The 71,283-nt window shown below is 51.0% G+C and overlaps 2 long non-coding RNA genes across 2 annotated transcripts; one reads left to right on the top strand and one right to left on the bottom strand.

Annotated features, from left to right (window-relative positions):
- Nucleotides 1–27,005: 27,005 nt before the first annotated feature.
- On the bottom strand, nucleotides 27,006–66,943 carry LOC107127019 (uncharacterized). The gene is made up of 3 exons (XR_001484283.3): nucleotides 63,541–66,943; nucleotides 45,360–45,480; nucleotides 27,006–27,802 (listed from the first exon to the last, which is right to left on the bottom strand). It is a non-coding gene; the product is annotated as an uncharacterized lncRNA (long non-coding RNA).
- LOC135966465 (uncharacterized) lies at nucleotides 31,459–36,782 on the top strand. Its single transcript, XR_010579786.1, has 2 exons — nucleotides 31,459–32,054; nucleotides 35,431–36,782. It is a non-coding gene; the product is annotated as an uncharacterized lncRNA (long non-coding RNA).
- Nucleotides 66,944–71,283: the final 4,340 nt, after the last annotated feature.

Here is a 71,283-nt window from a genome sequence, read left to right as displayed (position 1 = left end):
GATGCAGGTGTAGGCCCAGGGAGGGGAGGGTGCTGCCCCAGCCACAGGGACCAGAGCTCCAGGCTGAGCTCCCATAAGAATGGAGGCCTTGCTTCCCAGGGCTCTTTCTGTCACTGAGCCACCTCTGCCATGTGGTGAGTGCCAGTGGCCAATGCCAGGCCGATGGGCTTGAGGGGCATCTCGTCCAGTCTGAGAGCTGCGGGCTGAACGTCACCTCCCACTTGGAAGCACATTCCCTGGCCCTGCCGGAGATGGGTGGACAGTCCATGTCTGGTAGTCTCTGCTGGCAGGTCTGGGGCTCCTTCCTTCTTGAAGGCTGCTGCAGCAGGCCCAGCCCTCAGCTGCTCTTAGCCCACACTGTCTACCTAGTGGTCACAGGCACACCTGCCCTCGCACTCTCCACCTCCCTCCCTCAGTTCGCAGACATGAACAACATGGGAAAATATTTCTCAGTAATAATTAAAAATGGTACTTTGTTAAAGTTCACAGTGGCTTGCAATCATGACTTTGTAATCTCTCTTGCCCATTCTAAAGGTAGGTAGGTGGCTTTCAACAGACTCCCCCTCTCCCCATTAATGTTTTGTTCTGGTGAAGAAACTTGGAATTAAAGGAGCTCCATGTGTGGCTGTGCCGAGGCAGAATTCGAGCCTTCCGCAGGCTGGACCCAGGCCTGCAGCCTCTGTATTCCGAGAAGTGAAGGATGATGGATTCCCAGATCTTAGAAAAGGACAGAAGAGAATGGATTTGGAAAAGGAAAGAGGAAAGTATGGAAATATATTTTTAAAGTGAAGTTTGGATGGAGGAGAGTTTCTGCTTTGCAGAATTTTCACCCTGGAAGGTTGAAACCTCTTTGTGGCCCATGGGTTCCATCCCCACCGCACCCCTGGAGGCTCGACAGCTGTCTCAGGACAGCAAGATCCCTGCCTCGCAAAGCCGTTTCAGTCCGGGAGATCTTGGCTTGCTCTTATTTCTCGTGGAAACCCAAAATAGCTCTTGGCAATCGTTACTCGTTTTCTCCACTTCCTTTTGGATTCACGGCAGTCAGAGCGCTAACGATTTTCAAATATTTGAAGATGCTCAGTGCTCGAGTCTCTTTCCTAGGATGGGTGTCCTCAGTTCCCCGGTCTGGCCCTCCTACGACAGAGCTTCCGCACCCCTCCCTTTCCCCTCCCAGGGCCCGCTCTGGGAAAGGGATGGTGGCAGCCACCCCTGGCCTGGAACTCTCGGCTGTGCTGGGCTGCAATTCCAGCGCACTCTGCTGCCACGGACCTGGGAGGCTGAGATCTGGCCCAGAGAGTGTGAGGGAGCAACTCGGGATTCCTCTGCACCTGACCCTGGAAGGCCCTCCCAGGTTCCTCCTCTGGGCCGTCTGCTCTTCCAGCAACTGGGATGGTGGCCCGGGTGCTCTTGGAAGCACTGGGTTCCAGATGGCCACTCTCGATGGTGGGTCCTGAGTGACCACATGCAGCCGACCCCTTCCCTGCCCAGGCCTGGCCCACCATCGAGGGGTGGGGAATGACCCGCCTTCCTGTGGTGCCCTTCCATGCTTGGCTCTATCTGTTGTCACAGCACCTCATGCCCCCTGCAGACATGTGTGCTCCGAATAACACAGTGAAGTGGCCTGGAGACTGCAGAGGCGAGTGCTTCTGTCCCACCCGCCAAGACCTCCATCCCTGCTGGAAGCCCAGGGGTTGTCTGACCTCTCATTATCCCCAGGAAATATACCCTGCGGTGCCATTCACATTTCAGTATCCTCATAGCAGTGTTGGCTCTTGAAGAATCAACTCGAAGCCCTCAAGTTTCTCTCTCTCAGATTCTTCTGATGAGCAGGACCACCAGGACCTGGAGACTCCCCAGCCATGGCCTCCTTCTGTGCTCCGAGCCCTGCAGCCACTGCTTGTGTTAGATTAGATTAGAACAGGTTGGAGAGATTCAAACTATTTTTCAAAACCAGCTGGAGATCGGTGCGGGAGCCCATGCGGCTGGTGGCTCTGGGGGAGCTCAGGGCCAGTCAGCATCTCAGGGTGCGGGCTCTCGGGAGAAACAGTGAGCTCCGGCTCTCGGATGCACCTCTTTCCCTAGAGGAACACGCTTCTGATGGCTGGGTTTTATCTGGCATGAAAAGGAAGAGTTTTTCCCTGAAGGAGAAGGTAGCCAGCAGACTGCCAACTGCAAGACAGCAAAATAACAAAACCTCCCTCCCACTCCCTTCACCTCACATGACATTTGTCCAATTTTATGGCCAGTGGCTGGGGCTGTCTTTTATTTTCCATTAAATGAAAAATGGGAATTGTTCCAAGTGATGAATTATCTGGGCAGTCCTGCCAGAAATGAAGCATGCTCAGGTTAAGTAAAATAAAATATGCGGACGTCCTTGCGCAGGGATTCTTAGCGAGCGCGTCCTCTTTCTTCCTGGTCTGGTTTTCCCAGGGGAGCAGGAAAACGCCTGCTGGACGCGGAGAGGGCATGGAGGGTGGCCCGGGCCCCGAGGTGGTGGGAGCCTCGCTGGGATTTTGGGTTCCTTGTGGAAAGCTGGGAACTGAACCCATTTCAACTTTTCCAGGCCTGGCCCAACCCTTGCCCAAATCCTGCCGCTTAGTCACCCTCAGGAGCAAACCTCCACCGTGCCACAAGCCCAGGGATGCACAGAGAGACACAGGCCCAAAGTGGGGTGGGGGAGACCAGCACAGGCATGAAGAATAGGAACCATGCAATGGGAAGAGGAGAAGATGGGGTCCTCAGGAGTCCCGGGGCTCCAGGAGGCACTTGGAAAGCCCCTCTCCGGGGTCCCCCATCTCCCTTCACGATGATAAAGCCGTCTCCGATATGCAATCCGAGGACAGTTGTCTAAGGCCGTGCAGCCTGTGGCAAGGAGCTGCTGGGGATGGCGCCTCCGCTTGGCCCAATGACAGAAGAGACAGACCCCATGGCCTAATCCCTGTCCTCAATCCCACATGGGGAAGAACCTCAGGAGGTCTCAAGCAGGTGGATCCGTATAGGTCCAGGGCCGCGGCAAGGGGAGGCAGAGACGCCAAGTGGGCCTGGGAGCTCTTGGTGCATCTCAATTCCCTTTGTCTTCAGGATTTGACCTGGATGTCACGTCATCCGAGAGCCTTTCCTGAAGGGCTAACGTGGCAACCCTCTGGTCGCCTCCTCCCACCCTCGGTTTTACATTCCTTCCTAACCTGCATCACTGTTGGAGGATGAGTTCCAGGTTTTCCTCACTGCTCTCTCCTCCCTCCCTGCCGGGAACGCAGGATGGGGTTTTGTTCCCTCGCGTACTTTTGTGCCTGGCACGTTGCCCGGCTGTGGTTGGTGCTCAATAGGTAACTACTGAATGCACGGGGGGAGGAAGGATGGGCTCTGAAGCTTGCCTCTCCCCAGGAATGACTCCTGCTTATTCTCAATTTCTGACTATCAGGGACACTGGGGAGCCCCGCCCTCATGATGGGACAGAAAACAGGGTCGGCCACGCCCCGGACCCCAGGTCACTGCCTCCAGCAACCTCTTCTGCTTTTTATATCTATTTTAAAAACCTAAAGCAGTGTTCTTGAGGTCTGAGTACATCCAGCAGGTTCGACACGAGTATGTGTCGATTCCACGAAGATTTGGTGGAAGATTCCACGAGTGTGTCTCCATTCCTTGGAGGCCCAGAATGTTCTCAGCCTCCAGACGTGCTGTTCTGCCGCTTCCTCTGCAGCCCGCTGCCCGTCAGATCTCCACCCCTTGCGGTGAGTTTTGGAGGCTCTAGGACTTCACAGTCTTGAGATCCTATGGCTTGTCATCTTCTGGTGTCCGGCTTCTCGCTCAACATAATGTTTTCTGAGATTCATCTACATTGTGTGTATCGCTAATCCGTATTCTGTTCTTTGCTTTGTTTTGTTTTGTTTTGTTTTGGAGATGGAGTCTTGCTTTTGTCGCCCAGGCTGGAGTGCAGTGGCGTGATCTCCGCTCACTGCAACCTCCGCCTCCCAGGTTCAAGTGATTTTCCTGCCTCAGTCTCCCAAGTAGCTGGGATTACAGGTGCCCGCCACCATGCCCAGCTAATTTTTGTGTTTTTAGTAGAGATGGGGTTTCACCATGTTGGTCAGGCTGGTCTTGCACTCCTGACCTCAGGTGATCCGCCCGCCTTGGCCTCCCAAAGTGCTGGGATTACAGGCGTGAGCCACTGCACCTGGCCTAATCTGTTCTTTTTTGTTGCTGAGTAGAATCCCTTGTGTAAATACACCACAGTTTTATTTTTCATTTGGATAAACAATGCTATATGGACATTTGGATTGCTTCCAATTTGCGGTTCCTACGAACAAGGCTGTTGTGAGCATTCACAGACGTGTCCTTGCAGGGATGCATGTGCTCATTTCTCATGGGAAAATGCCTTGGAGTGGAGTAGTTGGTTCACAGCTGTGTGAGTGCCCTGGGGCTGCCATAGCAAAGTTCCACCCATGGGGTGCTTTTAGCTACAGCAGTGTGTGGGTCATGGTGCTGGAGGCCTGAGGGCCACAGTCACAGTATCGACGGGGCTGTGCCTTCTGAGGCTGAGAGGCAGCCGTGGCTCCAGGCCTCTCTCCAGCCTCTGGGTTTTGCCAGCAACCTTGGTGTTCCTGGGCTTGCAGAAGCACCACCTTGAGCTGCTCCTTCACCTTCACATGCCCTTCTCCCGGTTTGCCTGTGTCCAAATGTCCCCCTTTTAGGAGGATTCCAGCCTGCCATGCTCCAGCATGACCTTATCTTAACTAGTCTGGCAATGACCCTATTTCCAAATCAGATCATGTCCTGAGGGGCAGGAGGTTAGGACTTCAACACATGAGTTTTGGTGGGACACAATTCGATTCTCAACACTGTGTAGGTGGATTTGACCTTGATGGAACTCTGACAGCTGGAGCTATGAATGGCCTTTCTCAGTTTTGAGGCTCCCCATGTCTGAGCGTGCCAGCCTTTCCTCCTCCTCTTGCCATCTGTGGATCTGTGGAGTTCCTGACCACCTCCCACAGGCCCCAGGAACTTTGGAGCCTGACTCACTAAATTTTCCACCCAAGTCCAGATGCCACTGCAGATGACTTTGAAGCCCAAGAGGGTGGCACATACATCATCCTAGCCCCAGGCCCCTCAGCTCTCTTCAAATATGAACTCATCATTACCCAAGCAAACATCCTCGTGGCCGTGGCCAGATCTTGGCATTCCCCAGGGCTTTCCATCTCTCGAATCTTCATCTCCACTGTCTGCTCCGCACCTTCCCAGCCCTCCCCTCTGAAACCGTCTCCATCACTTGATGAAGAGGTCAACTCCCGCACGCCCCAGACTCTGACTGGCTCCCCCAACCGGCAAATCCAGGAACCGGCTGGAGCCAAGGGCTCAAGAGACGCTGTCAGTCATTTCTATCTTTCCTAGTTTCTATCTTTCCTTTTCTCTCTGTCTTCCTCCCTTCTCTCCATCTCAATTTGGATTGGCTTTTGTGTCAGTCCATTCTGGCATCGTATAAAGAAATTCCCGAGACTGGATAATTTATGAAGAAAAGAGGTTTAATTGGCTCACAATTCTGCAGACTGTACAGGAAGCATGGTATGGGTATCTGCTTCTGGTGAGGGCCCAGGAAGCTTCCAATCATGGCAGAAGGTAGAAGGGAGCAGGTGCATCACATGGCAAGAGCCGGAGCCAGAGGGAAGGGGGAGGCACCACACTCTTTTAAATAACCAGATCTTGCAGGAAAAGACTGAGGGAGAGCTCACTCATCACCAAGGGGATGGCGCTAAACCATTCATGAGAGATCCACGCCCAGGAGCCAGTCACCTCCCTCCAGGCTCCACCTCCCACACTGGGGATCACATTTGAACATGAGATTTGCAGAGAAAAAACATCCAAACCGTATCAGCTTTGTTCTTAAACAGGTGTCTCCACCTGGCTGTCATGGTGAGTACTGGAAGTTTCAAGGCCAGATACTTGTGGCTTATGGTCTAGAAGGAAAAAGTTCTCCTTGCAGCATCCAAATATTAAATCTCGTTGAAGGACTGTGGTGGACTGTGCTCGATGGACACACATCGGACTCCCCACAAGGGGATGGTGTGGCACAAGCAGCCCCCCTGAGGCTGGTGGGGGACTGAGCCCCACGACTGCAGGGCCCTGCACAGTGAGGCTGTCCAGACTCTGCCATTTTGACCCAGTGGACATTTTCACCCTGAGAGTTCTTGACTCCAAGTTCATAACCCACCATATTAATCAGAATTAAACCAACTGTTGACATTTGTCAAGGAAGCATTTTCTGAAGCAAATTCCGTGAACCCAGTTTAGTTCTTGGGTCAATTTTCTACACAGAGCAGTTAACCAAATTGTTTCCATGTTTATTTTTCAGTGATACTTGACTCATCCATTTTTTTTTGTGGGCTTTTTGTTGTTCTTTCCTTACCCGAGTCTAATTTCAAAAAGTGAATTTTCTGCTTTAATGAGTTTTCTTTTTGTGGCCATTACTTCTACAAAGTCAAATTTCTCAAATAATTTGCACAGCTCTAAATTAAAAAAAAATTCTTCTTCTTCTGTCAATATGAATTTTAAATTTAACATCTGTATTTTTACATACTGTCAGTTACATTTTCTGCTGATAATTTCTAATTTCCCCAGTTCAATTTTTATAGTTTTCAATGTTAATAATGACTGACTGTTCATTCAATTTTTTATCTGTAACAACTTTTGCTGTATGCTTCGGTTTTACAGGTTTTTAAATCCATAACAACTTTTGCTGTATGCTTCAGTTTTGTAGTTTTTTAAATCTGTAACAATTTTTGCTTCAGTTTTTGTTGGCTTTATTTTGTGTTATGTCTGCTATAATATTAATTTTGCATTGAAAAAAATGTGTTTGTATTTCTTAGGTAATCCTGAGCCATTACTCTTGATAACTGCTCTTGTTCACAGCTGGTCCACTTTATGGCTCATCAGGTTGTTTCATAAGCTTATAACAGCTCTACGAACTCCCAGTAACCATCTGCTCTGTGGCAAATGGGCAGAGTATCTGTCACGGAGTCGAAACATCTTCAGGTAAATATGGCAAGGTTAAAGGAACTTCTTGGATTCACCCAGAGCCACATCCAGCAGATAGGTCAGTGGCCATTCCCTAGGAGAAGCTGCGTACTGCTCCTACAAAAAGGGCAAAGGAAAATCATGCTTGGACCCAAGGAGGCTTTGCAAGGTCTTGCCTATCTACTTCTTAAGATCTCTCCTTCCCCCAGTCTTTAAGCTGCCTGCTGCCCATAGCACGCCTCCATATCCCATGTCTCACTGTGGGATATGAACCTCAGTTAGCCCCCTCTCCAGGGTACTTATGCAGGGGCTTGGCAAATTACCAATGGAGGGCCAGCCCAACACTCCCTTCTCTACTAGTACCCAACACCCACTTCTCCTCCCAAATCCAAAGCTCTTCTTTCCTCCCATACCTAGCACTCCTTCTCCACCTGGATTAGTCCATTCTCCCACTGCTGTTAAGGAATACTTGAGACTGGGTAATTTATAATGAAAGAGGTTTAACTGGCTCCGGGTTCTGCAGGCTGCACAGGAAGCATGGCGGCACGTGCTCAGCTTCAATCATGGTGGAAGGTGAAGGGGAAGCCGGCACTTCACATGGCCAGAGGGGGGAAGGGAGAGACACACTTTTAAACAGCCAGATCTTGTGAGGACTCACTCACTGTCATGAGAACAGCACCCAGGGGGAACTCCACCCCCATGATCCAATCACCTCCCACCAGGCCCCACCTCCAACACTGGGGATTACAATTCTACATGAGATTTGGGTGGGGACACAGATCCAAACCGTATCACCATGCACACCCAACACTCCCTTCTCTGCTAGTACCCCATTCTTCCCTTTTTAACTCACGCTTCGGACTGCCGCCCACTGCCGAGAAAATGCAAAGGCAATTGGCTGGGCCCCCAGGGAGCAGGGACGGCAATCCCAGCTGTAGCCCTGGGCTGCACAGGACGCCCTGTCTGCGCCTGTGGGTTCTCCACAGTGACTCCCTTTCCCTCCCTGCACACCCCACCTGCCCCTCACTCTCGGCTGATGTCCTGGCTACCTGCTTCTCTGCCTCTGGGTCCTCCACAGTGACTCAGTTTCCCTCTCTGTGCACCCTACCTGCCCCTCACTCTCGGCTGATACCCTGGCTCCCTGCTTCTCTAAGCAGACAGGAACCGTCCCCCAAATCCCTTCTTGCCTTCCTGCAACCCCCGACAGACTTACTTGCATCCACACTGTATCTTCTCCCCTGGTGCCCCGATGCCCTCCGTCTGGTTTATTAAGAACCCTTCTCCAGTGATGATCTCTTCCTGTCCGTTGTCTTCAGTGTTCTCTGTGCGAGGGGCACAGCACCCCTAAGGCGCCCTTGAGTCCTGTTATCCGGGGACACCTCAGGCTCTCTCTCCAACGCCCTGATATCCGTTGTCCCGGCTCCTCCCTGTGCCATGTGACAGCTGTCCTGTTGCACTCTCCTGGGCCTGCCACCTGCAGGGATCCTTGTCTTCCTGAGCCGCCCCTTCCCTACCAGCGTGGCGACTTTTCTGCCTCTGCTCTCAACCCTCTTCTTTCCAGCCAGAGCCCCCCTTTCCCATTGCCAGCTCAGATCCCAGCTTTTCTCCTAAGGTAGGGCCCTTGCTCGCCCAGGAGGGAGCTCAGTTCCAGATTCTTCTCTTTGTCCTGGAGTCCCGTGGTCTTAGCTTCGGTGTGACCTCTTCTTGCCTGGGGCTGATTCTCGCATTAGGCTGAAGGTTCATGAGGGGTGAAATGGAGCAGTGTGGGATGTTTCTTGACCTTGGGGAAGTTGAGGAGGCAGAAAGGGGTGGATCCATCTGTTCCAGCTGGCTGGGACATCTGCTGTTTGAATATGACGTGGTATATTCCAGACACAGAGGTATCAGATGGCCAGAGCTCCAGGACTACTCCACAGACACTCCTGTGCTGGCGGATGGCAGAAAGCCGGGGCTGGGCAGATCCGTGCTGCCTGCTTGGACCCAGTGTCCACTCCTCTGGAGAAGCGCTTGGGCTTCAGTGTCAAGGGCACAGATCCACACAGCAGCCTCGCAGCTCACCAGCTCTGAGACCAGGCGCCATGCCCTTTCCCTCTGCACGGGGTGATAATAGCCTGACCTGTGACAGCTGGGTGATCTGGTGCTAAGGACTGTTTCACATAGAAGCTGTCAGGCTCCCTCCCGGTGCGTTACAGTGGAATCCCTATGTTTCCTGGGCCCCTGTGTGTTTTCTTCCTCCTGAGCACAGCATGCTATTGTGCGTGTCTGTGCTGTCAGAGTCACCGCCTGAAGTTAACGATGGTGGTCACAAAGTGTCACAACTGTCCTTGACTTCCCTTGCCCTCAGCCGAAGCAGCTCTGGCCCCAGCGGTGCCCTGGCCTTGGCTGGGATGACCCCTGTCTTGCCTTACCTCCAATCTGTGCCTGGGAGCTCTCTGCCCCGCCCTTGCCCCCACGTGGCCTTTCTAAGGTGACACCATCAGACCTCTGCTTCCTCCTCCTCTCCTCTTTCTTGGAATTACAGCAGAATCCACCCTTCTGTCCCTGGAAGCCCTGCCTGACACTGAGGCTGTTTGTTTGGATGACCTCCCAGCATCCATCTCTGATCTCGGTCACCCACTCCTGGTTCCCTGGGAGGTGGGTTTGATTTTCCCTCTTCTGTCATGGCCAGGATCAAATGCCCACTGGGTGCTCAGTGCTGGCGGCAGAGAGCTGAAGCACCGAGTTCCCACTCTCCAGGCACAAGTGATCTAGAAAACAAGGATGTGGGTCATTTCAACACAGGGACAGACTTCCAAAGGTGCAGTCATGAAACTGGACTGGAAATGCCACGGGGGGCTTCCCAGCAGAGGTGATGCCCCTGCTGATTTTCGAGAAGGGACAACGTGTGCCAAATCGAACCACGGGGAGAAGGGGCTGGGGCCACAGGAACGGAGGTGCCAGCAAAGGCCCAAGCACCTGGAGCACGGATACGCACAGATCAGGGCAAGCTGCACAGGCACCTGCGTGGGGATGAAAGGAGGGGAGAGGACACTAACCCTAACCTTGGGCCAGGAGCGCCAGGCAGCCCAGCTTTGGACGTGGCTCCTCTCCAGAAAAAATCATCAGATACCAGATAAGGCAGGGGACGTGTGTGGGTGGCTGCATGGGTGACCTCACACAGACAGTTTGACGCTGCTGCTGATCAGATCATGTTCCTGCTGCTACTTTCTGGAGTGGAACTCGAGGGAGAAGTTCTTTAAACAACCTGTTTCTGAGGTTCAAAAAGAGACTCTGACACTCGGTCACTGTCCCTAGCCAGAGCCTCTCCTCCTTTCCCTGCAGGTTCCTGGAAGACGCCCCCCTCTCCTCCAAGCACATCTGTCTCTTGGACTCTGAATTCCACCCCTTCGCCCCTGCAGGCCCTGGGCACCCCTGCCTGGCACAGCTGAAGGTCCACGCCCTCCCTGGGGACTCCCACCAGGCCCGGGCAGTGGCTTCATCAGTCAACATGGAAGGGGCTCCAGGGTGAATTGTCCTTGTTTGCAGATGAAGAAACAGAGCCTTGGTGTAGAAGGCCAGAGTCCAGCCGGAGAATAAGCTGTGGCCCCCACTCCACTCCCCATCTTGAGACACACCTTCCTTACCCAATGCTGGGTGACCCAGGAACCCAAATATTCAAGACAGAGGCCCCATTTATGGCAGCCGATGGCCCTGGGCAGGGGTGGACTGATGTCTGCTGGATACAGACTGTAGGGTGCGCTGGTTGCCAATTCTGGAATGTCCTGGAGAGCCGTGACTGGGAGGGGACAGCATCGCCCACCCCGTTGGACAATTGTTCCCGTATGGGAAAGTCACAGCCCCTCTCGGGCTGTGGTGAGAGGTCAAGGGCCCGAGGGATTTAGGGTTCAGGTCAGCGTGCCAGTGAAGGATCAGATGCGGCCCAGGCTAGTAGCCGGGGCTGGGATCCCGGGAGGGCAGGGACAGAACTTTGGGCAGGAACTTGCAGTTTCTCTTAAGAGGGACCTGGGCTGGTTGGCATCTAGTACAGTGGTCAGGGAAAGGAAACAACCCACTCAAGGGTTTAGAACAGGAAATGCAGTATAGTCTCCATCGAGTGGTGAGAAAAATACCAGCAAGGGGAAGAAAAGGACCAGGACGAGCCTACAAAGCTCTCTGGTCCCGAGTCCATCAGCTCAGCCACCTCGGGCACCAGCTGGTGGTGACCAGCCACAGGGGCTCAGATGTCCCTGGGATGACAGTGAGTCCCACATGGCCTGGACCCCATGCTGGCAGTGTGGATAACAGACACCCTTGAGTGCCCTGACTCCACTTCTCACCAGCCAGATCTGGGGCTTGCTGTGAGACAGCTCTGGAGATCCAAGGCCCCCTTGGGCCTCTCCACTCCCCAGGACAGGGCAGACCCTTCTCATTATCTGGCCTCACCCACCTCTTTACCCAGCATAAAAGCTTAAGCCATCATATCCCCATTAGTGAGATGGCAGGGCTCCTGAACACAGGGCTTTAGTAGATTAGCTACCCTTGTTGGTCAGTGGCGCTGGTCACCGAGGGACCTTCAGAAACCAGGGAGAAGCCCTGGGAGTGCAGAGAGCCCAGGTGTGGTCCTGGCATCCGTGGGCACAGAGGCAGGCCCCAGGAAAGTTGCCTGAACTCCTGCGGAAAGTTCTGATGCTGCTGGTTCTCATGTCCCTGAAGCCGTCCCTCTTGGTGTCTTCAGTTCAATGTGATAAGTTGTTTAATGTGACAAATGCAGGCCTTATCACCTACAAGGGATGTTGGGTGCAGCATCTCTGCCCATCATCTGTCACATCACTGCTAGGATATGCAATCTCTCTCTGTGGAGGTAGCCTGAGTTTTGCTGCTAATATTAGTGCTGCATGACATGTGTGCATCTCTGTTTCATCAGGAAACACTTCCTCAAAGGCAGTCTCGGTGGTCTCCCAGGCCTCAGGCAAGACATGACTCATGCACTAGGTGCCTCGAGAATGCAAACATGCACGTGCCTCAGTTCCCCCATGAGAATGTAAACATGCATGCGTCCCAGTCCTCTCTCGAGAATGCAAACACGCACACGTCCCAGTCCTCCCTCGAGATGTAAACATAAATGCATCCCAGCTCCGCCTTGAGAATGTAAACGTAAATGCATCCCAGTTCCCCCTCGAGAATGTAAAATAAACATGCACGTGTGCCAGTCCTCCCTCTGTGTGCTCCCTGCGCCCTTTCTGGTTGTTACTGTGTGATCCACATCAGGGGTTGGCAGAGGATCACCTGGGGCTGAGTCTGGCTGACTTTTTAAAATAAAGTTTTATTGGCACACAGTCCTCCCACCATTTGTATGTTGTCTGCTGCTTTCCCACTGCCCTGGCATCAGTGAGGTGAGTTGTCCGACCGAGGCCGTGTTGCCCAGAAAGCCTAAACTGTTTCCTGTCTGCCTCTTCACAGAAAACAAATGTCTCCCCTGATCCAGATCATGGAAAGGAAGAAGTCGTTTTGATTCAGGAGTGCAGCCCCCAAGTGGCATCCCTCTGGGGGAGTCGTCAATACTCAGCTCTTTGGATGTTGCCGGGGTGGGGGTTGTGTGTCTGTTTTGTAAGGAAAGGCAGAGTTCAGACAGCACAAAACCAACCATTAGCACACGAATGTATCACAGCGCAGGGTTTACCTCACACCATTCCAGAGCTGTTATTTTCCGGAGGGCCACGAGGCACTCCAGATTTATGTGGATTCTATTGTCTTCCTGCTTTTATAGATGACAAAGCTGAGATTGAGAAAGGTGGTGGAGTTTGCTCATGGTAGCTTCCAGTCTGAGACTTGATTTAAAGCCAGGACTGTTGGTCACAACCAGCACCTCCCGTGCCAGGAGGGAGGCCAGCTGCAGTGGACACGGCAGTGCAGTGGACACACTTGTGTAGCGGACACATCTACACACGCCACACACCTGATCTGACCCCTGACACGGCTCCTTGAAAGCCTTCTGCCTGCCAGGCTGAGCCGCAGCCTGTGCCTGTGATTCTGCCTCCCGCGAGCCCGCGTGTGCGTGGATTACGGCATTGGGTCCACGTCACAGAGCCGCACACAGACTTGCGGGCTTCATGCACTTGTGGCTTCAGCTCCTGCGTGTGGAGATGTGTGCCTGATTGTGCTCTCATGCTGAATTTTAAATTAGTTAAAATTTTTTTTTATTATTATAACTGAAAGTGGAAAATAGACCTCTGGAATGGTATTAGCTAAACCTTGCACAGTAATAAATCTGTGTGCTAATGGATTGTTTTTGTGCTGTTTGGTTGTTATGGTGACAGCCTGCATTAACTAATACGTAAGTTTGTTTGGAGAATTTTAACACCAGTTTGCCAAATGTTCTGTTTCTGCTGCGATCTTAGGCCTTTGCAGTTCTCATTGGTGAGGATCAGCTTGGATTTCAGGGCCCTTCATGGTCTGAAAATGGCCAGAGCCCCCTCAACAAACCCTAACTGACACGTCTGAGAGAGGTGCCATGTGTAAACAACTGTAAGAGTAATGGCACTTCAGAGGCACTACAGGAAAAATAACCAGCAAGACTCTCTCGGCTTTTGTGGAACACGTTTTCACGCAGGAGCTGGGTTGTGATGGCCAGCACGGGAGGCATCCATCTCTCCCCAGTGGCCAGACAAGGGCTCCCGTGGAGGGGGCATTGGTCCCAACGGGGAGCGAACCTAACTGGGCCTTCCCCAGTCACCATCAACTACTCAGACAGGGCCAGAAAGACAGAAGAACTGGTGAGACACTGGGGCAGGGTGGCAGGTGTCCAGGCCGGGCGGGTAGCCTCTTACCTGAGAGAGGCAGAGAACAGTGAGGTCAGACGAGAAGGCCTGTGCTCCAGGTGTGGCCTAGGAGTCTCCAAATGGAGCACTGCCTCACAGTGAGGCAGCGTGGGGAAAAGGATGGGAAATGGGGGTGAATCAGAGGCCTGTGCATTCGTGCCTGGCTGCTTAAAATGCTCTGGGTCTCATCATGCCCGCTTTAAAAATGGAGGAAGCATGTGGAAATGTGGAAAGCAAGTGAACGATTAATACTGAATTCCGGGAACGGCTGTGCCAGGAAGGAAGCCAATCTGGGAAGGGGCAGCAGGGAGAGGCGACCCTTTAAAAAGTTGGCCAAGGGCCAGTCGTGGTGGCTTATGCCTGTAATCCCAGCCCTTTGGGACACCGAGGCGGGCAGATCATAAGGTCAGGAATTTGAGACCAGCCTGGCCAATACGGTGAAACCCTGTCTCCACTAAAAACACAAAAATTAGCCAGGCGTGGTGGAGGGCACCTGTAATCCCAGCTACTTGGGAGGCTGAGGCAGGAGAATCTCTTGAACCTGGGAGGTGGAACTTGCAGTGAGCCAAGGTCGCATCACTGCACTCCAGCCTGGCTACAGAGTGAGACTCAGTCTCAAAAAAAGGTGGCCAGGGAAAGCCTATGAGAAGGGGAGTTCAGGCCAAGCCTGAGTGGAGCATGCAGGACCGTGGACAGGGGCGGGGAGTGTGAGAGAGGCTGTGTTTAAAGGGCTCCCTCAGGGACACAGGTTCTGAGAGGCACTCGGAAAGCAGGTGCCGTCAGTGCCTGGAAAGGATGCTCTGCGTGTGCTGGTGGCAGATCTGACGCCCTCCTCCTGGGAATGGCAGGGCTCCTCCAGCAGTTGAAGGTACCTGTCACCCGGGCCTGTGGGGATGACGTGTTGGCCTCAGCAGGGGCCCTGGGCAGCCCGGCCTTCCCTTGAGATGTGCCTGAGCGTGCAGCAGTGACGGCGGCCCTGGGTGCTGGACGGCCTGGAGACAATGTGGCAAGGCCAGGCCCACGCAGTTTTAAGAATTCAGAGCCCTTCACATTCATTCAGAAAATTGTTGACAATTGTTTGCAACGTTCACTTAACATTTATCTGCCTCCATCTCCTTGACTGGAAAATGGGGAGCTCGTGTTTGGACAGTCAAGGATGGACATGGCAGGAGAATGGGTAGCCAGGGTGTGTAACACAGACGCGCCAAAGACGTCTGAAGCCAAGGTTGACGTCCCTCCGGTAGAAGTGTCCCCGGGGGTCCATGGGCATATGCCTTATTTTGGGAGTTCTTGGGAGTGCAAAAGGGGCTAAAACATGGCGATGCACTCAAAAGAACCATTGTAACATGTATTTTTGTGTGTCGTTGATTTTGGAGTTTTGAGTGATGTGTGTGCGACTGCGTCTGTGTGTCTGAGACGGAATTTGCCCTGGTTTTCAGGGTCATTTCCAGAAATGACATTCGTGGATGTCTGTCATCACTCTAGACAAGGGCGCTGATGACAACAGGACAGAAACACGTGGCCACGCTGGAATACCTTTTCCTGTGAGCACCGCCAAGAACCAAGACGCAAAAGCAAAGGGTTCCCCAGGCACTAAACTCCCGCATGTGACTGGGAAGCTGGGCCCTGAAGACCCTCCCTGGAAGCCCACTCTTTCTGCTCCGCACACAAAGTTAACACATCTGCTGACCTGCTCTCCTGAAGCAGATCAGACACAGCACAAAGGGAGGACTAAGGCTTTTTACAGCAGCAACATTTGGAAGCTGCTGCTAGGATTTAAAAAAAAAAAAAAAAGAGTACAAGGAAACAAAACATGGAAAATGCAAGGCCCCGACTGTCCTCAAACGCAGGACACTTTAGGGTTGGGGCAGCTGCGGATTCTCGTGTGCGTGCCGTGATGGGACAGACCTGCAGCCATCATCCATGAAGGCATGTCATACAGGAACTTGCTGTTGGTGTCCTCGTGAAAGGAGGTTCAAAGGCACAACACAAAAGGCAAAGCGTTCACACTCACTCTGCTCTCCTGAGCTCCTCCTCTCTGGCCCCTTAATTTTATAGAAAGGCCAGGCTCAGCGCAGACCAACGCTACGTTGCTCGTTGGTCGGCAGAGCCTCATGCAGCTCTGTCTAGCTCAGTATTTCTCTCTGTGGAAAAACGAGGCGGAGGAGCACGTGGAGTGTCCCAGGTGGGGCAGGAGGACGATTGTTCCTCCTTGCGGGCAGCGCCCATGAACCCCCTCCCTAAGCCGGGCGTGTTCTAGTTGCAGGGTGGTGTAGGGATGAAAGCCAAGATTAGACCGTTGGAACAGAAGAGTTTGAACGCCTGGAACCCACGGCAGCACGGGGCAGGGGGAAGGTGCCTCTTCTGTGACATGGAAATTCCTCTCTGCTTAAGGAGAATGTCCATTAATAGTTCACTTCTGACCAGATTATGGTATCACTGCCAGCAGATCTGAGAAAAGCCTCTGCGTTTCCAAATTCTAAAGCCATTTCACTTTTTCCTAACATCAGAAATTCCTTGATTCCTGTTCAAAGCAGCGATGGATGCCAACTCCGCTTAGCTGAAGGCTCTGAGCAGACTCCTCTGGCCCTATTTACAACCTCACGGCCATTTCCCCTCGAGGTTCCTACCTGGATCCCCACAGAGGTAAGCCCTGCTCTCTGCTCAGAGGCCCTTGGACGAGCTCTAAGGGGGCCTCTTGGGCTCAGAGGGGAGCTGAGAGAAGCAGCCCCTGTCCTGGCCAGGCTGGAACTGTGCTTTCATTGCTTCTGAGCCCAGCTTAGCGCCTGGGACTTGGGGAGCTGAGGAAGCGCAGACCCACCCTCTACTGAGAAGCTCCTGTCTTTGTTGACAAGAGGGAGGGTCAGGAGGGGACTGGAGTCCTTCTCCTAAACGGCACTGAGCTGAGGGTATCTTCCTGGGACACAGACTGAGCCTACAGTCACCTTTTTAGTGCCTGAAGGGGGGCTTCTATCGTGAACCCACTAATTGTCGGACTTTGGAATTCATTATGCGTTTGCATGAGGCTTTGTGGGATCTTTCTAGGTGCGTGGTTGCCTGGATGGTTGCAGCTCCCTGAGAGATTAGTAAGAGGGTCCCATTCGGGAGCCCTATAAGCATAGGCTGGGAGCCCTACAAGCATAGGCTGGGAGCCCTACAAGCATAGGCTGGGAGCCCTACAAGCATAGGCTGGGAGCCCTACAAGCATAGGCTGGGAGCCCATGAAGAAGGTGGCCTAGCAGGAATCTGTTCCCACTTGGAGCCAGAGCTGGGGCCAGGACCGACATTCTGACGACTTCCTGCCACATGGGCTGGAGGGGTCAGCCTGGCCCCAAGGCCACCCTCAAGTCAGCAGCGGGAGTCCTTTCATGAGAGCACCTCTCAATGGAGCCAAGAGTTCTGATGGGATGGAAAGAGGAGAGAAGAAGGAGGGGAGCCGACTCGAAGGGGTGAGAAGCACAGGAGAGAGGAAGCAGGAGAGTGGCAATCTCATCAGGACCAGGAAGGTGCAGCCAGAACGTGACTCCACAGGCGCCTCTCCGGGAAGTGCGCACGGCTCACACCCCTGCTGCCCCTGAAGGCAAAGGCACATCTAGATCCCAGCTTGCTCGTGTGTGGTCCAGGAACCAGCAGCATCAGCATCACTTGGGAGGCTGTTAGAAATGTAGGCCCTCAGGCCCCACCCCACGGCTCCTGGGTCAGAATTCTCACTTCAACACAGTCTCTGGGGCACGTGAGCCTGTTGAAGCCCCACTAGCTCTGTTCTAGATGACATGGAAGAGTTAAGGGGCCAGGTGTGGTGGCTCATGCCTGTAATCCCAGCACTTTGGGAGGCTGAGGGCAGGAGGATCCCTTGAGCCCAGGAGTTCAAGACCAGCCTGGGCAATGTAGTGAGACTCTGTCTCTACAAAAAAATTTAAAAATAATTAGCCAAGCATTGTGGAGTATGCCTGTAGTCCAAGCTACTCTGGAGACTGAGGCAGGAGGATCACTTGTGCCTGGGAAGTTGAGGCTGCAGTAAGCTGTGATTGCACTGCTACAGTCTAGCCTGGACAACAGGGGGAGATTTTGTCTAAAAAAATAAGTGTGAAGGGCAGATTGTGAAGGAGACTTTCCCACGCCGTGGCTTGGTGCCTTCTCAAACAGCCCTGATTAACACGTAATGAGCTGGGATCTCATTACAACCCTTAAGTTAAAACATGTTTGCTCTATCCCCGTTTTATATAGTCACAGGGGGTGCTGACCCCAGGTGATTTGATGTGCACTGAGGGAAAAGTCTCCCGGACGGAAATGGCTTTTGTTGGTTTCCTGCAAGATCACTGGGCCAGGGCCAAACACAAGACACTGACAAGTTGAGTGCCACTGCCCCAGAGGAAACCATCCACAGGATGGCAGGGCACGCCAGGCAGCGGCGAGAGATGGCAGGTGCAACTGTCTTGGGGGAGGGAAGGGCGGGAGCCTAGTCACTGCCCAGCCACTCCCACCACTTGCCTTCGGCCAATTCAGTCGCCAAGGCCAGCCCGGACTCTGGGGAGGGAGCAGCGCCCAAACAGGGAGGAGGGGGGTGGTGGGCACCTTTTGAGACTCTGCACAGACCCAAGACGGAAACACAGGCACGAGGTTGGAATGCAAGTCCCTGGGCTCCAGGACGCAGGGTGGTCTTGGGTGGGGGAGCAGAGTTGGCTTTAAAGGAAGGAAGAAGCTACCATGGATGGGTGCAGAACAGGAAGGGCCCTCAGAGAACGTCCAGGGTCCATGGGCTCCAGGATTCCTGGGAGTTTGTGGTGGTGCCTCGGCTGGTTCCCTGGGGTAGCAAGAGGGTTACAGGGTACTTTGTATCCTGACTTATTTACTTCTGTACTTATCTATTATTCTAATGACAAGATAAGATGATGCTTATTATAAAAATTCAAAGATTCCTTTTCCCTTAAAATGGAAAAATGAAAATCATAAACTTCAAACAGGAAAACTGTAAAAAGGAGCTACGTCAAGGAAGTAACATGGTCAGGAGTAAATGTCCTTAAAGCTCCTGCCATTGCACCCAGCATGCACGGGGCAGGCTGGACGGACAGGCAGACTGGCATCAGGGAAGGGGCTCTTCAGACACATGACAAGGATTGAGTCTATTTTTCAGAGAGACATTTTGAGCCAAATGGCTTGGCATGTGGAGAAAGAACGCAGTTTGAATCTCATGTCTTTAAAACTCAGTAAATTCAGATCCATCAAAGAATTAAATATTAAAAACTAAAATGTGAATGTTCTAGAATCAAATGATGCTGAAAAGACTTGGAGTTACTGAAGGAGGCCTTTTTTTTTTTTGTATGTTCCCAACTTCAGAAATCATATTGAAAAATACTGATAAGTATGACTATATAAAAATGTAAAATAGCCGGAAAAAAAAAAAAAAACGCCTACAGCCAGGATGAAAATCAAATTTAAAAACTGGGAAGGTTTTTTTCACACACATGATTGACAAGGTCTATTATGCAAAGGATATTTACAAATAAATTAGGAAAAAATCCCAATAGAAAGAAATGGCAAGAGGCTATGCACAGGCATACAAAAAAGAAAGAAAAACACCCAAGAATTACAGAAAGGGAATACAAATATAACAATAAGAGTTTTAAACATTAGCTATTGGCTTGAGAAATATTAAAGATTAAAGAAATCTGTGCTGGTGACAGTCTTCTTGTGTGCTTAGTAGCAGCTTACATTAGAACCATCTAAAACACAGTTCAGAAACCAGCACCGTAATGTGTGATGGCTGCAGCTTCTGCCTGAGTCATTATTGGTTGTAAAGGCGATAATTGCACAAGGTTAAACAAGGGATGCATGAAGATGTTCGTAGGAAATGGTTTATTAAACAAAGGGAGAAAGAAAAACACGACGTTTCTAAATGCTCATTAATGGAGACTGGCTACATAAGCTCTGATAAATATACTGAAAGATCACACACTAATTAAAAGCAATGATGTACATGTCTGCTTGTTGATAGTGAACTATTTCTATAACATATTGTTGACAGAAGAAAGCTGATTTCAGAATAAAGTGTACATGTGTCCAGGGTAAACTTGCATTTAGACGGACAAGCATCCCTTTCCTCTCTTCCGGAAGTGCCATCGCCCTGGAACGTGCTTGGGAAAGAAAGAGGGGAGCTCTCGTGTTCTTGCCCAGTTTGTCCACGTGAGCGCTGCACCCACAGCTGCCTGCCCCCTGCCCCACCTTGCTGCGGGTCCAGCACTGGTGGGAAGCACTTCGTTCTCCCAGTTCCAGTTTGATAGATGGAGGAACCCCGAGCCAGGGCAGCCGCAGCCATTTCTAGGTGGTTGAGCTTGAGTGGATTTCTACTTTCTGTTTTACGGATTGTGTAATTTTTCCCCCACGTGTAACTTCAAAAACAAAGAATAACTTTTCAAAGATAGGTGCGGAGTGGTGTGTGGAGGACCGAACATTCCTGCACCTGACAGTGTGTTTGAAGAAGTCCAGGGCATTTATCAAAGCACGGCGGGATTTGAGAAGAGCGCCTAGCTGCTGTGAGCTGCCAGCCCTGGGGTCCTAACGATCCTTCCGTTTGAGTCTTGTACTCTGGCTTTCAAAGCCACTCTCCTCCATGATCGCCTGGGGGAGCTTCAGAGGCGCCTGGAGGGAAATGCATGCATACGGGGGCCTCTCTCGGCATTCCTCGGAAAGTCCAGCAGTGCCTCCCGGAGGCGTGGACACTGGGCCTGGGTGCTGGCCTGGGGGCCCTGGTCTCAGGGACACCCAGCCTGGAGGCGGCGTGAGGGCAGGATGCCTTTCCGAGTCCCTTCCAGGAGCACCTTCCATCTCGCAGCAGTGGGGGCGTTTCACCCTGGCTTTATTCCGTTGGCCCTCTCATCCTTTCCCTGCTGCTTAGACAAGGATCAAGGATGGGCCAGCGGGATGTAAAGGTAGCTGGACCCACCCCTGCCCCTTGCAGCACCCCTGGGCGGGGGAGGTGCATGTCCCTACCCAGGACTGGTGGGAGGATGAGCACCAGCCAGGGCTGAACACTGAGTCCACCTCCCTCCAGAACACAGCCTGTGGCTTGGGCGGGGCAGTGGCCTCTCTGCTGCACGTACCCCGCTCCACCCCATGTGCCCCTGCTCTGTCCACGTGCCCCACGCTGTGTGACTTTGCTTTGATGTTGTTCAAGTGGCACACGGAGAGGTTGTAGCAAAGTTGGCCGTGGAGTGCGGTCTCCCAGAAGCCCCATGTGTCTGGCTCTCGGCGTCCTCCAAGGCCTGTGTCTCCAGATTTGCCCATTTTCACCCTCCCCTCTGAGGGAGTGAGGTCCGATGATCCCTGGTAACTCTCTGTAGGTAGTTTGGACCCAACATCTCTCCGGATCCAGTAAAGAAACCAAAGATGAGAACCACCATGGCGACTTCTCAGAAGCTCCCCAGAGAACAGATGAGAGAGAGAACTTCCTAACTGCCCGCTCTGCAGGATCGGTTCCAACCCCAGCTCACTGGGTTCCTCTTCCTCGCCTGCTGCTCACTGAGTAGGTGGGACCAGCGAGGGCTCAGAGACCTGAAGCAGGTCCCTGGGCCGGGGCTGCAGGGAGCCGGGCAGTACTGTCGGTTTCTTATTAGCAAGTTTCCCCTTCCCTCATCAGGCAGAAGAGCAGGTGGTAATAAAATAAAGGACTGCTGAGTGCTCTCGGGGAGCTCTGTGCAGGGGGAAGTTGGCTTAAAAGGCAAAAAGGCAACCATGAAGCTCATGGCAAGGTTAACACCACGTGCTACGAGGGCGGTGCTGCAGCCGGTGAGAGGCGCAAACACATAACACCTGCTCTGGCTGATCCGGAAGGCTCAGGTATGTCATGATGTATTTTGCTTTTTAGTGTGTGTCATGGCACATCTCAGGACCCAAGTTCACTGTGCCAAGGGGAAAAATAAAGCTGGAAGCTTTGTCATGCGAGAAACTGCCTTCCATCTTTTTTTTTTTTTTCTGAGGCGGAGTCTTGCTCTGTCACCAGGCTGAAGGGCGGTGGTTCACTGCAACCTCTGCCTCCCAGGTTCAAGCAATTCTCTGCCTCAGCCTCCTGAGCAGCTGGGATTACAGGCGTCTGACACCACGCCTGGCTAATTTTTTTGTATTTTTAGTAGAGATGGGGTTTCACCATCTTGGCCAGGCTGGTCTTGAACTCCTGACGTTGTGATCCACTCGCCTTGGCCTCCCAAAGTGCTGGGATTACAGGCGTGAGCCACTGCGCCCGGCCTCTCTTGTTCTTAAGCAGAGAGCTCGGAGAGGAGGCCAGGGGTCTGCACAGTGGCTCTGCTGTGCTTCCTGTGTCTCACGGAAAGTGCTGATTTACCAAATGCCGGACAAACGCATTACCCGTTCCTCTACCTGCTCCTCTTTACGTGTGACGTGAGGGGTCAGTCACGTGACCATACCCTCCTGCTTTCCCTCGCTGCCCCCTTTTCCTCATAAAATATGGAAACTCTTAAAATCCTCTTTGGAAAAAGCACAGATCACAGACTGTTCCTGTGGTTTTGTGTTCCTTTCTTCATGGTCACGTCCTTAACCTGGGCAAAATAAACCTCTGAGTGGATTGAGACCTGCCTCAGACACTTTCTGGTTTACACAGTCAGTGACAGCATACGAGCAGTTGAAGCTACTGATTTATTCTGAAAGGGGATTCTCTGTGTGGTGTAAGAGTGAGGTCCAGGAGATCCCCGGAGACCTGTCCTTCCTCGCTGAGCACCCCTGTAGGAGCCGGAGGCCCGAGCTTCCCACCGCCCCCTCGGCCTCAGGCGCACTGGGCTGGGGGATCTCCGGAGGACTGGGCCCCACAGACCGGACAGGCGGTGCCCGCTACTCGTCGCTGGTTCAGGAAGCGCAGGCTCTGGGGAGCTTTGGGCAAATGACTGGGGGCCGCCGCTTCCATCCAGTCCTGCCATGACCTGCCTGCAAGGCTGGATGAGACCTGGTTCTTTCACTTTAAAACTGGGATGGAGCTGAAAGGAGCATTGTATCTTGGAGACTCTGAAAACTCAGCCCTTTGTACAAGGAGGGAGACAGGATCAGACTGTGGAGAAGGCGTGCCTGGCACTGGGGACTCCAGTGGTCACAGGTCTGGCTCCTGGCCCAGGGCCTTCTGCTACATGCTGCTGCCCTGGGAGGGCCCTCAGCTCCCTCTGAGACAGTAAGGATGCCTAGGGGCCATAGCCCCTCACTCAGAGAGACCCAGAAAGCTCCCAGGGGGCCTGAAAAGTGTCTCCAAATGCTGGGCTGCAAAGAGGCCTGGTCACACACATGGCCCGCTGTCAGAAATGACCATTTGCCGGTGGGTGGTGTCCACCATGGTCTGACCGTCTCCAGAGACCCCGCCCCTCCGTCCTCTGCCCGTCAGCACCGTTGTGTCCAACGAGCCTGAGGCTGAGGCTGCTGTGGCTTGCCGGCCACATGTACTTGGACAATGACTCTCACACTGCACCTTGGTGTCCCCCGCAGAGGTCTCTGGCCTCCCTGGAGTGAGTGGATGAGCTACAGGGACATTGGAGTTGCTGGCACGGAGCTGGGCCTCAGGGGCCTCTGTGGGTCAGCTGGAGCTGCACCAGGCATGTCCCTGGGAGCCTCCCTAGGCAGCATCTCAGAGGGCAGCACCTGTGTGGTGCATACTGGGGGCAGCGGGGCCCAGTTGGGGCCATCACACCCAGTGGCCGTGAGGAAGGGGCATGTTTGCTTAGACACACCTGTCCATACCTCAGCCATCCCCAGCACCTGAGGGACTTCACACACCTGGGATCTTTTCAAAACCCACCCCAGAGCCATGCGATTGCCCTTTGCAGCTTCCACACAGGTGCGTGGCCTCCTCGGCCAGCGCTAACCGGCAGTGAATTTGTCCCTCTCTTGGGAAGCATGACTCCAGCTCAATTTTTTTCTGTCTTTAGCATCTTCAACTTCTTTTCCCTTTATATGACGAGGCCGTCCTTGTCCCCACTCCCTGCTGCACGCAGCGAGTCCTGTGTTCCCTTTGTCCTTTCAGAAGTGCGGGCTGCCATCTCCCGCACAGCAGCGGCTCCCTGCGGATTGTGGCGAAGGCTTTGTTCCAGGGGAATAATAAGGAAATGGAGATTCCAAAAACAAGGCACTGGCTCGTCAAGCCCTCGAGACAACCACATTGGTTCCTCCTGAATCTTGTTAAGAATTTGCAGTGACATGTTTTGGCTGCTGCTCGAGCACTGAAGGGGCCTCCCTGGTGGCCGCTGGCAACAGAGGTGGTGAACCGAGGAAAGGTGTGCTGTGGTGCTAAAGGTGCCAGGATAAGGACGCTATGGCGCCAGGATAAGGATGCTACGTCGGAATTTAAAACCCCATCAAATTCAGTTAAGACATTGAGTACTCAAGTGAGAATAGCAAATGTGAGGCCCTAGGGAGGCTAGTGAGAGCTACACTCCTGTATGTGGGGCCTCCTGGGAGTCAGACTCAGAAGTAAGCACAAGTCAGAGACTGGGCAGGGCTTCGTGGAGGAGGTGTCCCCGGAGGGGCCTGTGAGGGTAAGAAGGAGCTCACCAGGCAGCCGCAATGGGGGCAGAGGAACATTGCGGGTAAAGAAGGGAGGATGAGAGAAGATACAGCCGGTTCCTCACACATGGTGTCCTTGGAGCCTCAGCAGGTGTGACGATGACACAGGCGTGTAGGGGACAGCAGGGATGGAGCAGCAAGGGTGTGGGGTTCATATCCAGGGATCTTCTATTCGGTCAGCAGGACCTGGAGCACAACTTTAAATCTAAGGAATCCATTATTTGTTTCTAACACTAAGAGCGTTTCAGGCAGGGGAGGATGGAAGGGTGGGGGCTCGGGGTGATGATTAAAGAGACTTTATCTTTATTTTTTATTTATATAGATATATTTTTTGAGACAGAGTTTTGCTCTGTTGCCCTGGCTGGAGTGCAGTGGCACGAGCTCAGCTCACTACAAACTCCGTCTTCCGGGTTCAAGCAATTCTCATGCCTTAGCCTCCCGAGTAGCTGGGATTATAGGCACCCGCCACCACACCCAGCTAATATTTTTGTTTGTATTTTTAGTAGAGACGGGGTTTCACCATGTTGGCCAGGCTGGATTCAAACTCCTGACCTCAGGTGATCACCTACCTCGGCCTCCCAAAGTGCTGGGATTACAGGCGTGGCCACCGTGACCGACCAGAGAAGTTACCTTTAACATTCATGTGTTTAAAGCAAAGACGGGAACCTGAGCTGGCAACAGGCTCATAGCAGCTCTTCCGCATAGCTGCTCACTATTTACGATACTCAGTATTTTTAACCTTCTTGAGATGAGAGTGTGCAACGTGTGTACACATCATTTCACGGTTTCCCGGGCCTCGGCGTGACCTTTGTTGATAATAGACTCACGGCTTGCTTCAGCTCCGAGGCTTCTCCCTCCTGCCTGACTGTGGCTGGGATTTGTTCCCTTCCCTCTGACGCTGTCTTCGCAGGGACCATTCCTGTGCTCCATGCCCAATCTTTCTTGCCCCTCGTCTTCTCCATCGTGGGGCGTTTTCATTTTGCTCTTTGTCCTTCCCCTCTACATCTCACGACGGTGCCTGGGGTTTGTCCTCTCCGTCCCCAGCAGGTTTCTGCAGCAGTGCGAGGTCTTGAAGCCGAGTTCACAGCTTCACTCAGGTGGAAATTCCTCCCCCTGCTGTCCCCAGTGCCTGGCCCAGCCTGCGTGTTCCTTCCTGCTACTCCTCAGCCAATTCCATTTTCATCCTAGTCTGTCACTTAGTTATCTCGCTCTCCATCTCTTTTCACAGAGTTTCCTGAGTCTTGTTGAGAACACAGAACAGATGCTTTCTAAAAATTGCCATTTATCCCACGGTGAACAGTGACTCTATACCATTCACATTCATGAATATATAGAGACACAGACGTGTGCACACGAATGGATACCACGAACTCCCTCTCTGCAATCGGGAGCTCTGTGCAGGTTGTAGAACGAGTTGTGCTGGAAGAGAAACCATTTTCCCAGGCAGAGCAGGTGGGCTCCCCGGCTCCTCGCACCGTCCACCTGGCTGAATGAGGGCCTTCCCTGCAGCTCACCTGCGGAGTCCAAAGTCTGGGGTCTGGCCCCCCACTAAAAGGACCAACCCAACCCCAGGCAGAATTTCAGCCCCTACCCCTCAGTCATCTCACAAGTAAGAACGGAACTTACTTCCAGATAACTTGAAAGTTTATCATTATTCTCTTGCCAGAAAGGGTGAGTCACCAAGTACTAGCAGCCTGGGTTGCTGGGCCCAAGGGATCTTCCAGGGCAGCCCCTCCCTTCCACCAGCTGTGCCTTCCCAGATGAGGTCTCCCCCTGGCCACCTTCACGTGCCACCCAGTCCCGAGGTGGGACAGAGGATGGTTCCAGGGTGGTGTAGACATGAACACGTTTCCATGGCCCAGAAAGTGGCAGACGCACGGCAGAGTGGGGGCTGCGCCTAGGGGGTCTCACTCCCAAGAATCCAACCCAAAGGCTGAGAGGTGCCAGTGGGGACCTGGATGCATTCCAGTTCACTGACCACACCGTGGGAGGTAGAAATCCCTGTGGCGGAGCACTGACCCACAGTCCTGGCTCCCAAGGCCCCTCCTCGAGTACTTCACTGCGGAGGTGGTGATGGGTGGTGGGCAGACGAGGGTCCAGCAAAATATAAGCACCTCCCTTCATGCTTCTCCTCACCAGGTCATTTTCACAGGGCAGGAGGGAGTGGAATAAATGATTTAGGGTATTTTGGTGCCCATTTTACAGCACCATTAATGCCCCATTGGCATACGAACTGGTTGCAGAACCAGGAGCCCAGCCACGAGGAGACTGGCATCAGGGAGGGAGTGTGGTTTTGCTCATTCTCCTCCTCAATGAGTCTGGCTAGAATTGGGTTCAGGTGGCAGTTGACTGGGCGTGAAATTGTGTCTGGAATTGGTTCCTTCCAGTGGGTTCTTGGTCTCACTGACTTCAAGAATGAAGCCACAGACCTTTGCGGGGAGTGTTACAGCTCTTAAAGGTGGTGCGGACCCAAAGACAGAGCAGCAGCAAGATTTATTGCCAAGAGGAGAGAACAGACGTCCCATGACGTGCAATAGCACCTCACAGCGCTACCGCTGCTGGCTGGCGTGGCCAGCTTTTATTCCCTAATTTGTCCCCACCCACGTCCTGCTGATTGGTCCATTTTACAGAGCACTAATTGGTCCATTTTACAGAGTGCTGATTGGTCCATTTTACAGAATGCTGATGGGTGCATTTACAATCCTTTAGCTAGACAGAAAAGTTCTCCAAGTTCCCCCAACCCAGAAGCCCAGCTGGCTTCACCTCTCAAGATGTCTTAACCAGGATAGAGAAAAATGCAGAAGCAACTGAACAATTTACTCCTCAGATGTATTCAGCTGAAGAGGTTGTCCCTGGATATTTGTACTAAAACATAGTAAAACCAAAAGCCAACACATGATATTAGTTAACAAACGGTTCAATAAAGATTTCGTTGAAGAATCTGACTTGCAATGGAAGAACTGTTCAGTGGATCCATTTTCTAAATACTTGCCTGGGCTTGGTTCTTCTGAGCTTAGCTCACTTTGGGGATGGAGGCAGGAGAAGGATGTGGCCTTCATGTTCTAGATTAAGAGGTTGGTGCTCAGGGAGGTGGGCGCTTTCTGGGCTTCTGGCTAGTGAGTACCTGAGCTGAGGCTGAACCCACACCTCTAGTGAGTGGGGGGAGGAGGCTGGGGTTCGGATTGATGTATAGGAACAGCGTTCCAGTATGGATTCTAATTCTAGACATAGAGTATATGTTTTGCTTCCTACTCCTCTCAAAGATGAGGGCTTCTCTGCCAACTTCAGTGCTTGGCTTAGTATCCCTAATGGCTGGGATGCTATCGTGATCATTTGGAGACTCCATGAAATCTTCCCTCTTCGGCAAAAGATATGAATCATCACTGTGTCTTCCTGGACTTCTGAGGTGTTGGGGAACCTGTGAAGAAGGGGGGCCCATTTTCCTAATGAGAAAAAAGATGAATGAAATGAGGACTTTGATGATCTAAGACAGCACCAGCAAACGCATGGCTCACCATGTAGAGTTAACAGAAGTTAACTGTTTACTCAGGAAACTTCAGGAAAGAAAAAAGAGAAAATGAGGCCAAGCAGTAGTCAATTCAAAGACAGAAGTCTTCAACATGCTTATTTATTCTTGGTATATTTTCAACTTCTTCTTATGTAGAATTTTAAACATATAAAGAACATGTAGAATGCTACAGTATATTTTCATGTACCTAACACCCAGCTTCAAGTACTGTTCTAAATCAATATGCATATTTTAAAATCTAAACTCTCTCAGCCTGGCCAACATGGTGAAACCCTGTCTCTATTAAAAGTACAAAAACTAGCCGGGTGAGGTGGTGGGTTTCTGTAATCCCAGCTACTCAGGAGGCTGAGGCAGAAGAATCATTTGAACCCTAGAGGAGGAGGATGCACTGAGCCAATATTGTGCCATTGCACTCCAGCCTGGGTGACAGATAGAGACTCTCTCTCAAAAAATAAATACATACATACAGAAATTCCCTCATACTTCCCCTTTCCCCATATTTTTTAAGAAATAAACCCAAGACATTATAAAATATATTTTGTACATGTTTTTGCATGTATTTCTAAAAGGTAAAGGCTCATGTTTTTAGGCAAGATAATGGTATGTCTTTACTATTTTAGAAACCTTTAATATTATCAAATATCATCAGTGTTCAAGTTTTCAATGGCCTCATAAATGTCAATTTGTCCTCCTTACATTTTGTTTGTTTGAGTCAGAATCCAAATAAGGTTGATGCAGTGTGATTGGTGGATGTTTTAAAAGTTTCTTTCAATCTGTAGATTTCCCTCTTCTATAATTATTCTTTGAAATATATCTGCAAAAGGAACATTCCTGCATATTTCGTTTTGTGTAGTCATTGCTAGATTTCAAGATGAGAAGGAGAACAAAAAAAGAAGGCCTGGGTCCAGTGGAACTCTTGGGGTTCTGGATAAATCGGTTTCTTACGCCTCTTTTCCAAGTGGGGAGTGCAAAGGAGGATTTGGGACGTGTGCACTCTGCTCTGTCTTTGTTCTTGGTTAAAGCTCACATTTCAGCTCTCTGTGGCTGACTGTAGAATGGGTTGAAATAAATGCAAGTCTCAACCTTTCAGACCCGTCACAAAAGGACAAATTCTGCATGAAATCATTTGAAGAAGGTATTCCAAGTATTTGAGGAAATACCTCCAAGTATTTAAAGAAAGTAGAATGGAGTTTTCCAGGGGCTGGGGGAAGAGGGATGAGGAGGGAGTGTTTAATGGGGGCAGAGTTTCAGTTTGGGAAGATGGAAAGTTTCTGGAGACGATGGTGGTGATGGTTGCACACATTCGGAATGTATTTAATACCATGGAATTGTACACTTAAAATGATTATTGTGGAAAATTGTATATTATGTGTCTCTTACCATAATAGAAATTGAGATAAAAAAGAAACTGGGCTTAGAGTTGGGAAAGATACATTATTTACAAAGAAATAAACCTGACAGCTACTTCCTTAACAGAAAAAAATAGAAGTTAGGAGACAATTGAATGATGTCTTTCAAGTGCGAAAAAGAAAATAATTGCCAACTCAGAATTCTATGCCCAGTGAAAATATCTTCTAAACCTAAAGGTAAAGTAGATGTTTTCAAATAAAGTCTGAGAAAATTTGCAACTAAAACACAGAACTAAAGGTAACGTACAGGGGATTAGTTATTTATTTATAATTAATTATTTTTTTTGAGACTGAGTCTCACTCTGTCGCCCAGGCTAGAGTGCAGTGGCATGATCTTGGCTCATTGCAACCTCTGCCTCCCAGGTTCAAGCTATTCTCCTGTCTCAGCCTCTCGAGTAGCTGGGATTACAGGTATGCACCACCATGCCCAGCTAACTTTTGTATTTTTAGTAGAGACGGGGTTTCGCCATGTTGGCCAGGCCGATCTTGAACTCCTGACTTCAAATGATCCACCCACCTCAGCCTCCCAATGTGCAGGGGATTACAGACATGAACCACTGTGCCCGACCAGTACAAGGGGACTCTTTCTGTAGAAGGAAGATGATCCCAGGTGGAATCTTTGAAATGAAAGAATAACGAGAAAAAAGGTAATTCTACTTAGGCCAATCTAAATGAATATTTAGTGTTTAGAACAACAAAAATCATGTCCTGTGAGATTCAAAATAAATGTAGAATTAAAAGACACAGCAACAGTAGTATAGAAGTAAATGGAGTCTAAATATTCTTAGGGCCTTGCAGTATATTAAAATTATTTTGGAGTTTTATTTTTATTATATAAACTTATAAAATTTTACTGTATGTTATATAAAATGTACATAATAAAATTAGATCTTATAAATTTGTATGTAAATGTATACTATATGAATATAAATATTTTATTATTTTATAAAATTTATTTTAGAATTTTATAAGTGAAGGATACATTTTGAAAATCTCTAAGCCTAAGATAAGCTCTAAAAGAAGAATAAAGAAATGTACGATTAAGGAGTTTATAGGAAGGAAAAAAATTCACAAAAGAAAATTAATACTGTATAAGCCGAAGGAGAGAAAAAGATACAAACAACACTGAGGAAAAATGGAAAAACAATAAATTAACAGTAGTTTTAAAGGACAGAGAGTGTCCTTGCCATCCACATAACCCATGACTCATCCCAGAGTATATAAGGACTCCTGGACATCAATGAGGAAATGTCAGAAAGCCGAATGGGAGACAAGCAAGAGACCTAACAGGCTGTGGATAAAAGAGGCCACACAGCCGGCCAGTGGACCTCGAGGTGCTCAGCCTGGCCAGTTGTCAGGGAAACACACATGAAGCCCCCAGCATGGTGGAAAGGCTCAAAGACAGCAGCCTGTGCTGACCAGGGCCGGCCAGGTGTGGAGCAGTGGACCCTTCCGTGCTGGGGGAGCCTATGGCGGCACGGCTATGTTGGAGGCCAGTCAGGGCACTGCTAGGGCCTAGCATGTGTGCTCCCCATCTCAGGAATGACACCCAGCCAGAAGCCATGCATACATACCCAGACCTGGGCACAAGGACGAGACGTCTCTGAACAGCAGGACGAATGCATTGTGGCGTCCAATTCAATCCCAATCAGCAACAGCAATGAGCGCATTCACAGCATGCACACACTCCCAGGCATGACTCTTACAGGTGCGATGGTGAGCAGAAGATGTCAGGCCAGGAGAATATACGCCACATCTTTCCATTCATGCAAACTTCCAATCTTCACATTCATACAAACTTCAAATCTTCAAGTTCATACAAACCTCAAATCTTCAAATTCATACAAACTTCAAATCAGCGGGACGTGTACTGTGGGGAGAAGGGGCCAGGTGGAGGCTGGGGAGGGCTGCAGCCCCGGGAGGCCCGGGAATGCCGGTGATGCCCTGCCTGTTTGTCTGTAGGCGGTGAGACAGGTGCTGTGGAAATCCAGCATGCTGTACACTGGTGATTTGGCACTTTTCTGTAGGGAAGTTAAACTTCAATAAAAGAGTTTATTTAGAAAAATAAAAGAGGCCAGGCCCATTTTGGGGGTTATGGTTATGTAAGTGCAGATATTCCAGGAAACTCCTTATTAAAAGCATGGTCTAGAGAACAGACGATGTCATTCTGTCCCAGCACTATGCGGGTATAAGGCAGCAATGCCAGGATAAAGCAAAGCCCAGCCTGGGGCGGGCAGGAGAGGGATGGGAGGATGCATATGTTGGCGGTGACCCTGCAGGGCCTGGGTGGGCCAAGGAGCAGCTGCAGACTCCCACTGCTCTCACGAAGGCCTGGCCAGGCATGCGCTGCGTGCTGGGGTGGGGGCAAACATGAACAGCGCTGGCCCCTCCCTGTCCCTGAGGGCCCCTGCCAGTCACCCCGGGATGCCGGCAGTGCAGGGGCTTGACCTGCTGGGATGTACTCTGGCCATGTTAAGACCCCTGGCAAGGGCCCTTGTTTGCTTGGACTTGAGAGTTAAGCTAACTTGATTTTTTTTTTTTTTTAAATTCACTAAACCTGTAGTCCATATGAGCCCACGAGGGTCAACTTGGGAGGCAGCCCAGGCCAGACATGGATGATGTGGACGACGTGGATGATGTGGATGACGTGGACGGGGACATCTGCAGGCAGCGAGGCCCCGCTCCTGTGGGAAAGCAGCAGACACGGAGTGGAGCCAGGCACAAGGTCCCTGCTCTCAGACTCTCCTTTCAGACAAGGTACCTCCACCAGGCGGGAGCACCGGGGACAGAGAGGGGTCCAGATGCTGCCCCTGTGCTTGTTTCCTGGGAAGACAGAAGGGACTGGGAAGGAAGCGCATCCCCAACACCCAAGGACCGACTCCCGAGCTGTGTGCTGTGTGGGGCTTTCTTGGGTGAGGGACTGTTGCAGGGACAATTCTTTTCCTTCCACGCAGCAGCCCTGAGCCCTCTTGCGAGGGAGAGGAGGCAGGACTGAACCTGCTGCTGCGGGGGATGGGAAGGCGAGCTGCCGAGGCTCTGACTCCAGGAGCACGTGGGCACACTGAGAGGTCTGGGTGTGCAGTCGCTGGCCATGTCCCAGGGGCTCCAGTGACCCCCTTAGCACCCAATGACCTTGCTCCTCCTCCTCCTCTGTTTCGGGTGGTTGGACTCCTGGCCTCCTGGCTTCCTGGAGCCCCTAGCGCCACACGCTTTAATTCCACGGCAGTCCCATCGCTCACCCGTGCTCCCCACCTCGCCTGCCCGGGCTCCCTCTGCGTCCACACCCATCCCTGTCAACAGCATGGCAACCACCCATGCTGGGGGAACAGGCAAGTCCTGCGTCACTGGATTTTCCACAGTGCTTCAAAAACTGCCTGGAATTGGGAGTGTGGGTCTTGCTGGGTTTATGAACTCAGAATTGCATTTCTGAGAAGCACCTTAGGCCGATAATAGCGCTCCACCATGGAAACACTCCCGAGCTCGCCGGCTGTGGCAGTTTTAATGCTGCAGTTTATAAAACTGTTTTTAATTAGGCAATGCTCCCTTCCTGCGCGGTATTATGCTTGGGTCCTAATCCTTCGAATTAAGTGGCGAATCGTGGAAAATGCCTCTTGTTGCTCTCTGTAATACTTTAGTTCTGCTCTTTACAGGCCTTTTTATGTTTTATTTAAGAGAGAAAGAGGTATTATATAATACTGATGTAATAGAATGCAGTTGGAGTTCCAGTATGCAATAGAATAACTGAGGTATGCTTCTTGAAAAGACTGCTTCTCAGTTAAAACCTTCCCATTTTAGAAAAACAAGGAGGCTCAAGTTATGCTACGTTGATATCTGTAGATTGCTCAGTATTGTCCAGGACCGTGGGAGTGCATGAGTGAGAATGGGGGGCTCTGGTTCCACTTCCTTGTTTTATAGGCGAGGAAACTGAGGCACAGAGACATTTCCTGCTCAAGGTTCATAGCTGTTCAGTCCAGGTCCTGATAGCTGCTCAGTCCCGGTCCTCATAGCTGCTCAGTCCCAGTCCTCATAGCTGTCAGTCCAGGTCCTCAAAGCTGTCAGTCCAAGTCCTCAGAGCTGTTCAGTCCAAGTCCTCATAGCTGTCAGTCCAGGTCCCCAGAGCTGTCAGTCCAGGTCCTCATAGCTGCTCAGTCCAGGTCCTCATAGCTGTCAGTCCAAGTCCCCAGAGCTGTCAGTCCAGGTCCTCATAGCTGTTCAGTCCCAGTCCTCATAGCTGTCAGTCCAGGTCCTCAAAGCTGTCAGTCCAAGTCCTCATAGCTGTCAGTCCAGGTCCCCAGAGCTGTCAGTCCAGGTCCTCAAAGCTGTCAGTCCAAGTCCTCATAGCTGTCAGTCCAGGTCCTCATAGCTGTCAGTCCAGGTCCCCAGAGCTGTCAGTCCAGGTCCTCATAGCTGCTCAGGTCAGGTCCTCATAGCTGTCAGTCCAGGTCCTCATAGCTGCTCAGTCCAGGTCCTCATAGCTGCTCAGTCCAGGTTCTCATAGCTGTCAGTCCAGGTCCTCATAGCTGCTCAGGTCAGGTCCTCATAGCTGTTCAGTCCAAGTCCTCATACCTATTCAGTCCAAGTCCTCATAGCTGTCAGTCCAGGTCCTCAGAGCTGTCAGTCCAGGTCCTCATAGCTGTCAGTCCAGGTCCCCAGAGCTGTCAGTCCAGGTCCTCATAGCTGCTCAGTCCAGGTCCTCATAGCTGCTCAGTCCAGGTCCTCATAGCTGCTCAGGTCAGGTCCTCATAGCTGCTCAGTCCAGGTCCTCATGGCTGTCAGTCCAGGTCCTCATAGCTGCTCAGGTCAGGTCCTCATAGCTGTTCAGTCCAAGTCCTCATACCTGTTCAGTCCAAGTCCTCATAGCTGTCAGTCCAGGTCCTCAGAACTGTCAGTCCAGGTCCTCAGATCCCTCATAGCTGCTCAGTCCAGGTCCTCAGAGCTGTCAGTCCAGGTCCTCATAGCTTTCAGTCCAGGTCCTCATAGCTGTCAGTCCAAGTCCTCATAGCTGTCAGTCCAGGTCCTCATAGCTGTCAGTCCAGATCCTCATAGCTGTCAGTCCAGGTCCTCATAGCTGTCAGTCCAGGTCCTCACAGCTGTCAGTCCAGGTCCTCATAGCTGTCAGTCCAGATCCTCATAGCTGTCAGTCCAGGTCCTCATAGCTGTCAGTCCAGGTCCTCATAGCTGTCAGACCAGGTCCTCAGAGCCGTCAGACCAGGTCCTCATAGCTGCTCAGTCCAGGTCCTCAGAACTGTCAGTCCAGGTCGTCAGAGCTGTCAGTCCAGGTCCTCACAGCTGTCAGTCCAGGTCCTCTGCCTCCAGTATGCAGAACGCTGCACGCGGGAGGAGGAAGCCTCCATCTGTGGCTCTCAGCTCCCTCTTCATCCATGAAGGGAGCAGTCGGCGAGTGTGAGTGGGTGTCCAGGCTGCCTCCTGGGGCTTCATGCTTTTTAAAAAATATCCACACTGTATCCTCCCCTACTATGCATGAGGAAACAGAATGATACTAGGTGGGATTATATGGTAGAGAATTCTTACTGAAGAGAAACCACAGAATTAACCATGAACACTCGCTGGCCCACAGTCTGTTCGAATTCTGCCTCATAGCTCACACACTCTCCACACCAGCCTGGGGATGACCCGAAACGCTGTCCTTCTCCCCTGGGGAGTGGGCTTTCAACAGAACCTACGAGCTGCCTGAGCCGTGCATCAGTCATCTCTGTGACAATGTGTGCCGAGTGCTGGTCGTGGGTAACAGCTTCGGAGTCCCTGTCTGTGGGTGGCTGGTGGAGCTTCAGCAGGAGTCAGTGGGGCCTGGAGTGCCCTGTGCCCAGGAGGAGGAGTGCCCACTGCTTCCCCATCCCCTTCACATCTAGCAGTCCCTGAGCCCCTGACTGCCCTGGTCCAACTTCCATGAACTTCAGGTTTTACTAGTCTCCCTTTAGGATGTAAAGGGATGTTTGTAAAATAAGATGCTGGCAGGGTACTGGGTGCCAAGAAGCAGCAAAGACGGCAGGGCACAATCCCACCCTCAGGTCTTGCCATCAGCCTGGAGGGCACTGGTCTGCTCTTTGGAGCCTGTGTTTGAGAGACACGTTGTTAGATGCTTGCTCTGCATTCTCTTTCTCCCCTTCTCCAGGATATTCCTTTCTTTTATCATCGTTCTCTCCGGCATCCAGCTCACTTGAGGCCTGGCCAGACCCGCTGATTCCTTGGTTCTGCCTCTCAAAGTGAGGAAATGGGCGTGGACGCTGCTGAGTGAGCCTGGCCCCCACCTCCTGGACTTCCCAAGACACTGCCTCCTGGGAGGGACTTCAGAGGTCACCCTGTTCCACTCCTTCACTTTCCAGGCCAGGAAACGAGGCTCACAGCTTCCCCCGGCTCACAGGTGAAGTGAATTTCAGGCTGGGCCTGGTGGCTCTGCCCCCAGGCTCTGGGGCAGGGTGAGAAAGCGCTGCTCTGAGAATCAGAGCCTGGTGAGGGACCCAGCCTCCCAATCCCAGACCTGCCATTCACACTGTGCCCCAGGGCCAGGAGCCTGCAGTGCGATTTTACATACTCCACTGTCCTTAATGTCTACAACTGTTGAAATTCCAGAAATACAACAATGACTTTCTCTTTTAGAAAAACATCGCCTTGTCCAAGACTTGGAAGCCCTAGAGAAATGTGGCCTGGTGCCAAGGGACAAAGACCACACAGAGGCCGGCTGGGGCACACCTAGGAGGTAATCGTGCTCTCCTGAGGCTGTCCTCATGCTGGACATCAAGTATTCCCTCCAGTGTCCGTGTACCTTGGCACTGAGGACACAGAGACCCAGCCTCAAGTGGTTTCAGCAGGAGCCCTGTGGGGTTAAATTCCCAACACGACTAATGAGGCAGGAGTAAGGTTAGGAGGCCATACTGACAGGTCCCCCTGTGGGAAGCCTCGCAGACTCTTCCCTGCACCTTCGTGCATCAGCACCTGACTCTTTTGCAAGGTAAGCGCTCCTGCAGGATACCAGCCGCCCGCCAGATGGTTACCTTTTCCTGATCTCTGGCTCAGGAAAGAGAACAAAAGCCCGTTTTCCCTGATGTAGCTTCCTCAATCCCCAGCCAATCACCACCAGAAGCCCAAGAAGCTATTAGCTACAAGTTCTTGCCTTGTAGGGGGTGGCCAGGGACTTCTCCAAGGTCCCTCATGTGCTAGGCTCAAGGTTTAGCTTAAGAGTGACCTTTTCTTCATTTTAGTAGTAGAAACACATCCACAGGTGGAGATTTCATATGCTAATGGTACATGGGATATGTGTTAGATGACGTAGATGCTGAGCACATGTGCCAACCGCAGGTCCACCTTTGCATACCTGACCACACCAGTGTTTTATGAATATTCGTACGCGGCTCCCACAAGGGAAATTCCTCTTAAGGCACTGGCTGCTGTCTCTCCCTTTGAGTGGTCCACCCTGCCTCTCAGAGTGTACCTTTGCTTTGCAATAAACTTCTTTGCTTACTCTTACTTTGAACTCGATCTCAAATTCTTTTGTGTGATGACCTCAAGAACCTGAACCAATCTACCGACAACACCAATCTATACAACAGTTTTACGACCTGAAAATTCAAGCACAGCAACTAAATTAAAGTAGTTCGATGGCCTGATTCTTGGCTTTGTGGTTATGTTAATGCTTAGATCTTAACTGATTTCCTTAGGCTATTTTTAACAACAGTGGCTCTGTTGATGTAGAATAAGTACAAGCTAGCATAGCCAATGACTAGTCATGAGAGCGGTAAGTAATATCAAGGTGTTTTTCCTCTTCCCCAGTGCTCGAGATGTTTATTAGAAGGGGAAAGAGAAGGGAGAAAGGATAAGCACGTTTATGCTAAGAGGACCCATCCATCACTTTAATTCAAGTCAGAATTTAAAAATATCGCACTAAGTTCTTATTTGTTGGATCCAGAGATCCGAGTTATTGGGCATTTCAATCCTGACATTTGCATCCAGACAGTTTGCAAAGGGTAAAGGTAGAAAATGCTGTAAACCCAATCAACTGCTGCTTGATATTCCAAGTAGGGTGAGTAACCTTTTCAAATAATAGAGGAACCTGCGAGTGATAAGATGAACTTTGATCTTCGGAATCACAGATTCTTGGTAATGCATCTCTTTACCTTTGACTTGCCTTCTTATAAATACCTTGAGGTGCTGGGTTCTGATAATAAAGAAACGTCTTGTAGAGCTTACAAACAAGATCCCATATGTCACTGTGATGCTTTCTGGCTACAACTACGGCAGCCTTCATGACACCCTGTCATCCTGCCTGGCCACACTGGCCTTTCCAATTGCAGAAACACTCCTGGGGGCTGGAGTGGGTGCAATCCTGCATCCTGACCAGAGCTTTCCAAGAAGGGGTCTTATTCCAGCCTGCCGGTGTGCATGGGGCAGACCTGCCTCAGTCACCCCGACTTCATTTCTAATTGCTTTTTCTAACGACATGGTGCTGTGGCTGAGATGGACAGCCTCGCCATGGTGACACACATCAGCTCATCTACATCTGCCTCTGCCATTCCAGTGGCCTGTGGAGCTTTGGTTGCTGCATCTCCAGGGACATGAGGCACAGTAACCACTGTTCAAACAGGACAGTCCTCAGCGTAAATAGAACACTAGAAATGACAAAGATATGCAATGTTTGAAATATGTACTTATTGACCAGCAAATTGATTACATTACATTACTGAATCCATAAAATAGCTCTATGAATAAATAAATTTCAAAAACAAAATTCCTGTTAAGAATAACGTATTTTTGTGTTCACCAAAGCAAGATAATCTTTATGTTGGATATCTGAACACTGAAAAAATAGCCAAGCAGATTATTATTGATATATATTCATATACTATACTTGAATCTGCTGCTTAGCCATTTCTCTTCTCATGAAATTCATAGTTTATCTCTCATCTTTTTAATCTCTTCATAAAATTACAATCTTCTTTAAATTTCTGCTTTATCATTAATAAGTTTAAAATTATAGACACTTTCAATGGACTCTTCTCTGCTGCTACAGTCTAATGTATGTTAGAAACAACATTCTCTCTAACTATGCTGAGGTATCAAGTAAGTGCAGCATAATTTCTGCTAAATGGAGGATAATCTTAATTCTATTTCTCATATATAAGTGTGTAAATATTTCAGGCCAAATGTTTCCATAGATACTATCTTTATGCCTCCATTCAGAGTACATTTTTTTGGCAAAGATAAGATAAAACTTGTCAAATAAATTGTGTCTATTTATGGTTCTTTTGAATCTCTCACCATATTTAGATCATGCAAAACTGTAAGACTTCTCAATTTAATTCCATTCTGGTATAGAGTATAAATTTATCCAATTAAAAATAGGTGCTCCCTCGAAAGATTTTTCCCACAAATTGAGACATACTAAAGCAAAGCCATACAATTTCAAAATTAAACCTGATACATGGCTAGAGCTTTCACCAAGTTAATGTGTTCGATTTCTTCTTTGATTTTATTCCATTTACATTTAACATAATTACCGATAAAGTCTATTTGCTTTCCATTTGTCCCACCTGTTTTGCTGTCTTCCTTTTTTTAAACTAATAAAGTGCTTATTTAGTTATCGAATTGTGTTGAACATTTAAATACACATTTTTGTACTTTTCTTTTAGATGTTGTCTAGAGATTGCAATAAGCATCATTGATTTATTAGACGCACCTGGAAGTACCACTTTTATCACACTCAGAGTAACACAAGTGTGGTGGCCATGGTGCTCTCAGGGTTCTCAGGGTGCTCAGAGAACGCACTGTTAGGAAAGGAAAGTAGCTGGTGGATAAGTTCTAGCTGTGCACCTGCAGACACACCGTAGTGTCACGCCAAGCCTTCGGTCCCTCCCCAGGCTGTTCCCAGTCAATGATGGAGCATGGTAGGAGTGCAATACTAGCTCGTTCCTGACAACAGGGTTCCTACGACAGATAATCTTTGCCTGGGACTCCCTTGCAGCCTGACTGAGACCACAGTCTGGGGCTCTTCCTGCCCAGTCCTTCCTTCTCTCCTCTCTTCTTTCACAGGTGTCAGACCAGCATGATGGTCTGAAGGTTCTGCGTACCCACCCGCCTTCCCCTCCCACCTGTCTTTCACAGGTGTATCCCCAATACATCTCTGCAAGTCTCACTTTTTTAAAAAAAATCTGCTTCTTGGTACCAGATCTGACAAAAGAAGAATCTTACAGGAATATAATTCCATTCATTCCCCTCTGTCCTTTTGCTACTATATATTGTATTAGCACATTTTCCTACTGCTATGAAGAAATATCCGAGACTGGATAATTTATAAAGAAAAAGAGGTTTAATGAACTCACAGTTCCACACGACTGTGGAGGCCTTACAATCATGGTGGAAGGTGAAGGATGAACAATGGTATGTCTTACATGGTGGCAGGCTAGAGTGCACGTGCAGGGGAACTGCCCTTTATAAAACCATCAGATCTCATGAGACTTACTCACTATCAGAACAGCATGGGAAAGCCCACCCCCATGATTCAATTACCTCCCACCGGGTCCCTCCCATGACATGTGGGGATTATGAGAGCCACAATTCAAGATGAGATTTGGGTAGGGACACAGCCAAATCATATCATGCATTTTACAAACTTGGCAAACATAGTTGCTGTTGTTGCTTTGCACAATTAACATCTCTCATATTTGTACACATATTTTCTCTTTCTCCAGCTCTGTGTTCCTTTTGCAATTCCAATTTCCAGTTAGAATTGCTTTCCTGCAATCTGAAATTTTTTTTTTACTGTTTCTTGACATGTGGTCTGATGGCAATTCATTCTCTTTGCCTTTGTTTGTCTGAAATTGTTGTTATTTTTACCTTCATTTTTGATTTTTTTTTCTGAATATAGATTTCTAGGTTGGCAGGATCCCCCTTCTACCCTTTTATTTAAAAATATCATTGCAGTATTATCTGACTTCCACTAGACCATCTTCTATTATTCCACATCTTTCATGTTCTGTTTGGCTCTTTACTTTTTTTCTTTTATTTCTCTGTTTTATCTTGGATATTTTCTATTAACTTATCTTCAAGTCTACCAACTCTGTTCTCAGCAGTGTCCAGGCTATTTTTAAAATCCATTGAATGGCTTTCCGATTTTGGATATTGTGTTTTTTCTGTTCTAAAATGTCTTTTTGACTTCTTTTATAGATTTTAATCCCTGTTGAAATTCTCTATCTTCCATTTAGTATATCTCTCCCTGGCACTTAACATATTAATCATAGTTATTTTTAAAAGCTTATCTGCTAACTCTGATATCTGAATCACCAGTGAGTCTGATTTTCTTGCCTGTGGGTAAAAAATTATAGAGGAAGGCATTCTTTTCCTCCGAAGAGTTTAACATTTCCAGTTTACTCTCCCATATTTCAATAATTATACCCCTTCCAGTTTCTTCTCAGTATCTTAAATTAGTTAATTAGAAAAACAATTTTTTTAGCTTTTATGATTGTTATTGGCAGAAGAATCAGATAAATGGAAGCTAACTTATCATGATTGAAGCTAAAGTCTTTTTCTTTCTTTTAGATAGTTAAGTTTCAATGTCTTCCTATTTACGGCTTTGTTTTCAATAATTGTACTTGCTTGAGTCTTCAAGAGCTTAAGTTCTTTGACACTCCAATTAGTTAACACTTTCAGCAAAGATTTCAAAATGTTTTTTATAATATATCATTGATAGCATTGCAGGACATTTAGGTTGATTTACAGAACTCACACATTCCTAAAATTAAATTTATGATAGGTAATAAGAGGAGAGATGTATTTCCATGATAGGTATGTTTATACAACGTCAGTGTAACCATAAAACATTTATAGTTCAATCATTCCGTGTGTGTGTATGTGTGTGTGTGTCTATCTATGTGTCAATTTGAGTGGGTCACAGGGTGTCCGGGTTAAACATTGTTTCTGGGTGTGTCTGAGGGTGTGTCCAGATGGGATTATCATTTGAATTGGTGAATTCAGTAAAGTAGATTTCCCGCCCCAGTGTGGGTGGGCATTATCCAATCTGTCGAAAGTCTGAATAGAACAAAAGTTGGAGGAAGGAGAAATTTGCCACTATATTCTTGCCTCATTGCTTGATCTGGGAAAACTCATTTAATCTACTCCTGTCCCTGGAGAGGTTAACATCACTACCCTAGTTCTCAGGACTTCTTTCTCAGAATAAATTACATCAACAACTTTCCTGTGTCTGCAGCTTGCAGACACAGATTGTAACGCTTCTCAGCCTCCATAATCACTTGAGCCAATTCCATAATAAATCTCTCTCTCTCTCTACACACACACACACACACACACATACACACACACATCTATCTATATAGCTATCTACCGTTGCTTCTGTTTCTTTGGGGAGCCTTAAATAAATGCATACATACATACATACATCATACATATATGGACATTCCTCAGTATCCACAGGTGATTGGTTCTATCCCCTCTGTCTCTGGTAGATACCAAAATTCAAGGGTACTCAAGTCCTTTATAGTCAAACCTCTGTATCTGCAGGTTCCACATTCAAAGATATGAAGATACGGAGGACTGACTCTCTCTCTGTCTCTCTCGCTACACACACACACACACACACACACACACACACACACACACATACACACACACATCTATCTATATAGCTATCTACCGTTGCTTCTGTTTCTTTGGGGAGCCTTAAATAAATGCATACATACATACATACATCATACATATATGGACATTCCTCAGTATCCATAGGTGATTGGTTCTATCCCCTCTGTCTCTGGTAGATACTGAAATTCAAGGGTACTCAAGTCCTTTATAGTCAAACCTCCATATCTGCAGGTTCCACATTCAAAGATATGAAGATACAGAGGACTGACTCTCTCTCTGTCTCTCTCTCTCCACATACACACACACACACGTGCGTGCAAATTTACACATGCATAAAATGATATATATAAATATCCATAATTTAAAAACTTGATGGCTATGACTTCTATTTCAGTTGGTAGACTATCATAGCTTGTTTGACAAAATTGTGGATTCTATTTGCACCACAACCAACTCCTGGTTTCCATCCTGCTGTGGTTTGAATGTGTTCCCCAAAGTTCATGTGCTAGGTTACATCACAAGGCACGGCCCTCAGGAATGAATTAATGCTGTTATTGAAAGGATGAGTCTGACCCTCTCCCCTTCTCTCTCTCTCTCTCTCATGTGCTCTTTTGCTCTTTAATTTCCACTAAGGGATGACATAGCAAGAAGGCCCTCACCAGATGCCGGTCCCTTGGATCTCCCAGCCTCTAGAACTGTAAGAAATAAACCCCTGTTCTCTAAAAATTATCCAGTCCACATGTCCTGTAAAGCAGCACAAAACAGACTAAGACATATCCTGAGGCTTCTTAGTTTAGCAAGAACATTACCATAGTGCTGTACTCCACCAAACTTTGTATTTGTATTATCACTGCAAAACAACTAACTTTATCTCAATGTTGAATTGTTTGACTGAACTGCATTTACAATAATATCAGATGTTTCACTTCCAAGAGGATAAATTTCTCAAGGCCCTATTTTGATTCTATAAACTAAATTTTGAAAATTAGAATCCTTTATTGGAATTAACATAGTGGGTTTGCTGTTCACAGCATCTCGTGGTGCTCATCAAGTAATTGAAGAGCTGGCCTCTCGGAAGGTCCGGGAAGCCCTTCTTCTGTTAGTGGAACCCACACGTGAGCAGCTAGGGCCTCATTCTTCATGTGTGCACACGGAAGTTTAGAATTTGAAGTGAACAAAATTAATTTAGAACAAGAATGAATTGATCTAAATAAAAAGTCATGCTTCATAGAATATATGTAAATGTGCCTTCTGTATCTGCATGTGTTACATTATGATTTTTGGTCACGGTTTTTTATGAATAACAACTAACTTTTTAAAGTAGATGCTGATATATTTTCAGCAAATTTGTGTCTTCTGCTTTTTATAAGTTCAGGGTTATCACCATGGCCCCACATTGAATGGTACATGTCAATAAACATTTCATGCAGCTCACACACATTCATCATCACTGAGAAATAAATGCCGTAGAATTTTGTGTTAAAAACAGCGAAATTTTTAATTTTGTACTTTTTAAAGCTTATCGTGCAGAAAGGATTCACTGCAAAGTCAAAAAGTTTTATCAAATGATAAATTAATTACCTGTATTCAACAATGGCAAAGCCACCAGAGCGGAAGTCTGTGCCCCATGACGTTCTACAGTGGGGCCCACTTGGCTTGCACTTCCCTGCAAATGTGTATTTGTTTCTAGAGCTGCCCTGACAGCTTATCACAAATTGGAGCACATAAAACAGCAGAAATTATGTCTCTCACAGTTCATGAGGCTAGAAGTCTGAGACTGAGGTGTCAGTAGGGCTGGATTCTTCTGGAGGCTGTGAGGGTATGTTCCTTTCTCCCCCCTCTACGGCTCCTACCATGGCAGCAGCCCTTGGTGTTCCTTGGCTTGTAGATGGACCCGTCTAACTTCTGCCTTTCTCTTTATATGTATTTCTTTCCTGTGTGTGCTTCCTCCTTGTCTCTATATGCAAGTATCCATGCTATTGGATTTAGGGCCCACCCTACTCCAGGATGACCTTATCTTAACTTGATGACATCTTTAGAGAACCTGTTCCCAAATAAGGTCACATTCACAGGTACTAGGGATGCAGATTTGAACTTATTTTGCTGGGGGGACACAATTCAACCCACATATACTTTCCCCATTGTTTCCTGTTTCCCCTGCGTAGCAGCATCCTGCCATTGGGCATCTCACAGACCACAAGGCTTTGGGTCATGGCCCAACTGTCTGGCTCAGCCAGTGCCCAGCAGGGGCAGCAGCATCCACACCAGAGGACTGAGGTCCTTCCTGCTCACACCTGAGCATTGCACCTCCTTTAGATGTAAGAGCCGATGCTGTCCCTGAAGGGGACATGTTAGTGACCATTGTCTGAAAGGTGTGGAATGGAGAGGCAGGTGTTTGAGGTATTCTTCCAGATCGGACCACCTGTTCCGTGCACGTGTGCCTCCCACTTTTCTGACCCCAGTGCACCCACCTCCACATGACCAGCCCCTTTGCTTTTCTCCTTGGGATGCCCAGCAACAGCCTCTGCCAGCCTGACCCAGGACAGGCATCCAGAAAGTACGAGGAGGGACATTTTGGAGGCTTAGGAAAAGCAACCGCAATGGCCTGAATATTTGTGTACCCCAAATTCATATGTTCAAGCCTAATCCCCAGTGTGATTCTGTTAGGATGTGGGGCCTTGGGATGGTGATAAAGTCATGGGGGTGGATGCATCCTGAATGGGATCAGTGTCCTTATGAAAGAAGCCACAGAGAGCTCCCTTGCCCCTTGACCATGTGAGGACACGAAAAGGCATCATCTAAGAACAAAGAAGCAGCCCTCAGCAGACATACAACCTGTTGGCAGCTTGATCTTGGACTTCCCAGCCTCCAGAACCATGAGAAGTAAATGTTTGTTGTTAATAACACATCCAGTTTTTGGTATTTTGTCATTTCAGCCCAAAGAACTAAGATGGCCACAGGCAGCTCCAACAGAACCAAGAGATAAAGAGGGGATTTTGACACAGGCAGATCTCGGCAGGGGTCCGCGTCCTGCCATGTCACAGCCACAGGGACCCTGCCAGGCCTTGGTGTGTCCCCTCTAAGACAGCACCCAGCACTGCCCCACTTCACCTGGGCACTGGAAGAATTCATGCGTGTGAAACTCTCAGCACAGTTCCGGCCGCTTCACAAAGGTCTTCTCCCTGCTCTATCTCCAGCACGTAGAACTGTCTGTTTCCGGCATGTAGCAGACACTCAAAGCTGTGTGTTGAATTAACACATCGTCCTAATCGCCGTGATTATTTCTGATAGCATTCTCGGGTGAGTGGCTATCACCCCTGTGCCTGCCTTGTGATCCTACCCTGGTCATTGCCTCTGACCCAACCCTGTCACACACTCACACCTGGAGAGATGCCCGCCTGGCTTTTCACAAGGGACCCCCTACCTTGGGCCCCCACTTGGCTTCACAGCACCCACCCCACGCGCTGGTCGAGCTGCAGCCATGTGTCCTGGGCTTCTGCTTGTCTGGAAGGGGACCTGGAAGCATCCCGTAGGCACGTGTGGGTGTCCTGCCACAGCTGGGCCCCAGCTCCTGCTCCTGTGGGGAGAGAAAAGGCAAAGGTGAACACGCTCACTATTCCGGGTGATCCCCCTTCCCCATCACCAGTGTGACCTCAGGACCCGCCACCTTTCAGGAGTCTTTGCAGGCGTTGGCATCTCCTCTTTACCACTGGTTCCCCGCTATGGGGGAGGCTGTAGGTCTGGGTGTCAGTTCCAGAGAGCCACTCTGCTGGGCTACTTGGCATTTGGACTCTCTGTCAAGGGGGAAAGCCTGGGCCCTCCAGAAAGCTGAACCTGAAAGTCAGGCTTCGATGCTAACTTTGAGGGAGCAGGGCAGGCCTGGGATGCAGGGAGGGAGGGAGCCACACTCAGGCAGGTGATAGAGCTGGACCCCAGTGAATACAAGGGTTGCTCAGCCTCCTGGGAGAGACTGTCCCCTAAGAAGTGCCACAGAGCGGAGAGGAGGTGTCTGTCCATGGGCACCCATGTTCTGCTGGCCAGACCCCCTGCCTGTGGCACACAGGGCCGTACGTGGTCCAGGGCATCTGTTTTTCCAGCATCGACAGGGTTGGGGTGTGGGAGACCCTGTTGTGGAGCTGATCTGGGGGCTACAGAGGCAGTGTCTGAGGGGCTGTGTGAGGGGACACAAGGGGTTAGCTACTGCCTTCAGACTACCAAGAAGAAAGGTCAGAAGGGCCCGGGAGGCAAGGCCGCGAGCAGAACTGACCAGTGCGAGGCTGATGAGCTTTTTCTCTTGTCTGTACTTAGCCTAAAGACGGCGAGAACTCAGAAAAGGGTTCCAAGAAAGGGTGGGTGCAGCACACAGGCTGCTTGGTGTGAGGTCTGGGGTGTTGCTGCGATCACCCACAGGAGTCAGCTTCAGCCATTCCAGGAGAGCAGGCCTGGGGCAGTGGTGCTGCCTGCTGGGGGGTCTTCTATCAAGATCCCAGCTAACATGGATGCTGTGTGTGGCCAGGGCAGGGCCTGGTGGCAATAGACCTGGATGGAACCCACCTTTGCTACCTCCCACTGCACAGCCCCAGACAGATGGCACAGACTTAGCCCAACACCATGTGCTGTATATGAGTCCCTTGGGCATGGGGACACAGGCCCTGGGGCACACAGAGCCACCCTCTCCTGCATCCGTCCACTGTGAGGGTTCCACCTGTCCTGTCACCTCAGTGCCTGCCATAAAGACCGGGCTTGATGACTTACCTCTGGGACATCGAGACCCCACCACCTCGACCCTCTAGCACCATGCCATGGGGATCGGAGGGCTGGGGTTGGAGCACAGGGATGTGGGGACACGAGGTGGTCCCTCCCTTTTCCCTCCCAAGATGGATGCAGACGGCGGCCAGTGTGGGAGCCCAGCCAGTGCCTCCTGGCTCACTCCACTGTGCGCTTTCCAGCCTATCACAAATGCCATCAAAGAAGCAATTTTATTCCTCCTTTACCGTGAGAAGGGAGGTCAGGCCCAGCCTCGACATGGGAAATGTGTTCCATGCCGACTGACTTCAAGTCTCAGCACAGGACTGCATCCAACTGTGGAACCGATTACTTGGCAGCCTGAGGGCGATTTCCAGCCTAGGTGCCGCCCCTTTCACAGCGCTGTTCCCAGGCTCTGAGGGGAGGCGCTGGCAGGAGGCTGGGGAGGTGCCTGGGTTTCACCTCCACTCCTGGGCCCAGGCAGGGTCCAGGCCTCTGTTTCAGGTCACAACCCAGGCAGCAGGCATGGCTGTTTCAGGTCACAACCCAGGCAGACCATCACGGTCTGCTTTGTGCCGAGTGCTGCACCAAACCCCAGGATCACTGAATCCCGCTGTCAGTGACATGAGGATGGAGCAGCCCCTCAGACCTGCCTGTTCCTGCACTGGGAATCTGAGGACTGGGAGGGGCGCAGCTTGCCCCAGATCACCTGGTTTGGAGCGGAAGTGGGGCTGCTTGTCCAGTCTAGTCAGTAGGAGCTTGGGCTCTGGGGTCAGGGGGCTTGAATTCAAATCCAGGTCTTCCCTCCATGGCACCAGGACCTCAGGGGCAATTCCTTCTCTCCTCTGGGCCTGGGCTCCTCTCCTGGGAGTGGTGTGGTCATAGCTTCCCTCCCAGGGCAGCTTGAGCCCTGTTGATGGTGGCTCTCTGGGGCCAGCCCCACTTCCAAGCTCTCCTTCCAGCGCGGCACCCCTCAAGGCTCACGAAGCCCATTGAGCTCATGTTCATGGCCCAGGCAGCCTCCTCTTTCCCAGGCTGCCAGCAGATCTAGGGCATCTGTTAGCTGCCTTCAAGGTTGTGAACTTAATCCGTGTAAACCCATCCACAGAAGTGCATGGAAACCACCTGTAGAAGCACCCGGACTGCTCCGAGCTCACCCTGGCCCAGCTCAGCGGTACGACAGGAGTTACTCCCTGATTCATGTGTTCAGTAAGTATTTGCTCAGAGCTGGACCCCCAGAAAGAAAGGCCTCCAAGCACATCATTCTCTCACCTGCCGTCCTCATCCTCATCCTCATCTTAAACTTAGGAAAGTGAGGCCCAGAGATGCCTTGGCATTCCCCAGGCTCCACGCTGTCAGAACCCTAGCTTGGATTGGAACCTCAGTCCTAGCAGTGCTTGAAGAGCACCCACCCACTGGGGTGGCACAGATCCCGGAGGCGGGGATCTCAGCTCCTAAGAGGACCGGGGTGGGCAGGGGTGGGGGGCGGGCGTACCCACCTTCTTCTGCCCGGTGCATGCTTCCTGTTTGCTCCCACCTCTCCTGAGTGCAGGCAGAAGTTCCTCTGGCCTTAGCAAGAAACAAAAACGCTCCCTAGGACTTCTGGATGCCCAGCTGAGACCAGGAGGAAGCTGACTAAGACAGCTGGGCTCGGGCACCAGGCTTCTCTCCTCGCCTCGCATGGCATCAAGACAGCAAAAGGGAATCAGTGCGGAGCCCCCGGCAAGCAGGCGCGGCCTCAGGCAGGGCAGCGTGGACTGGGGAGGGGGCTGAGCCCGGCTCCTCACAGACTTGTCTCCATCCCCAACCTGCCCTCGCCCGGGGACACAGAACTCCCACCAGTCGGCCGGGCGCGGTGGCTCACGCCTGTAATCCCAGCACTTTGGGAGGCCGAGGCGGGCGGATCACAAGGTCAGGAGATTGAGACCACGGTGAAACCCCGTCTCTACTAAAAATACAAAAAACTAGCCGGGCGAGGTGGCGGACGCCTGTAGTCCCAGCTACTCGGGAGGCTGAGGCAGGAGAATGGCGTGAACCCGGGAGGCGGAGCTTGCAGTGAGCCGAGATCGCGCCACTACACTCCAGCCTGGGCGACAGAGCGAGACTCCGTCTCAAAAAAAAAAAAAAAAGAACTCCCACCAGTCAGACTTCGATCTCTCCCAGCCAGACAAGAAGGGGGCAGCTGTTCCGTAAAGAACTTAAATGGGCCGTTGAGGATGCTGTGCCTGTAGATTCATATTTATGGAATGAACAGGGAGACCCCCAGCAGCCTGTGTGACGGTTGATGTCCCCGAGCAAAGGTGTCCCCGAGGTCCTCTTTCTGGCATTGACCAGTCCCCTCCGTGCCCCAACTGACGTTTCTTTTGCCTCATTCTTCAAAATACCCAGTGACCCCGGGTTGTCCGTGCCTGTGTTTCAGAAAATCCACGACAGAAAGGAAAGAGAGGCAGACAAATACGTAGCTGACCCTGCAGGAAATGAACACAGCCCACGTAGCAGGAAGAAAACCCTGAAGAAGCCAGAATTCCCGTCCTCTGTGGAATGGGAGGGTGGAGCCTTCCCGGACCCAGAACGGGGTGCTGTGCAAGGACGCAGCTGAGAGCAAGAGCAGCCCCTGGCAGGATGCGCTTGCCAAGACTGAAACAGCAACAGCCAGCTGTGATAGAAGTCTTGGTGGAGAAAGTTGATGAAATCTTCCAGAAAGTCAGATGGAAAGACAATGAAATGGAAACCGTGGGGACAGAGGAGAGGAACTGAATTCTCTCGAGAAGAAATGAGTCCCCAAGTCACTCAGCAAGGAAGGCTTGAGCCGGACTCTGGGCTGCGGCCCACTGCTCACTGGTGGTCCTGACCCTGAGGGATCCCTCCCTGGGTGGGGGCCTGGTCCCACTGGCTTCGGGTGGTGACTCTGTGATTCATTGTCTTTCCTTTGTGCCCTGGGGTGTCTCGTCCTCCCTGCTAGAACCAAGGACGGACAGGATATATATATATATATATATTTTTTTTTTTGAGATGGAGTCTCGCTCTGTCGCCCAGGCTGGAGTGCAGTGGCCGGATCTCGGCTCACTGCAAGCTCCGCCTCCCGGGTTTACGCCATTCTCCTGCCTCAGCCTCCCGAGTAGCTGGGACTACAGGCGCCCGCCACCTCGCCCGGCTAGTTTTTTGTATTTTTTTAGTAGAGACGGGGTTTCACCGTGTTAGCCAGGATGGTCTCGATCTCCTGACCTCGTGATCTGCCCGTCTCGGCCTCCCAAAGTTCTGGGATTACAGGCTTGAGCCACTGCGCCCGGCAGGATATTGTCTCTTATGTAAGTGAATCTCTCACAGCAATTTCATTCGTTCCAAACTCCAAAGGTGTGAACATGGAATAACAGGAAGGTCATGATAGGCCAGGGCAGCGGCAGGCGTGGGGCCTCTGGGCTGTCTGCCGGCTCCCGGGGAAGTCAGCAGGCACGCCTGCCACCTCTGCTACTGTGGCCAATTCATGTCGCTGAGCATTCCAGCTCAGGGAAGGCTGGACTGAAGGGAAATGGGTCCAGGGCGCCCTTAAAACCGTGGCACAATAACCCAGCTGCTACCGGGGCCTCACTTCGGCTGCTGGCGCTGATTTTTTTGTCTCATCTTTTAGGATTTTACTAGGACATTTAAATCAAGCGGCGCGCAAATGTGTCAACCACAATGCAATAAAGAAAAATGCCCTCCCATGATGAAAGAGCCGTGGCCTGTGATAAACATGAAGGCCGAGGCTCTGGTGGCGTTTAAAACTGGGGAAGAGCCGAGCTGTAGTAAAGCGTATGGGCAGTCGCTTCCCCATTGTCACAGCCCCCGTGCATTTCTGAAAAATTAACAAGGCAAATATTTGAGATCTAGAAAGCTGCCGTTTCCCACATACCAGCGCTTTCTCATAATCTTTTTGTGTAGGAATCAAAGGGTAATGGGAACCACGTGCTGTTTATGAAGCAGCAATGGGTTCTCTGCGCTGTGCCCATGACGGCGGCTCAAGGAAACGCACACTCTCCTTCTGGGAATTCGACTTTCTGGCTTTATTCACACGGTGTCTATTTCAAGATAGGCTTTGTGGTTTTGAGTGAAGAAATGAGACGGAGGAGTCTGTCCTGCACACTTTCAGCTTCTTCACACAGAAGCTGGTGTGGCTCTGCACCTACCCACTTTCCAGGGAGCCTCTGTGTCATGTCCTTCCCGCTGCCTCCGAAGGGCAACACGGCTTCAGAGTCATGTGGCTGACGGGTCCGACCACTCTTCCAAAGGCAGCTTTTCCCTTTTGCTCATGCAGGAAACCCAGTCTCTTTTCTTGGGCTGGGAGCCTCCGAAGAGGGGTCCTCTCTTTTCAGGGCGGCTGGGTGGCAGCATTCAGGTGCTTCTTAGAAGCGTGGGAGGTGGAAGGAACAGGGGACACCTCCCTTCATGAACAGCTGAGAAAACTGAAATAGTAGGGAGATTAGCTCTGGACCCAGAATGCAGGTCTCGCCCTCTGTTCCCAGTTCTGTCACCTTTCCCTTCTTTTCTCGCCCACATCAGAGTTCACGCTGGCTTCCAACTTTCCCGGTTTTTCCATCCGGTTCTGTGCATGGCACACCCAAAACCCAAAACTCACTGGTCTTGGCCCTGGTGTTCCAAGGGTCCCAGGCCCACCCTCCTGCCCTCTGGGAGGTTTCCTCCTCCCCCTTTCCTCCGCTTCTATGTTGGGTCAGTCTCTGGCACCTCACACCCAGCCTCCTCTTCTCTCCCTGCTTCCAGTTCCATGGTGACCCATCTATCCCAACCTTGGCTCCCCACTATGGCAGAACTAATCTTCCAAAGCCACCACCTTCATTGTGCCAACACTTCTGCAGCAGCCTAGAATCCCTCCCGAGGACCCCAAGTCACTAGTGAATTGGACAGTATTCTCCCCAAAATCATGTCCTCCTAGCACCTCAGAATGTGACCTTATTTGGAAACAGGGTCTTTGCAGATGTAATTGTTAAGGATCTTGAGATCGAGTCCTCCTGCATTTAGGGTGGGCCCTGAATCTAGTAACCAGTGTCCTCATAAGGACAGGAGGGATACAGACCCAGATGTGACCAGGAGCAGAGAGCAGGGCGATGTGTTCACAAGCCAGGGAACGCCACAGCCACCAGGAGCCGGAGAGAGAGGCATGGCACAGGTCCCCCAGAGCTTCCGGAAGAACTAATCGTGGAGATACCTTCATTTCTGACTAGTGTCCCCCAGAACTGTAAAGAAATCCATTTCTATTTTTTTAAAGGCCCCCTGGTGGGTGGTCCTTTTCTATACTGGCCCCAGGAAACTAACACTGATTACTTAGGCTGGACAAGAAAGCCAAGGTCTGCATCAGCTAGCCAACCTTCAACACCATCGGGCCATTAGTGTGCAAGCCTTAGGCACAGAGTCTTAGCCCTGTCCCCCTCGGCACCATCCCACCTGTGACAGCATCCTGCCTCAGCCTGAGGGTCACAGCCCAGTTCTGCCGCAGGAGCCTTCAGACGCCTGCAGCAAACAAGCCTACCCTTGGAGCTGCAGGCGTCATCATTCCTTTGAGGACTCCAAATCCTGCTTTCAGCCTGGCCCTTCCTCCAGACAAGGCCCTCATTTTAAATTCCTGCAAGGACTTCCCCCTTGGAGACTCTGTGATAGTTGTGCCCTCCTTCCATGCCAGTGCCTCTTCCTGTCCCAGGGGTCCTGGAAGAGGCATTAACGCAAACACAGTCTACCAGACTCTTGAGTCAGGGCTGTGTGGAGCATCCATTGGGAGATGTGTCCTTGACTTTACCCTAAAAGCCTGGATGGCTCCTCTCAGCCATTCACACTTAGGGTGAGGAAACACCTGTTACAAAGGGAAGCTCTGATGCCTGCTAGAAACCGCTGTCCCTACAGCCCTGGGAGGCAAGTTGAGACCCCAGCCTCCTTCTTCTCCATGTTTAATAGTTTTTCATCTTCTCTGACCGCCTGTGATAGCTCTGGCTAATGTCTTGATAGAAAAGGTGACTAAGGGCCCTAAAGGACCTTACCAGTAGGGCAGGGATCATCCTGTCTGATGAGCCTGTGGCTGAGGCTGGAGCTGGGAGCTGCCTCAATGCAGAGGCTACATCTTTGATCAATATCTGAGCTGAAAGGTAGGAGTCTTGGCAGAGGTGGAGCCCACGCTACAGCCTGGCAGGGCTGGACCAGCAATGACCTCCCAGCTCAGTGGACACTTCCTGTTAAGTTGAGCAAATCGGCCTTGAGTGTGAGGAAAACTAACTAATGGGAAGCATAAAGAACCGTGACTGTGTCATGATGACAGCTATGGCTGGTGTGGGAGCTCCTTATCTCTACAAATGAAATATGCTGTCAGGAAGCCCCTGCCTCGCAGATACTACTGGCCCCACATAGCTGTAAACACATTGCAGGTTTAACTTGTTTCATCCTTCTAATGACTGTTATACAGGGAGGAAATACTCTGATCCTCGTTTTACAGACAGGAAAACTGAGGCACAGAGGGCTAAAGCAATTTGCCTGCAGCTGTGGCAGAGCTGGGGTTGGATGCAGCCAGTCCCACCCTGAAGTCCACACCCTTCACCACTGGGCTCGGCACTGGGACTCCACGCAGGGTTGGGGCAGTTGGGGATGTACCTGCAGGACAGAGGCAGCCCTGCTGTACCAGATAGTGGGATGCAAACTGCTGTGACAGATAAACCCAGAAACCTCAACAGCTCAATACAATAATATGGAATTCTTGCTCCCATGAAGTCCAGTCAGCGGTGGCCGAGCTCCAGGCACGGATGGAGACTCTGCCTTCTTGAACCCCTGGCTTCTGAGGTCTCCCTGAGTGTGGATATCCAGCCAGTGGTGGAACGAGAAGAGGAAGAGGGAGGACAGGAGGATGAAGGATGGAGAAGGGATGCTTTCGTGGAGAGAGGAGGTGATTATGGGCCAGGCTTGGTATGGTGGTCACGAACTCTGCTTATACTCCAATGGCTAGAATGAGTCACGTGACCACTCCAATCCCCAGACAGGGCTGGGAAATGTGGCTTTAGGGGCTTGGTGACTGACTAGGAGGGGTTCTGGTGTGCAGGTTTTCAGCTCCATGCACCTGAGGCTGGTGGTGCTCCCTCCTTAGCTGCCGGTTGTCTCCTGTCCCCTCCCTGCATTGTCGGTCTGGGCCAGGGCAATAGCATGGAACTGTGCAGAGGACATTCTGGGGGGAAATGACCCACTCCTGGGTCTGTGCAGTGGGACCGTGGGGTCACTGTTTTCTGCAGTGGGGAGGGGGATACTCAGAGCCACCTCTCCAAGCTTTCTTTTGGTGGGTTGTGGGATACTTGTCTCCCTTTGATTCCCTGCCCCTTACTTTCCCTATGAGATGGGGTAAGATGTCATGACCTGGTTGAGATGTGGTATGAGCCAGGGTGCTAGGTTGGCACAAGCCCTTTCACCAGTATGCCTTGCAGCTGGGCAAATGAAACCAGAACCCAGCAAATGAAATGTTCCTTTGCTGTTGTCCCTATGTACTCCTGGGGACTTGGAAAGGAGGAGTGGTGACCAGAAATAACAATAATGATTATGGTAAGCAAACTTGATTGAGGGTTTCATTGCCAGACAGTGTTCTAAAAACCTGACATGTGCCAATTTATCCTCCTAACAATGATATGATAAATATTAATATTGTCTCCAATATTTTTAGTAAATAAACTTGAGACACAGATTTGTTCATGTAACTAGTGAACTTCATGGAGGAGCTTTAAACTCAGGTGGTCCAACTGCAGGGCCCACACTCTGACTGTGATTTCCTTGACATTATTCAATAGGAAAAATGTTGCTCTCTCACTCCTACCAATTACACTAACAAAGTAGTATTTTTTTGGTTTACCCTGCACCTGTGAAATGACATTCTCTTGACTACTTCTAGAAGCCCCAGGTGTTCTTGTTTCTGGAGGCAGCCTGTGAATCCCCAGCAGTCAGGGATGGTTTGATCTCTCTGTCCCTCCTGACCAACTGGAGAAGATAATCTGGAGATCTTTGCAGGTTCATGAGGTTCTGGAAAATGTATAGGGGAATAAGCCACAGAGTAAGAGAGGAGGGGGCAGTCAGCATGAAGCTCCCCCAGGGGACTAGGGTGCAGGATGCAGCAGGAAGCCTAGGGCTCTTAGTTGTATAATTTCTACAGAGTCACAAACAGGCAGATTGCCTGCTGGATGCAAATTTTAGACACATTTTGACTGGCTAAGCATTATTTCTTAGAGTTCAGATTGATTTACTACATTTAATAATCTAGAAATCCTGGTTTCTCTTGATGAACCAGAAGAGCTGGCCACATTGGGCTCAGTATTCCCCAGGACAATAAGCTGGGTTCACATGGTTCTTTGGGTGGGGGCTGTGTACTGCCAGTCCCTGCTGACTGGACCACATCCAGTTGTTGACACCAGTTGGCCAAGCCCATCTCTGCAGACATTATGATCTGGGCCCTTTGGTATGGGGGGAGCCAGGTTCTGAAAACTGCTTGGGGAGGAGGTGGTTCTCAAGTTTCTAATATAGATTAATGCAGTTGAATGTTTGTGATCAATATCTCAAAGATTTAATCAATAACATGAAGTCATATGTAGTTATGTGGGTCCTACTTTACAGCCACAAAAGATCAGCTGTTTTTAGAAACTGAAAACTTATACCTTAAGAATATATTTTTATGAAAAAGGTAGTTCCAGGAGTTGATGTCCCATTTTACACCTGCAGTTAACTAAGTCCTGCAGGCTCACGACCACTTCTCAGGGGACATTGATGAAAATAGTATGGTTAATTGGTGTCAACAACTGGATGTGGCCCAGTTGGCAGAGACTGGCAGTACACAGCCCGCACCCAAAGAGCTGTGTGAACCCAGCTTATTATCCTGGGGAACACTGAGCCCAATGTGGTCAGATCTTCTGTTTTAACAAGAGAAACTAGGATTTCTAGATTATTAAATGTGTACAATCAATCTAAACTCTAAAAAATAAGGTTCAGCCAGTCAAAATATGTCTAAAATTTAGATCCAGCAGGGAATCTGGATCTATTTTTCTGGACCCACCTTTCAAATGTGTGCTCTAGGAGAGGGTCATGGTGGTGTCCACACTTATAAAGTGGACAGAGTTCAGAACAGCATTTGCCCTACCAAAGCGTTTTTCAGGTGACATAAGGTCCACGGCCGTTTTCTCTAAACTGTGTTTCATTGTGTTTCAGGTCTATTTATAGCTCCGGGAAATGCTGATGAGGTCAGTGCTCACAGGTGGGTCTGGAGATTGAAAAAGCACTTTTCCACCTGCGAGGGAATGTGAGCCTCCCAACACCTGTCATGTGAGAGAGAACAGCTTCCACCTGAGACTCCTCGATGGGTGTGGGGGTGGGGGTGGTAAGCTCTGAGCTCTGGCCTCTGTCTGAAGGCAGCTGCAAATGGGTTTTTGCCATCCTACCTCTGCTGCTGTGACCCCAAGGGACCAAGTGATGTGACCCAGCAAGCCCAGGTGGCAGGGATCCCAGGCCCTCTGCTCTTAGACCCCCAGAGGCCAATGGCTCAGCTCCCCTCCTGGAGGGGGCAGTTCTGCTCCAGGCTATCTTTAGGCGGGACCTGAATTGAGTGAGACCACCAAGGCCATCTTGAACTGGATTATAACATCTGCTGCCTCACTGCAAATGCCAGGGCCAGGGTGTCAGGGGAAGATGCTGACTCTGGGTTTTGTGTCTGAGATGGCTGGAGCAAGTGATTGCAAAAGGCCGTTTTCCATGCTCACCCTCCACCGTCGACTGGGTCTCTTGGAATGATGTGGACAGTGCTGCTGTGACCAGTGATCAAATGCATCTTCTGACTGGTCTGGTGATGACCCGACATGCTTTCTGTCCAAACCCAGATGGTGGCAGGTGCCAACTGAGACCCTGCACTCTGCCCCTGCCTCTGTGCCTCACTCCGGCAGGGCAGCTCGGAGGAGCTATGCAAGGGCCCTCACCCGGGCAAGACCTCTGCAGAGCCCAGCTCCAGCTGGCAGGGGTGTTCATGGCACGGAGTCCCCTGCCCGCGGCAGACAGCGATGTCTCCTGGCACCACGGCTGCTGCACCTGCGGTTTCAGATTCCTTCCCTGTCCCGTCGCTGGTGTTGCGGATGATTTATTTGCTGCTTGGCAGAACTCAGTAGCCCTTAGGAAATGGATGTCAGCTTATTGTGTTTGGGGGAGGGATGGGTATGTACTTTCCGCTACATGAACTGGAGCCTTCCTAGTTCTACGTCCGTCTGCCCACAGGCTGTGTTGGGAGCCTCGGCCTGGCCCTCACCCACTCACCTTCTTCGTGGTCTTTGCCTGGAGACAGTGGCTACAGCTTTCCCAAGTCCCAAGTTCATGAAAACAGCCCATAGTAAGAGATGCTTGCTTTAAACATGAACCCAGATTCATTGTCATCTGACATTAGAAATCTGAATTCAAAGATTTCCTGGTGGGACGAGGAGAAGATGAGGCTCTCCTCATGCCTGCTCTTCTCTGTTCCTGGCTGGGCACGTGAGGGTCTCAGCACTCACAAGACGTATCTTCTCATGAATTACCTGGTGTTTGGGACAAGCAAAAACAGCCCTTGGCTGGGTGGATGGACCCCAGAGTCAAGAGACGTCAGGGAGACCTCAAGGCCAGGAAGGCCACAGGAGCTGCCTCATAGTCCCGAAAGTGCTCCGGTGCAGTGAGCTGTCCTGCGTGATGTGCAGATGTGCAGCATAAAGGGAGGTAGGTAAAGGGAGGGTGCCAATGGGGGTGGCCAGCAGCCACGGGGTTATTTGATGTTGAATGTCACACTCCTTTGGTGGCGTGGGATGCTTGGGGAGTGCAGACCCTCACAGGCACCCTGGACCCCACTCCACAGCCCGGCATGTGTGCCGTCAGCACCAGCTCCATGCATCTGTCTCCCCAGCACCCAGGACACATTACCAACAGGCTGAACCTCAGAGCCGGGGCACGCACGGGACCTGGATCGAGGATGTGTGAGGGACTGACTTTGCCGAGCCACCGTCCAGCCCAGGATGGGAGACAGTCATCTCCTGGTTCCACCCAAGATGCTGCATGGTGCCAGACCCAACCGTGACCCTCACCACACAGGGCCCAGGCTGCCACCAGGATGGAAAGTGACTCAGGAAAGCAGGTCACCCCCTGCTAACAAGACCCAGTCACTGCTTTGGGAGAGGCGGGCAGTGGCCCTGGGAGGAGAGGGTGGGGGTTGGAGTGTGGACTAAGGACATCAGTGGGAAGGGGCGGGAGGTGTGTGGGCCCAGGCTCCATGCCTGGAACATGCGACTTGGCCTCATCAGATTGTGCTTACAAAACAGACTGAAGAGAAAGTGACCAGAGGTTGCAGGAGCAGGACTGCAGAGCTCTGAACCCCAAGCATGGAGCCCTTCTGAGCATGGGTGTCAGCACTCACGGGTTGAATGCCCATGAGGCTTGCCTGGTACCTGATTAGGTTTGGATATTCACCCCTCATCCACGGAAAGTGCCGCTGGGAGAGACAGAGCATACACCAGCAGTGCCTGGGGCTGAGGGTGGAACTGGGGGCTGACGGCAAGCAGGCTCGAGAGGATTTTGGGGTGATGAAAAAGTTGTAAAACTGGAGTGTGGCGATGGCTTCACAAATCTGTAATTTTACTGAAAAACATGCAATTGTATGCTTGCTCGGTGGGTGAATTTTATGACATGTAAATTATACCTCAGTAAAGCTTTAAAAAGCACACTGCTGGGCATTCAGAATTTGCAGAACAAATGGTCAGCCATGGGACTCTGCCTCTGCTCCCTCTTCCCTGCCTCAGTTTCCCAGTCCATGACAGGGGAGAGGGATTTCTAGAGAACCTCGTGCTCTTCAACTCTGGGCCTTGTTAGCTCCAAAGCCTCTCCCAGCCAGTCATTCCCAGGAGCAGCGAAGGCCACGTAGTGCCTGAGGTTGGCCCAGGAGAGGGGTCTCCTGCCCCTGGGAGGAGCACCAGGCAGGGACCACTCCTGTGGTTGTTCTGGAACTGTCACCTAGCCTCCCGAGATGTAGATGATGGCAGGTTGAGGGTGCCCTATGCCAGGTGGTGCCCAGGTCCATTAAAGGCACAGCATCAGTCTCTCAGTGCACCTTCTCCACCGCCCAAAAGCTGTGCTTGTGGCCATGGTGCAACCTCATAGCCCGGGTCCATCAGGCCTGGAGCAGTGTTCAAGCTTCACACCCCAATCCAGGTGTGGTTTCTGGAATGCATCTGCCACAATAAACCCCTGGGGTTCAAATAACTGCTAGAAACATGGCTCTGTGTCAGGGCTTGCCATTCCGGCATCAGTACTGAGTGCTCACTGTTATGGGAGCGGCAAGGCAGATGGGGAGCCCTAGGCCTGTACAGCTGCTGACTGAGCTCTCTTGCAGACACAGAGGCCCCGAGGGTGAAACCGTGAAACTGAGCACAGCAGCCCGTGGGTAGGAGACACTGAGCCCAGGCCTCTGTGCCACACCTCCCTGAGGAGATGCAGGAAAGCGACCAGGTGTGGGGCCTGCCCAGGGTCTCCCCAGAGGCCTGTGGATCTTCAGGCTTCATCCAGATCAGGTGGGGTCCCTAAGCCAACCTCCTCCAGCCCTGCAGGCACAGGCACCTTCGCATAGAGGAGCAGAGGGAGGGAGTCAAGTTGGACAGGCTGAACTTCTCCCTCATGGGCTGGTTGGCATTGACGCCTCGGGCCGGGTCTGCAGTCAGTCCGGGGGCTCCTTAGGGAGACTGGCAGTGCTGGGAGACGAAGACACTGCGCCTGCCACGTCACCTCGGCACGCGAGTGTGCTGGGGACAGATTTGCATCCCTCTATTGTGCGTGTGTCATGTGAATATTCAGTCACCAAATGTGTGGGGATAAAATTAATGGATTCTGATTCATCTGGAAAACTCCCTTCCCCACTGACAATGTCTTTGATTTTTTTTTTTTTATTTATCTTTGCCAATGGCCAGCATGAAGTTAAGCCAATATGAAAATATGGACCTGCGCTCCTTGAGCCCCCGAGGAAAGACTGGTCCCAACGTGGCCCCCACCACGCCCTTGAGGACACGCCGTCTCACGGGAGGCCCTCGAACTTCCCTGAGTCCTGACCCAGGTGAGTGGGCACCAGCGTCTTCCATTGCACACAGCATTTCTCCTGAGTCCAGATTCCTGTTTTCTCTGGAGACTGCCAAAAAAATGTCACCTACAGCATCTGCCTTTCTTTTCTTACAATTGAACTGGCTGTCCCCAGCAGATGAGTCTGTGGGAGCAGATGGGAAACTGGCGGAAACCCAGGGAGGAGGGGGAAGCCGGGTGGCTGGCCACCTGGAGGCCAGGAGTTGGCCACTGCAGGGCACCCCTGCCCTTGTGGGTAGGAACCTCCTCCCTGGAACCCTGTAGCCTTCAGCAAGACTCAGAACACACACGTTGTCCCTCTTAGAATCACAGCGTGTGCTTCTGTGCGAAGGTGGCCACAGCACACATGGAGGTGAGGACTCAAGCACGGCCAACAGCCAGACTATACTCTCCACCTCCCATCACTATGACCGCCGGCTTCTCCAACAAAAGGTTCTGGGCGGTGCTGGCGAGATCCCCAGGGCACCGTGCTGCGTGTGAGTGTGCACGGGCGACTCTGATACAGCCCTGCCCTCAAACAGCTCCGGGATGTGTGGAGAGAAACATCTGGACACCAGTAACGTGTTTTGGCAGCATGGTGGTCACAGGCCCGCCAGCCACCAGCCTCTGTGCTCCATATGGGGTGCAGCTGTCCTTGGGATGGTCACCTACAGAGCCAGCAGTTGGCAGGACATCCTCATCTGAGAGGCAAGGAGCAGGACAGAAGGAAAGGCTGCTTTGAAATCCTGTCCCTTCACCCAAACTAAGGACACCTGGGGATAAAGCAAAGCTCTCTAGGAGTGGACGCTTCGACATGTCTCCCCAGGTACCTCCCTGTGCAACCCCATTCGAACCTGCTTCCCACAGGAACGCCTGCAAAGACACACTCTGAAAACTCATCCCAGGAGATGAGCGGCCGTGTGAACGGACCCTGCACACGACGGGAGGCTGCGCGTCCACAGGAGATCGACTGCCCTGGGCTGCTGGGCAAGAGAGTGTGAAGGCGCCGAGTCGGCATGCAGAAGGCACTTAATAAGTGCTAGAGGAACTTGAATCTGCCGTGTGGGGATGACAGGGTGTTCAGAGCATCTACTGCTGTGTAACACGTGACTCCTGAACTCGGTTGAAATAACAACCGTCAGTCCCTGAGCTCACCAGTCTGCAGTTTGGGGGTGAGGGGGGCTGAGAGATAGAGACAGAAAGAGAGAGAGGGGAAGCTGGTCACGTTGCTCTGGGAAGACATGTCTGGGCAGTCCTCCCGTCATGGCGGTGATGGTGGGGTGCGCTGCTCAGCAGTCCTCCCGTCATGGCGGTGATGGTGGGGTGCGCTGCTCAGCAGTCCTCCCGTCATGGCGGTGATGGTGGGGTGCGCTGCTCAGCAGTCCTCCCGTCATGGCAGTGATAGTGGGGTGCGCTGCTCAGCTGTTTCCCATTAGAGAGAAGAACCCTTTCCAGAGGCCTCCCTCCCTTTGACCAGGTCAAGAGCTAAGGCTGAATGTTGCCTGGCACGCTGTGAAGTCCCAGGGGCCTGTGGCCCTGCCTGACTCTTGGGGAGCCTACGGAAGTGGGGAGGGGTGGGCAAGAGGACGCCAGGAGGAGAAAGATCAGTTCGGGGGAATTAGCACCAGGCCGGAGGGCAGGAAGAACAGCCATCCCCACTCCCCACTCAGGATGGCCAGGCCTAGAGCCTGCAAAGGGGTCAACCCTTGAAATTCAGAAGTCCCAGGCCAGGCTGCCAGCTCGGAGCCTCACCTATGAATTCTCCTGAGCCACTCCACATCCCTGAGCCTCAGTTTCCTCATCTAGGAAAGGGTGAATCACTGCACTTTCTTCCCAGCTTGGGCGAGTGGCATGTGATGCTCGGGGCCCCGCTGCGTGGCATGGAGACCCCTTTTCTGACAGTGAGATCACCTTAGTTCCCACACAGCCGTGTATTTTGTCCCTCACGTTTGCACAGCCTAAGATGTTGTCTGTTACCGCGTACCCTTGAAAGGCCAGTGAACCTCCAGCCTCTTCCGCATGCACCTGCAGCTGCAGCCTGAGTTGAAGGCAGGGCCTGCTCTGCCCACAGGCAGCAGTGGAAAGGGCCAGGAGTCCCTCATTTCCATACCTGGGTACTCCCTAACCCTACAGGATGGATCTTTTTCAGCAACTGGGGCATCTGAGAAGGAAGTACAGTGCATAGGAGGAAGAAGAGTGGCCGGTGAAGCATTTCAACTTCATATGCTAGTTGCAAAAGGCCTTTCTGCAGCTGTCTCTGGATAGGAGGGCCCCGTGTTCTCCAGTGGACGTGTGTGTATGAGGAGGTCCCCACTGGACTCCACCAGTGGTCCCTGGAGTCACAAAGAGCAGGTGGCTATACCTGCAGACTTTACCTATGGGGTCACTTCTGTGGGCTCTGACCTCGGCACACCTAGGATGACCTTGCTGGGGACCTGGGAAGAATGCCAGGGAGCTGCGGAGTTCCTTTCTTGACTTGTGAGCTGGACAACAGGCCCTCTGTGCTCAGGATCCATGGGGCTCCTTCACTGGACCCCAATGGGCGGTCACAGAAGGTCTCACTGGGCCCGGATGGACACGTCACAAAGGGTCTCCAGAGGAAGCTGTCACCCTTCACAGGAGCTGCCATGAAGGGCAAGTGACACTGTGCGCAAAAACATTGTGCAAAGCAAAGCAGACCGCACAAATCCAGAAAATGTGGAGAACAGGGGGCTGCCCAGGCATTTGGTATCATTTGTAAGTAAGACAAGAACTGCAGGTTCCAGGAGGTGGCGGGTGTGCTTGGCAGGCGCTGGGCTGTGATTCTCTGACGGGTCTGATGGTGCCTGAGGCCGTCGTCTGAGGAAGGGCCACCTGCTCCGTGTGAGGGAGAGAAAGCACTGCCCGTGCCCTGAGAGCTGATGTTATGCCTAAAAGAAATGCACACAAGCGGAAGTGTCCTCGGCCAGATTCTCCCTCGCTACAAACATGTCTTTTGGCCAAAGAGAAATTCTAGTTGCTCTAAAGACAAAATCTGCAGAGCCCGTCTTATCTCTGGCATTGCCACTGCCTTCTCATCCTGCCACGTGGCCCTTCCCGTTGCCCAACCTCTCTCCACCTCTGTCACCTGACAGACCTCTTTTTCCAGGAGCCCCTCAGCCAGCGGGAGTGCACTCCCAGCTTCACCGCTAGGCATTCCTAATGGAATTCTGCTTCTTTTTCATTTCTTTCCAGGCCTCCTTTTATCCATGAATCTTAAAATTTCCAAATGATTTAGCTGGTCCTTGGAACGGAATCCCTTGTATAGAAGAACATAACAGCTCAGAGAAGAAAGACACGTGGCCAAAGCCACAAACAAGGCTGAGGACTGCACCGTGACTGGAATTCAGGTTTCCAGGCCAGACCCTTCTTTGCAGCTTGGAGGAGAAGGATAACACATCAGCAGAAAGAAGACGCATGAAGCAAGCTGGAGATGCTGCAGTTAGCAGAGGGAGTGAGCTGAGGAGGCACTTCTTCCACTCAGGGAAACAGCCAGGAGCTGCCAAGTGACACACTCTGACCAAGGAGAAGCTTGCCAGGGACATCTGAGACACCTTTTCCTTTCCTCATGGAAATGGCAAAACAGCTGGCACTGCTCTTCAAGAGTGGACGCAAAGCCTGGAGGAGCAGCAGACATCCCGCAAAGGCGAGAGAAAGGCCAGGAGAGCCACAGAGCCTCTGCCCGGATGTACAGCTGCTGAGCCAACACCAACCAGCACTGACCCCCAAACCACTTGCCCCGTGAGAAAAACACACTTACTGGTTTACACCATTGTTTTCCGGGTATTTTATCACACGCAGCCTAATTTATTCCCACATGATGCGGGTTTTCTGCCGAGATGCAGCACACAGCCACTCCATCTCAGGGGAGCGATAGGTGCAGGAACAACAACAAATTTCAGTCTCTCGACACAGTCGACTTTGTTGCTTCCTGACTGTCCCACACAGCAGGTGCTCCTGGTCCATGGAAACCTTCCTTCTGCACTTTTGCCCTCCCCCAGGTCAGCGGAGGATGCTGCATTCAGCCAGCAGATGGGAAACACGCGACAGTTTATCTACTGATGCAGAACGAATCACCCCCACAACTTAGTGGCTTCAAACCACAAACAGTTATGATCTCACAGTTTCTGGGGGTTGGAAATCCATGCACAGCTCAGCTGAGTGCCCCCACCTTGTATTCTTGGATGAGGGTGGAGTCAAGCCCTCAGCAGGGGCTTGGGTTTTATCCGAAGGTTCAACTGGAGTGGGTTCCATGTCTAAGCTCATTCATGGTTGTCGGTAGAATTCAGATCCTCATGGACTCTTGGACTTGGAGCCTTTGTCCCTGGATGACCATTGGCTCCAGCCCGTGCTCAGGCCCTTGCCATGGGGGCCTCTGCCTGGTGTAGTGCACAGCATGGCAGCTGGCCTCATTAAAATAAGGGAGAACAGGAGAGAGGGAGGGTGCTGGGACAGGACAGTGAGAGCAGAACAAAAGCCACCATCTTTTTATGTCCCACCCCATTACCTCTGCAGTGTTCTGTGTGGTCCCTTCCATACTCAAGGAGAGGGGTCCCACAAGGGTGTGAATGCCAGGAGGTGGGGATTGCTGGGCATCTTGGAGGCTGCCTCTCACAGGCACAAAGGCAGGCCTGTGCCTTGTCCACCTGTCCTGGGGTGGCACACTTCACTTCTGCTTGCCTGTCTCATCAGGTGACCACACCTGACCACGAGGACGCTGGGAAGGCAATCTAGCGAAGGTCCAGCAGCCACAGGACATGGTGAGGAGAGTGACCACAGTCAGGCTCTGCCCCACCGGGTGGAAGCCCCTTCCTCCAGGACCTGCAAGGCTCCCTGCCCTCATCGGCTCCCCCAGCCCAGGAGATGCTCTGTCTCACTTGCTGGAAGGTATTTTCCCTTCATGCTTCTGGCTAAGATACTCTGTACTTCAGATTCTTGCTCTTCCACTGAAACCCAGGGCTTGCGTTTTTGGAAACAAAATCCATAAATTCTCGCAGGGGATGAGATTTCTGCTTTGACTAAGTCATGACCCTCTGTAAGGCAATGAGCCTGGCGCTGCTGACCACCTGCTTGAATTGGAGGATGGACAGAGAAGGAGAGATTATGGGGCAAAAGCAGAAGGATAGATGCCCTCCAGGGAACACAGCATACATTCTAATCCCTCGACCAAGGACTCTGATGATATCAGGCAAGCTTGTGGTTCCCCGCAAATACCTGGCCTTTGCTACTCAGGTGGGAGATGAGTCTTGGAACCACGTGCCTTTTCCATTGGGCTGCTGGGAGTGAGTGGGACCCGTGTGTTCTGTGGAAACAGAGGCTCTCAACAGAGTCCAGCATCGGGGCGTGGCTGCCTCACTCAGAGGTAAGAACGTGGGTCAGGGTTGATGTTCCCTGAGAAAGTAATTTTAAAGTAATGTTGACTTGCTCCAACCAACACACCCCCCAGACATCTTCACCATGCAAAAAAATGTTGTGTCTAATGCATGTGTCCTAACAATGAATCACTTCACTGGGGCATCTTAGAATGCCTGACACGCATGCCACGTGGCAGCTTGGGTCTCCCCACAACACTGCTCCAGTCCTGCACACTCATCCAGAACTTGCCACCACTCCTGCCAAGTAGTGAATCTTTCTCCTGCTCTTGGAACTTATGAGACTTGAGGGCCACCTCACTGAATAAAATGCTGCAGAAGTGACACCATATGACTTCCAAGGCCAGGACAGGCAAGATGAGACAGCTTCTTCTTGGACTTCTTTTCTGTCAGGACCTTGACCTTGTAATCAAGCCACCACGGTGTGAGGAAGCCCAGGTGCTCTGGCTGACAGCCCCTGCAAGGTCCCTGCCCACAGTCAGCATCAGCCACCAGACATGAGTGAGCATTCAGGCCACTTCAGACCCAGCCTGTAAACCCTCCCCGCTGGCGTCCAGGGCACAGGGAGAAGCTGTCCCACCCAGCGGATTCATGAACAAAATAAAGGTTGTCATTGTTACTAGCATCAAGAGTTGGGGTTTGTTACACAGCATTAGACAATAGCCACGGCACATGCTTCCTAGCGCACTGGCCCAGGTGGATAACTTGTTACGTGTACAGTGAGAGCCACCTGCTAGTGGAAGGGATGACAATAGGCAATAAACCAGTGAAACCAAAAAGAAGCAGATTTGGTTTAACACTGTTTTTCCATGGTCTTGCACTCTGACCGTGATCTCCTGGGAGACCAGGGCATAATGATCAAGCCACATGCCCGTGAATGAGGATGGAAGAGTGGAAGTGGTGTCCAGAAAGGGGCACGTGAAGACGCTGCAGAATCCCCCATTCTCACGGCGTGCAGTTCTGGCACAGGCTCCCAGTGCAACGTGACGCCTCCCTTCTCCGGGGAGAAGGGCCTGTATCCAGCTCACGCGCAGCGGCACAAGGGCATTGAAAAGGCAATGAAATGAAGTGAAAGTTTGTGGGGGCTCTGGAAACAGACCCCACCTCCACTCCTCCCACTCACGGGAGATTGTCACCAGCCGATCTGCCAGGAGCCGCTCCTGCTGCCCTGGACCACACTCGGAATGCCCTGTGGGCTGTCCCCAGAGCCCAAGCCCCCAAGGCTGTGCTGGCCTGCACTTTCGGCTGCCCTGATCTCCACCTGCAGGAGAAGCTGCAAAGATGTTTACAGTCAGGCTCTGACACCCCTACCCTGTGCAGTGGACCCAAGGTGTGTGGGGCCTGAAGATGCTACAACCTTGGAGACCTGCAAGAAAAACAGAAAAATTATAAACACAAATTTAAGCATAAAAGTGAACAGTTATTTTGAATGAGAAGAAAATTGCAACCAATTACGACTCTTTAAAAACTGACAAACACCACAAGCATCACAAAATGAAGAAAAATAGCAGCATCAGTCATTTACTAATTATCAGCCTGTTGTACATTTCTCTCCAAATTTTGTCTGTATACTTTTTCATGGTCTCTTCATGCAAGCACACAACGTCATTTCTATGACGAAAATGGAAAGATAATCCAGTCTCCTCCAGCATGAGTGACCTCTTTTTTCTCTTAGTTGTTGACAGTTTAGAAAAGTTCATTTTAACTTGGCAGCCTATTGTTGGTAACGACGAGAGAAATTTTAGGATTCTTGTCAAATTTAGGAAAATCTCTACCATATTTCTTTCACACCTGATCTGTAAAATATTAATGCTTTTTATGTTTTCTTGGGTAGTGAATGTTCTTAAAAATTTCGGATTGATATTCTGAACTAATTTCACTTTTGTTGAACAGATAGTGGGTTTTCAGGTGGCAAAAATTACAAATTCCTCATAAGAATTTTTTCCCATTGGATGGGAACTACACATTAGAGCTCCTGGAACTTCAGTCTTATTAGCTTCATGTAAATTTCGCCGAGCTTGTGTGTCCCCAGGCAGGCGAGCCTCTCAGCAGCAAAGCCAGGGCTGTGCCATCGCCCACCGCACAGGGCTGTGGGGAGTCAGTGCGGCCGTGCAGGTGCCAGCCCACTCCTAAGTGCTGGATACAGATGAGCTTTATCATTACTTACTGCTGTACACCCTGGTAAATGTCTCCACAAGACTGTAAAGTGAATATTGGCAGCATGTGTTAGAGCAGCCCGGATAGTTCTCCTGCAAAACACAGACCTTGGGAAACCTTGGCTAACTCTTGTTTGTTTGTTTGTTTGTTTGTTTTTTGAGAAGAAGTCTCGCTCTGTCACCCAGGCTGGAGTTCAGTGACGCGATCTCTGCTCACTGCAACCTCCACCTCCCGTATTCAGGTGATTCTCCTGCCTCAGTCCCCCGAGTAGCTGGGACTACAGGCGTGCACCACCACACCTGGCTAATTTTTGTATTTTTAGTAGAGATGGGGTTTCACCCTTTGGCCAGGCCGGTTTCAAATTCCTAACCTCAGGTGATCGGCTTGCCTCAGCCTCACCAGGTGCTGGGATTACGGGTATGAGCCACCTCACTCAGCCAGCTAACTCTTTGGCTGTCGCCCAGTTTTTAAAGGACAGCACTGTCTTTCCAACCCTAATGGAAGCTAATTTCTTGCTTATAAAGAGTTAACTAGAAATTAGCTTTCACTAGGGGTGGAAAGACAGTGTAGTCCCTTAAAAACTGGATGACAGCCCTACCTGCACAGCCAAACACATCTATGAGAACAGCGTGGTAAAACAGTACACGTGCAGGTGAGAATGCCGCTGGGGGGAGTGCAAAAGGGGGACACCCTCCTGGAAACTGGCTTGGCTGTGCCCTAAAATGTCAGCCACATACCACTATATGACTCAGCAGTCTAGGTCCCTGGGCATTTTCTCTAGATAAATAAAAACCTGAATGTGGATGTTTATAGCAACTCTAGTCATAATCACCAAACACTGGAAAAGCCCAAATGCCCTTTAACAGTGGAATAAATGACAGCACGTTTGTGTCATGGACCACTTCCCAGAAATAAAAAAGAACTAACTTGATACAGGCAACAACCTGGGGTGGGTCTCAAGAAGTCACGCTGAGCGAAGGTAGCTGTGCACTGTGGGACTGAATCTGCTCCGTTCTTGAAGAGACACCACTGTGGGGATGGTAAACAGGTCAGCAGCCCCAGGGGTTTCGGTGCAGGAGGGTGTGGCTACACGGGGCAGCAGGGGGGTGTCGTGCTGATGGAATGTGGTGGTGGTTACACAAATCTCTATGTCTGTTAAAACTCACAGAACCACACACAAACAATCAATGCTACTGTGTGGCTCTAAAGTGCTGCTATAAAGAAATACCTGAGACTTGTGCTGCTGTAAAGAAATACCTGAGACTAGGTAATTTATAAAGAAAAGAGTTTTAATTGGCTCATAGTTCTGCAGGCTGTACAGGAAGCATGGCTGGGGAGGCCCCAGGAAACTTACAGTCATGGCAGAAGGCGAAGGGGAAGCAGGCACGTCTCACATGGCTGAAGCAGGAACAAGAGAGACAGCGGGGAGGTGCCGCACTCTTAAACAACCACATCCCGTGAGAACTCACCCACTAAACAGTACCGAGGGGATGGTGCTAAGTCATGGGAACTCCACTCCCATGAGCTGATCACCTCCCACCGGGCCCCATCTCCAACACTGGGCATTACAATTCGAGGTGAGATTTGGACGGAGGCACAGGTCCAAACCATATCAGAGACAATGACAACTACACAGCCAGGGGAGCTCCCTTCTGGGCCCAGATGCCCAGCACCTCAACCAAGTAGCTCATGGGGTAGCAAAGGCTGCATGCCAAGCAGGGTTTAGGCGTCTGAGCCTTGCTCGTTTCAGAAGCACACGTGGTGGAGGAGCAGACGGACTGGGGTCGGGGCCTGCGGGCAACCTCCTCCGAGGGCAGGGCCGGTATCCAGGGGACAGGAGAGAGGGGTAGCCTGGCAGCGCCTCGCAGGCATGGAAGGAGGGAAGGAGTCATGCACATCTGAGAGGCAAGAAGATTGCCCATGAGGCTGCCTGGCCGGGGACGTGGCAGGGGGAGCCACAAGGGTCCAGGGCCCTGAGCAGCCTCCCATGTGGTGAGATGGGTCAGGCCTGAGTGGGCAGTGCTCAGAGAGTTGATTCTGAGATGTGGGAAGGTGCTGAGGGCCAAGCCCTCTGAAATGCCAGCAAAGCACTGGTCATGTGAGAGTGGGAAGGGCGGTTAGGGAGGGGACTGCTGTGTCACCAGGGACACCCAGCTGGCTCTCCGGTTCTGGACCCCTGACCACCCCCCTCCCTCCCAGATGCCTCTGTCCATGCTTCCTGAGAGGCGACCTCAGCTTGACAGACAAACCGTTGGGAACCAGGAACACAAGGAGCCCACCCATGCACGGGGCTGGCAGGGGTCTGAGGAAATTGGAAAGAGATTTTTGTCTACCCACACGGAGTCCGTCTGATACAAATCCACTGCAGGATGCGGCGCGGGCCAGGAGCACCCAACCCCTGCCTGGAGAATCGAAGAGAGTGACGGGAGCAGCCCGTTTCATGCCATCTACCCCGTGGTATGTGGCGTTTCTAATTTTAGACGCAGGTTGTCATGGCAACAGGATGTGTTTTTTTGTTAAATATAGCAGCTGTTTCAGTCTCACATGCCCTGTGGACAGGAGTGTGCTTTTGCTTGGAAAGCACTCGGATATTAGGTGTAAGGAATGAGAAATGAAAAAGATCGGCTTTACACAGGAGAATGGAGGAAGCGTGCCTGATAAACAGTGTTTTCAAAGCATCAGAGCAGAGGCCGTGCGATTCCAGGCCAGGGGCTTTCCCCCAACTTGCCAGCGCACCAGTGTCTCCGAAATAAGACCGCACGGCAGAAAACATCACTCCAGCCATGCCCAGGGGCCCAGGCTTTGGGGGCTACCCAACAAGGGTCGCTATCTGGGGCCCTCTACACTTGGGCATATCACGTGAGCTTTGTTGGTCCTGGTCTCTCCATTTGCAGGTCAGAAAGGCACCAGCTCCCAGGGCCCTGGTTCCTGGGTGGATCCTGCACCCACTGGCTCTGGCACTACTTCATAAATGACAGTCCTATGTCCACTGTGAAGAATAATGCACACTGATGCGAGTGAACACAAGGCAGCTTCCTTCCCACGGCCGTGTGTCACCTACGAAGGAGGCTAACAGAGCCGTGCTCAGGCCTCCCAGGGAGGGTCCACTGGGTCCAAGCCCTCTTAGAGGAAAGGCTGCTTTCCCTGGGCCCCATACAGACACATCACTCAAGCACTTTGCCCACTTCTCTATTAAACAGCAAATCCCCCATATTAATTTTCTGTTTCTGCCACAGAAAATTGCCACACATTTAGTGGCTTATGACAGCATGCAGTGATTACCTCACAGTTCTGTTGGCCAGAACTGCAGCTCAGGCTCACTGGGCTAAAATCAAGGTGTCTCTAGGGCAGGGCTGTGTTCCTCCTGTAGGCTGAAAGGGTGAATGCATTTCTTCATCTTTCCCAGTGTCTAGAGGCCACCTACATTTCTTGGCTTGTGGCCCCTTTATCCATATCTGAGGCCAGCGATACCACATCTTTCTGACCCTTCTTCCACCGTCATTTCTCTCTGTGACTACAGCTGGGAAATGTTCTCCACTTGATGGTAACTGGCGACATTCACAGATACTTACATCTCTAAGTAGCTCTCAAAAAATCTTTTAGAAGAGACCATAATCATCACTTCAGCATGCCTGACTTTCATTCTTTCATCCACTCATCCATGCACTTATCCATCCATCCACTCATGCATCCACATACCTACTCATCCGTTCATCCACCCATCATTCATACATCCACCTATCCATTCGTCTGTCCATCCACCAGCTCTTCCATTCACTCATTTACTTGTCCATCCACCTACCACCCATCCATCTACTCACTCGCCCACCCACCCATCTATCCATCCATCCATCTACTCACCCATCCTTTCATTCATTCATCCATCCATTCACCTATCTACCTACCCCTCCACCCACGCATCAGTCCACCCATCCACTACCCATTTATTTATGCAACAATCTATCCATTCGTCT

This window comes from Macaca fascicularis, chromosome 12, assembly GCF_037993035.2.
Source record: "Macaca fascicularis isolate 582-1 chromosome 12, T2T-MFA8v1.1".
NCBI classification, from domain to species: Eukaryota; Metazoa; Chordata; class Mammalia; order Primates; family Cercopithecidae; genus Macaca; species Macaca fascicularis.
This window is presented reverse-complemented; position numbering and strand designations above follow the sequence as displayed.